This window comes from Rana temporaria, chromosome 10 (genome assembly GCF_905171775.1).
Source record: "Rana temporaria chromosome 10, aRanTem1.1, whole genome shotgun sequence".
NCBI lineage: Eukaryota > Metazoa > Chordata > Amphibia > Anura > Ranidae > Rana > Rana temporaria.
In genome coordinates this window covers 25,126,087-25,198,175 of record NC_053498.1, presented here as the reverse complement: position 1 = coordinate 25,198,175, position 72,089 = coordinate 25,126,087, and the positions used below count along the sequence as shown (strand labels likewise).

Below are 72,089 nucleotides of genomic sequence, written 5' to 3'. Positions count from 1 at the left end.
GGCGCACGTTCGTGAATCGGCGTATCTACTAATTTACATATTCTACGCCGACCGCAATGGAAGCGCCACCTAGCGGCCAGCCTCAATATTGCAACCTAAGATAGGACGGCGCAAGCCGTCGTATCTTAGATATGTATAAGCGTATCTCTGTTTGAGCATACACTTAAACATAGGTCGGCGCAGATTCTGAGTTAGGTCGGCGTATCTACTGGCCTAACTCTCTCTGAATCTACCTATTAACCCCCAGTTGCCAGCAGAAGAGGGAAGCCAGGAGAAGAGACACTAAACTTACACTCAGGTTAAAGCCCTGTACCTACTAATGCCTATTAGCAGAGACAGAGAAACTGCTGATTGGTGACCCAATAGCCACTTAAAGTTGTTGTATACCCAAATGTAACACTTTTACCTACAGGTAAGCCTATAATAAGGTTTATCTGTAGGTAAAATTAATATCTCCTAAACCTGTACGGTTTAGGAGATATTCCCTATGCATGCAGCCGCTGACATCAGCAGGGCATGCGCTCTGAATGCCCCAGCTTAAAGTGGTTGTAAAAGTTTGTTTTTTATTTTCTAAATAGGTTCCTTTAACCCCTTCCCGACCTCCTCATGTACATTTACGTCGGCAGAATGGCACGGACAGGCACATGTACGTACCTGTACGTCCTCTGCTAGACGTGGGTGGGGGGTCCGATCGGGACCCCCCCACGTACATGCGGAGGTCGGGTCCGCTCGGGGAGCGATCCGGGACGACGGCGCGGCTATTTGTTTATAGCCGCTCCGTCGCAATCGCTCCCCGGAGCTGAAGAACGGGGAGAGCCGTGTGTAAACACGGCTTCCCCGTGCTTCACTGTGTCGGCGCATCGATCGCGTCATTCCCTTTATAGGGAAGACACGATCGATGACGTCATTCCTACAGCCACACCCCCCTACACTAGTAAACACACACAAAGTAAACCCTAACTCCTACAGCGCCCCCTGTGGTTAACTTCCAAACTGCAACTGTCATTTTCACAATAAACAATGCAATTTAAATGCATTTTTTGCTGTGAAAATTACAATTGTCCCAAAAATGTGTCAAAATTGTCCGAAGTGTCCGCCATAATGTCGCAGTCACGAAAAAAATCGCTGATCGCCGCCATTAGTAGTAAAAAAAATAAAAAAAATGCAAAAAAACTATCCCCTATTTTGTAAACGCTATAAATTTTGCGCAAACCAACCGATAAACGATTATTGCGATTTTTTTTACCAAAAATAGGTAGAAGAATACGTATCGGCCTAAACTGAGGAAAAAATTTTTTTTATATATGTTTTTGGGGGATATTTATTATAGCAAAAAGTAAAAAATATTGCATTTTTTTCAAAATTGTCGCTCTATTTTTGTTTATAGCGCAAAAAATAAAAACCGCAGAGGTGATCAAATACCACCAAAAGAAAGCTCTATTTGTGGGGAAAAAAGGACGCCAATTTTGTTTGGGAGCCACGTCTCACGACCGCGCAATTGTCTGTTAAAGCGACGCAGTCCCGAACTGTAAAAACCCCTTGGGTCTTTAGGCAGCAATATGGTCCGGGGCTTAAGTGGTTAAGCCAGTGCATTGTTGGTTCACTTACCTTTTCCTTCCATTTCCCTTCTAAATGTTTTTTTCTTTGTTTTCTTTGTCTGAATTTCTCACTTCCTGTTCCTCCTCAGTAAGCTGTTCAGTAAGCTGTTCTGACTGACTTTCCACTGCTCGGATGATGGTGGAAAGCTTACTGAGGAGAAACAGGAAGTGAGAAATTTAAACAAAGAAAAAAACATTTAGAAGGGAAATCGAAGGAAAAGGTAAGTGAACCAACAATGCACTAGCTTAAAGGAACCAATTTAGAAAATAAAAGACGAACCTTTACAACCCCTTTAAGGTCCGGCAGTCATAATGTCACAATGTAGAGTAAAAGATTTCCTATCATCTGTGCCCAGTCTTGCCACACAGAGTTAATCCAGCTCTGAGCAATCCTCTTGTTCAGTGAAATAAAACGGACTTACAGAGAAAAACCTTGGTCCGTTCCGCCCCCTTGCTGTGAGTGACATTATTTTTTAATTCCCACCCCCACTCCTTTTTCTGAAGTCATGTGGTTACTTTTCTGGATTTTGACTAGATGTTAGTGATCATAGCAGAATTCAGTGTAAGAAATACATAAGAAAAAAATGCATGTTGACAAGGGGAGTGTAGAGGAGGGCGGGGAGTCTACTGACATCACAACTCCACCCACCGAGCTTTGGGCCCCACAACAATGACAGAGCCCAGGGCAGCTTCCCCTTTTGCCCTGCCTTAAAGACAGCCCTGGAAAGCTTGATCCACCTGCCAGCTTGTTTACAATTTATTTGGGGAAATGTTGAGGCATTTCTCAAAGGCGCCCCTGAAGAACCCAAAAGGCACCCTAATTAAAAAAGCTGGGCTACACCATTGATCTATGCATTGGTAAAAAGAAGTTGGGCTTACATTCAACATTTAAAGAGATTTGCTGACTCGTTGTGGCATTGCTTCTTTGGAAGGTTACAGTGCAGCTCAGCGACGAATTGTGATCCACCCTGGATGGAATAAATGTGATATTGGAGTAGTACGTTTTGTTCCCATCTAGATAGTCCATCCGATAGGTGATATTCTTCCCCTGTACTCCACTCCATGTGATTAGAGGAGCAGAACCATTGCATCTTCCAGGGCTTGTGCAGGTCAGGGTCACCTCCTCACCAGCCATCAAGGTCTTCTCCTGGGAGATCTCAGGCTTATCTGTAAGCTCTGCTGGGAGATTTGGAGGGTAGAAAAAAAAGATGACGTTCTCAAAATACTTTAGAAGCTTAAGGTTCTTATTATCTTAATTCTTTAAATATTTCAAGATCTAAGCTCTGCTTCTGGTTTTATAATAATGAGCCGAACATTAGAGCAGCCCTCAAAAATTCCACTAGCCTGCTCGCATTTTGCGAGTGGAATTTAGCGGAGAGCGAGTGAGGAGCAGGGGCAGACCAGGCTGACAGTTTCCTGGCTGATCGCTGTAGTGATATAAATGTATAGTGTAGTCCGGTTAGATAATTGATATTTAGGTATTAGTATGATGACTATAAGTTATGTCCCGCAGCAATACCCCAGGCTCTCCAGAGAGTGCATTTATTTGATTTCCAATACAGAACAAAGTCCAAATTCCACAGATGATACAAATCCAACAGAGTAATTCAAAGTCTCATCTTTTCCTATACCTGTGCCATCAGGGCCGTTTGAAGGAATTTGGGGACCCCAAGCAAAATGGGGGCCCCCAAGCACCTCCCCCCCGCGCACTCAAAGCCTACGCTTCGCTAATTTTTTACACCCATGTTCTTACTCCTCCCCCCTCCCTAGTCCCTATGTTTTTCTATTCTCACCTCCCCTTCTTCCCTGTTGGCAGCTGCTGTAGCGTGGCCGAGCTTCTCTTCCTCCTGTCAGTCCGGTGTTCTATCATTATGGGTCCCCTATCAGATAGTGCCCGGGCCGGGATGGGTACCGCGCGGTACAGGAGATTCAGTTTCCTGTGTTCCCGGCCGGACTGAAAGGAAGTGAGCACTCAGTATGCACTTCCTGTCAGACCGGCCGGGAAACAGGAAACTGAATCTCCTGTACCACGCGCGGTACCTGGCCGGACTGACAGGACTCCAGAAGGAAGGGGAGCTCGGCCACGCTACAGCCTGGGAAGGGGAAGTCGGAGGCCCCAGGCCAGCTCAGGGGCCCCAAGAAATTGTTTGTTTTGCCTGTCCTGTAGCGACGGACCTGTGTGCCATATTCATAAAGAGAATATACTCAGTGACAAGACTGACTGAATGCCAGCTTGAATGTCTCAAATACTGGTCTCCCACTGGAGGGAGGGGTTCTTCCAGGTCAACCAAATGTTTCCCTGAATGAATACCCCTTCAAGTCTAATTACCATCAATAAATACTTCCTAGGTAGTCTTGCATAAGATTAACACATCAAAGGGTCTTCAGCTGTCCCTTTGATATGTTAGAATTCAGCTGGCTTGGACAGTTCAACTGAATTCCTGGTCAATATGGTAATGCGATACAATATATTGTGCCATACATACCTACACATATATATTAATATTACAACAATCGCTTCTGGCAGAAGTGATGTGGCCATCAGAGCGGCCTGGAGGGGGAGGGCTTCCTGCCCCCCCAAACCACTCTGATGTCCTGTAAAAAAGCCTGCACAGCTTCTGGCAGAAGCAATCAGCCAGGAAACTGTCAGAAGGATCGTGCATCCGCTGAGACGCGGCTTGTATATGAATAGCCGGCCGATGTCAAACAAAGTCCTGCCTCCGAACCGGCATTGGGCCAGTATGCTGTCTATTATATTCCAGAAGGCGGGACTTTATTTGACAGTGCGGCTATTCATATACAAGCCGCGTCTCAGCGGGAGATTACTGACCCGATCCTTGCGATTCCCCTCTGGTGCATTGCTGGGCACGGATGACTGATAAGGCTGCACTTATGGACAATGATGAGGCTGCACTTATGGGCAATGAGAGACTGCATGATAGGCTGCACTGATGGGCAATAATACGCTGCACTGGTGGGCAATTACATCCTGCACTGATGGGCACGGATACGCTACACTGATGGGCACGGATATGCTGCACTAATGGGCACAGAAACCCTGCACTGATGGGCACGGATACCTTGCATTGATGGTCACCGATATGCTGCACTGATGGGGCTGCACTGATGGGCATTGATGAGGCTGCACTGATGAGTACTGATATGCTTTTGTTAAAGGGTTTGTAAAGGATTTTTTTTTATCTTAATAGCTTCCTTTACCTTAATGCAGTGCTGTTTTCATGTCCTCATTGTTCGTTTTTGATCTCAAGTTGCTGTAATTCTTCTCTGATTTCCACACTTCCTGGTTGTCTGTTTCCTGATCACCACAGTACCGGGATCTTTCTCTCTGTGGTCACTAATCAAGGAGGTGTGATTACTGTGTGTCTAAAACCCCTCAGCACCAATCAGTTTCGTTTTAAAAACCATCACTGCCCTGTATTGGCTCTGTGGCTCTGTACATCACAGAAGCAGGAAACATGCAAAACCGAAACTAGAAACTGCAGGTACATTATATGATTGATTTTTATCTATCTTTAATCATTTTTAAAAGGAATCAGTTAACTATTATGTCTCTATACCCTGTAAACAGTCATTTCAGCAAAAAAAATGTTTCCTTTACAACTCATTTAATATTGATAAAGTTGTTGTTGATATTTCTTTTTGCAACTTAATTCTGCATAAAACATTTAACAGTGTAATTTCATGAGATAATTTACGAGGGCATGTTTAGGGATAGACTTAGGGATGGGGTAGGGTTGAGGTTGGGTGGGGCAACTAATGGCAGGTTACTCTAAAAGGAGTTGTAAAGGAAAACATTTTTTTGGCTAAAATTAATGTCTGCAAGGTAGACAGACAGAATAGTGTAATGATTCTGTTAAAAAACGAGTAAATACCTATTATATTCCTTCATCTATATCACCTCCGGCATTCTATTTTCTGTTCTCTCATTCACTTCCTGGTTTGCATCGCTCGTTCATGTAAGAGCTACATTTCCCAGTATGCATTGCGGCACGCCCAGTAATTCACACCTCCTTGAAGTCTCTAAGGCCTCGTACACACGGCCGAGGAACTCGACGTGCCAAACACGTCGAGTTCCTCGGCGAGTTCAGCCCTGAAGCCGCCGAGGAGCTCGGCGGGCCGAGTTCTCCCATAGAACAACGAGAAAATAGAGAACATGTTCTCTATTTTCTCGACGAGTTCCTCGGCGGCTCCATCGGGCCGAAAGTGTACACACAACAGAGTTTCTCGGCAGAATCCGGCTCTGACCGAGTTTCTCGCTGAATTCTGCCGAGAAACTCTGTCGAGTTCCTCGGCCGTGTGTACGAGGCCTAACACGTAGAGAGCGTCCTGCCGCACAGATGTAGTTCCCAGGAGGGGGTGAGCACATCACTGACCACTGCAGTAAACCCTCCCGTCACAGTGGTCAGTAAAATCAGACAAGCAGGAAGTGAACAGAACAGAGAAGAAATAGAGCAGCTTCTGAGCAAAAACTAACAATGAGGAAGTGAAAAGAGGAATGTCTGCAGGTAAAGGATGCTTATTATGAAAAAAAAAAATTCCTTTACAACCCCTTTGAGGCCTGGCTAGTGGCTTGAGCCCTGACTAGAGTGTATATAAACCATAAATCCCTCTGTCCCTCTTTCTTCCTTGGTTGTCCCTCTTTGTAACCTGATGTGTGGACCACACAAAGATACATCAGCACACACTTTGCCCAAAGTATCAGAACTTTCCTTTCGGATAAATGATAGAATATAATTGTCCCAACTCTGTGCCAATCATTGTTCACAGTTCCCAAGAATCCAAACCACAATGAACCATTATCCTTTTGTTCCTCCATTTCTTGCTCATAAAATAATTTAGTTATTTAGTAACATATTATCACTTCCACAAAATGAATCTTATTACTAGAAACAAATAACTGCATAGCAATAAACATTCAAAGCGCTGATTAGTCTCAAACAGAACAATGTTGCTTTCTGTCGCTCTGTTCCTCCTCCTTTTTCATTCTCAGTTAGACGGCGCACACACGGTCGGTCAAAACCGATGAAAACGGACTGAGGGACCTTTTCATCGATCCAAACCGATCGTGTGTGGGCCCCATCGGTCAGTTAACCTTCGGTCAAAAAATTTAGACCTTGCTTTAAAATTGAACCGATGGACGCCTGACCGATAGGTCAAAAGTTAGTATGCAAAAGCATCGGTTAAAAATCCACGCATGCTCAGTCGACGCATGCTTGGAAGCATTGAACTTCGTTTTTTTCAGCACGTCGTTGTGTTTTACGTCACCGTGTTCTGACACAATCGGTTTTTAACCAATGGTGTGTGGGGCGCAACGGACCATCAGTCAGCTTCATCAGTTAACCTAAGACAACGGTCCTTCAGACCGTTCTCATCGGATGGACTGATCGTGTGTATGCAGCCTCAGTCTTCTTCTCTTAATAATGTTCCCCAGTCACCTTCATAAACGTTCTAGTATTAAAGCCCTTAACCACTTGCCAACTGGGCACTTTTACCCCCTTCCTGCCCAGGCCAATTTTCAGCTTTCAGCGCTGTCGCACTTTGAATGAAAATTGCGCGGTCATGCAACACTGTACCCATATGATTTTTTTTTTTTTTTTTTTTCACACACATAGAGCTTTCTTTTGGTCATATTTTATCACCACTGGGTTTCGTTTTTTTCTTTTCTAAATAAATAAATCAAGACCGGGAAAAAAAAAAGTTTTCATAGTTTGTTATGAAATTTTGTAAACAGGTAATTTTTCTCCTTTACTAATGAGCATTGATAGGCTGCACTGATGGCCACTTATGAGGCATTGATGGGCACTGATAGGCGGAACTTATGGACACTGATAGATGGCACTAATAGACACTGATAGGTGGCACTGATTGGAAGCACTGGCAGTCACTGGTGGGACTGCACTGATAATGAGGACACTGATTATCAGTGTACATGTCCGTTTTACACAAGACGGTTATCGGCTCTCCTCTCCTCAGGCTGTCAGCAAGAAAGCAGTAGGAACAAAGATTGTTTCTGGACAGCCGCACTCTGAAAAAATTGTAGCCTTTATTAAAAGAAGGACAGCACTACAAATCACAGCAACATAAAATAAAACTCGACTACTGACGCGTTTCGCACTGAAACTAGTGCTTAGTCATAGCTATGTGCCAGTAGGGATGATTGGGGGGGTTTTGTGCTATGCGGGGGGTTTGGAGTGGGGGGCAGAATGTGCACTTGTGGGGGGGATTTCAGGCGTAGAGAATTTGTGCTAAGAGTGATTTTTTCGGGGGGGCTGGGGGGATTTGGGGAGAGAGAGGATTTGAGCTGGGAGGAGGGTGGGGCAAAGACTTGTGCTGGGAGGGGGATTTTAGCAGGGGGGGGCGGATTTGTCCTGCGAGGAGGGGGAATTTATGCTTGGGGGATAAGCATGCAGATTAGTGCTCAGTTTTGTTTGGGGGGGATTTTTGCTAACATATATTGCCCATACATCTTGGGGGGGGGGCACAGTTTGGCATGCTCGCCCCGGGCTCTAGTTGGCCTTGCCCCAACACTGTAACAGCCGTTAAAAGGATCCATGAATGCACAACCCTCTTCCAAGAGTGACGATTGTACCCACCTTTTTGACCCCTCTCCGTCATTCATGGGAAATTTACTATAGCTTTCAGGGCAATCTTTTAATGGAGGAGGGGCAGATGAATGGCAGGTCCTCTTTCTAACCCCATCTTCTGCACTACTGGGTGTGACATCGCTTTCCTTCCTGGAGGATTTTTAGGGAATGTAGAGCAGGCAAAGTCTTACGGAAAGAAACTCCAGTCCATTGAGCATCTTTTCAAGTTTTCGAGTGCTCTGCTCCAGAAACCCCCTGGCAAAGGGCACCTCGGTGGAAGATGGCGGTGAGTATACAAGTTGTGACAGGAAGTCAGGTAAATCTGTGGGTGTTGTCACAGACGGGAGATACATTTCTGCCTTGTTCGGACAATACACCAAATGTTATTAGGCGTCGGCTGCAGAAGTAGCCAGAAAAGGTTTAAAGGCGTTGGAAAACTTCAGCTGTTCAGAATGAGGCAATTAAGGCCTCTATAAGTAATCCAGAGGATTACCACTGATTTGCTGCATCCTGAGGCTTTGTGAGTAAGGAGAGTAGTAGCTGAAAGTCTTCTGAGGAGGTGAGGTGGTGTTTGATTTTTCTGTGTGACAAAAATAAAAAGAGACTATTGTTTTTCTGCTGTACGATCAGCAGTGTCTACCCATCAGTAGGCTGTGCCAGACTCCCTAGATAGGTTCCTGTGTGGTGAAGGTAGACGCCCCAAGTGGCCAGGGTTTATTTTATGTTTGATTTTGTTTATGCTGTTTGGATGCTTGCACTTGTTTCTAGCAAGATGGAAGAATAAACCAAAATCTTTGTTTTCAACCTTCTTCGACTGCCTGTCTGTATAAATTCAGTGTGTAGTGAACCCATCCAATGCGTCATACACCCCCGCTACCGAGCTAACCCCTTACAAAGTATATACCTAACTTCCACTCTTGGTACAAGTACCTTATACATCAACTATCCTTACTTTGCTGCCACACCATTCATTTCATTGCCATCTTGGTTGTGATGTTGGCAGCCCCAGTAGACTCAGGCCGCGTACACATGGTCGGTCCATCCGATGAGAACGGTCCGAAGGACCGTTATTATCGGTTAACCGATGAAGCAGACTGATGGTCTGATGTGCCTACACACCATCAGTTCAAAAACCGATTGAGTCCAACGATGTGACGTAAAACACAACGACGTGCAGAGAAAAATGAAGTTCAATGCTTCCAAGCTTGGCGGGACGGGTCTCGTTTTTTGGCTCCTAACTTTTTTAACTGGCTCCTAGATTCCAAGCAAATTTGTCAAACCCTGCGATACACCATCTGTTTGATTTGACACCAATTGAATCGATTGTTTAGCTTGGTCATTATAGTTTTGGTAGATCTTCAATGAGATTGTACAGAGCATGTACAATCAGACTGTATAGTGTATGACCAGATTTAGACAGAATGGGCCGCCGGATTCAGCTAGAATTGCGCATTATTTACGGAGGTGCAGGGCAACGTTTTTGCCCTGCGCCCCCGCAAATTTGCTCCGCTGCCCTTGATTCACGGAGCAGAAGCTCCGTAAATTGCGCGGGCGCGCCGGCAAAATGCCCGGCGCAAGCGCGCGCAATTTAAATGGTCCCGTAGGGGGCGGGAATCATTTAAATTAGGCGCGTTCCCGCGCCGATCGTAGAGCGCATGCTCCTTCAAAGTGAACGTGAATGGCGTCCAGCGCCATTCACGAATCACTTACGCAAAGTACGTAAAATTCAAATTTCGCGACGCGGGAACGACAGGTATACGTAACATTGGCTGCCCCTGCTAATAGCAGGGGCAGCCTTACGCAAAAACCGCCGTACAGAAACGACGTAAATTGCGTACGCAGGGCTCGCGCAACGTTGTGAATCGGTGTTAGTATGCAATTTGCATACTATACGCTGAGCACAACGGGAACGCCACCTAGCGGCCATCGCAAGAATGCAGCCTAAGATATGCGGGCATAAGAGTCTTATGCCGCGCAGATCTTAGGCTGCAGTCGGCGTAACGAGGTTCCTGAATCAGGAGCACTCGTTACGCCGGGGCAAGTAAGCAATTGCGCTGTGTAACCTATGGTTACACAGGCGCAATTGCTTCTTGAATCCACCCCATTGAAAGTAAAACCAGTGGTTAAAAAGTTGTTGCACTCACCTGTCACAGTCACTTTAGGTTTGATCCTACAATAGCTAAAGTTGTTACTATATGTAAGTCTAAACAGATAAAAACTGGCATCGGCGGGCACAGCATCATTAATGGACAGAGAACAGTCTCCCTTCCACACTTCTCCAGTTAGGAAAAATCGTCCTTCTGTACTGTCAGATACACGTCCTTGATTAGTAGCCACGGGTGGCTTTCTTATTTGTGTCCGGTTGAACCACGACCCCTTGGTATTCTCGTCCAGCTTCTTATCCTCGGGCACAGTGAAACGGCACGGGATATTCACACACAGCCCCCTCTGCACCGTCACACGTTTTGGGGCTTCTATCAAGTATCCCGGGTTCTGCGAACACGACTTTGTGTCTGCAACGAAAAATGAAGCTAGATGAATAAACCGTGATGGAGCATGTGTCTACCGGGGAAATTCTGAAAAAAATTAACACGGTAAAATCTGGATTTTTTGATAGAAAATAACTTTATCCACTTGCCTACCGGGCACTTTCACCCCCTTCCTGCCCGGGCCAATTTTCAGCGCTCTCACATTTTTTATGAAAAATGCGAGTCATGCAACACTGTACCCATATAACATTTTCATTTTTTTTTTTTTTAAATAAATCAAGATTTCCTTTGGTGGTATTTAATCACCACTGGGCATTTATTTCTTTTGATTAACAAGTGAAAAAAGACCAAAATTTTGAAAAAAAATGTGGCGGCACTGATAGGCAGCACTGATGGGCACTGATGAGATGGCACTGATGGACATTGGTGAGGCTGCACTGATGGGCACTGATGAGTACTGATAGGCTGCACTGATGGACTTTGATGAGGCTGCACTGATGGGCACTGATAGGCAGCACTTGTGGGCACTAATGAGGAGGCATTGATGAGGCTGCACTGATATGCAGCACTGATGGGCACTGATGAGGCTGCACTGATGGGCACTGATGAGGCGGCATTGATGAGGCTGCACGGATATGCAGTACTAATGGGTGTCACCGATGGTCACTGATATGTGGCACTGATAGGCGACAATGATATGCAGCATATGTAAATGGGGGGAACCAATGCGCAAACCAACCTAACCAGGGCACTGAGAACTAAACTAATTATTTAACCACTACCCGACGGCCGTATAACTTATACGGCCGCAGGGTGGTTCTACTTCTCTGACTGGCCGTGTTTTTACGGCCTGCGCGCGCAGTCTGCGAGATGGCGATGCGCGTGCCTGGCGGCCGTGATGACCGCCAGGCATTCGGGATCGGCAGCTGCAGGGACAAGACGTGGAGCTCTGTGTGTAAACACAGAGCTCCACGTCCTGTCAGGGGAGAGAGGAGACCGATCTGTGTCTCTTGTACATAGGGACATAGATCGGTCACCTCCCCAGTCACCCCCCTTCCCCCACAGTTAGAACACTATGCAGGGTACACATTTAACCCCTTCCTCACCCACTAGTGTTACCCCTTCAATGCCAGTCACATTTATACAGTAATTAGTGCATTTTTATAGCACTGATCGCAGTATAAATGTGAATGGCGCCAAAAATGTGTCAAAAGTGTCCGATGTGTCCGCCATAATGTCGCAGTCACGAAAAAAAATGCTGATCGCCGCCATTAGTAGTAAAAAAAAAATAATAATAATTCTGTCCCCTATTTTGTAAGCGCAAAAACTTTTGCACAAACCAGACGCTTCTTGCGATTTTTTTTTTTTTTACCAAAAATATGTAGAAGAATACGTATCGCCTAGACTGAGAAAAAAAAAGTTTTTTTAAAAAAATTGGGCTATTTATTACAGCAACAAGTAAAAAATATTGTTTTTTTTTTCAAAATTGTCGCTCTATTTTTGTTTATAGCGCAAAAAATAAAAAACGCAGAGGTGATCAAATACCACCAAAAGAAAGCTCTATTTGTGGGGAAAAAAGGACATCAATTTTGTTTGGGAGCCACGTCGCACGACCGTGCAATTGTCAGTTAAAGTGACGCAGTGCCACAAGCTGAAATTTCACCTGGTCAGGAGGGGGGTATATGTGCCCAGTAAGGAAGTGGTTAAAACAAATATATATACTAAGCAGCGGCCACAACTAATTAGTGCTCACACACTGATACAGGTTAAAAATAGGGGGGTGTATTAGCGCTTGCTGATAATAAAATTAACGTGATAACAATTCCTGTGAGTCATAAAATTGTGTTCCACGCCAAATGATAACCGCCCAACATCAACTGAATGATGTGGAAGGTGACAAGAGTGATAATATATACAGAATAGCAAAGATAATAAAGGATACCACCCAGAGCCCAGTGCTGGCGCACTAACTAAAATAATATATAACGTGATTGAGACAATAGATTAATATAATGTTGATATAATATTCAGTGAAAACATCAATCCACTATCATATAAAAAGATAGTGATGACTGTGTGCGCATCTAAAAATTAACTCCGTGCAAACAATGGGGTAGATCCACAGAGCGAGTACGCCGGCGTATCTACTGATACGCCGGCGTACTTTCAAATTACCCGCGTCGTATCTTTAGTTTGAATCCTCAAACCAAGATACAACGACATCTGGGTTCGATCCGACAGGCGTACGGCTTCGTACGCCTTCGGATCTTAGATGCAATACTTTGGCGTCCGCTGGGTGGAGTTTGCGTCGTTTTCCGCGTCGGATATGCAAATTAGCTTTTTCTGACGATCCACGAACGTACTTGCGGCCGTCACATTCTCTTACGTCGTCTCTAGTCGGCTTTTTCCGGCGTATAGTTAAAGCTGGTATTTTGCGGCGTATAGATAGCCTGGCCATGTTAAAGCGGGAGTTCACCCATTTAAAAAAAAAAAAAAATCTCCCCTTAGCTTCCTGCTCGTTCGGTCTAGGGGAATCGGCTATTTATATTAAAATATGAGCAGTACTTACCCGTTTTCGAGCTGCATCTTCTTCCGTCGCTTCCGGGTATGGGTCTTCGGGAGCGGGCGTTCCTTCTTGATTGACATTCTTCCGAGAGGCTTCAGACGGTCGCATCCATCGCGTCACTCGTAGCCGAAAGAAGCCGAACGTCGGTGCGGCTCTATACTGCGCCTGCGCACCGACGTTCGGCTTCTTTCGGAAAATCGTGACGCGATGGATGCGACCGTCGGAAGCCTCTCGGAAACCTGTCAATCAAGAAGGAACGCCCATTCCCGAAGCCCATACCCGGAAGCGACGGAGAGGATGCGTCTCGTAAACGGGTAAGTACTGCACATATTTTAAAATAAATAGCCGATTCCCCTAGTAATAACGAGCAGGAATCTAAGGGGGAAAAGTGCCCTCTAAGGGTGAACCCCCGCTTTAAGTATGGCCGTCGTTCCCGCGTCGAAATTTAATTTTTTTTTATTTTTTGCGTAAGTCGTCCGTGAATCGGGATGGACGTAAGTCACGTCTAAGTTTAAAAAATGACGTTGTTGCGACGTCATTTTCGCGCAATGCACGGCGGGAGATTTAGAAACGGAGCATGCGCAGTTCATTCGGCGCGGGGACGCGCTTCATTTAAATGAATCACGCCCCCTAATCGCCGATTTGAATTCCGCCGCCAGAAATACACTACGCCGCCGTAACGTAACTTTATGCTGGACGTACAACTTACACGCATCTCGCGTATCATGCACCGGGCACACGCACGTTCGTGAATCGGCGTATTTCCCTCATTTGCATGTTTGAATGACTAATCAATGGGAGCGGCACCATGCTCCCAGCCCATATGTGCGCCCACCCTACACCGGTGTATTCAAGCTACGTCGGCGGAGTGTAGCCTGTTTTTAGGCGCATATTAGTTTGTGGGTCTTGCGCACACATACCCCGGACACATTTGCACTTACGTCGGCGTAATGTGTTATACATCGGCGTAAGTGCTTTGTGAATCTGGGCCTATAACTTTTGCGCAAACCAATCAATATACACTTAATGCGATTTTTTTTTTACCAAAAATATGTAGAATACGTATCTTTTTTTTATATATTTTTTGGGGGATATTTATTATAGCAAAAAGTAAAAAATATTGCTTTTTTTTCAAATTGGCGCTCTTTTTTTGTTTATAGTGCAACAAAATTAAAACCGCAGAGGTGATCAAATACCACCAAAAGAAAGCTCTATTTGTGGGAATAAAAGGACATCAATTTTGTTTGGGCATCACGTCGCACGACCGCGCAATTGTCAGTTAAAACGATGCAGTGCCAAATCGCAAAAAATGGCCCGGTCATTGGGCAGCCAAATCCTCCGAGGCTGAAGTGGTTAAAGTGCTTCTAGAAGCGCACTTCAAGTCACTCAGGTGTTAACTGAGCCTAAAGCGCGTATGGAAGGTCACCTGACTTTTTATTCTACAGTCCCATCTATCCTAAGGCCAACGCCCTCCGTGATTTGTTACACTCTTTCCATGCCTATGTTATAGCTGATGTGGTGAGCTGAACCACCATTTCAAGTCCTGAGACTAAACATGTCAACTGCCATTTTTTCCTTCCACAACGAGAAATGGCAGTTGACCCAGTGCATGTTTTCAATACCCATTTCCCCAGCTATTATCATACACAATCTGTTTTCTATAACTTGTACTTGCCATATGGTTGCATTGATATCCATGTCAAGATCAGGATGAAGGAATAGTCCAAGTGATACCACGCCATTCTGACAAATGAGAATTAATGTGTTCATGGGAAGTCCACAGGAACTACAAAACAACAGAAAAGTACTTAAAGAGAATGTGTTGCCAGGCTACTAATATGTTGGCTTTTGTATGCAACTTGTGTTTGGAATACATCTACACTATAAAGTCAAAAGTATTGGGACGCCGGCCTTTACACGCACATGAATTTTAATGGCATACCAGTCTTGGTCCGTAGGGTTCAATATTGAGTTGGCCCACCCTTTGCAGCTATAACAGCTTCACCTCTTCTGGGAAGACTGTCCACAAGGTTTAGGAGTGTGTCTATGTAAAGGTTTGACCATTCTTCCAGAAGAGCATATGTGAGGTCAGGCACTGATGAGGACTAGAAGGCCTGGCTCACAGGCTCCACCCTAAGGGCTCTTTCACACGTCCGTTCCGTTCGTCCGTTTTTTGGACGTCCGTTAACGGACCGCAATGCTTCCCTATGGGCTAGCGTCCGTTAGCGGATGAGCATCCGCTAACGTCCGTTAGCATCCGTCTGCGTTCAGTTCCGTTTTTTTGGACGGAAGAAGACCCTATTTTTCTTCCGTCTAAAAAACGGAACGGACGAAAAACGGACGTTAACGGATGATCCGTTTATCATCCGTTCCGCTAACATCCGTTTTTCTATGTAAAAAGCCCAACGGATGGAAAAACTGATGCAAAAACTGATGCAAAAACTGACGAAAAACTGATGGAAAAACGGATCAACTGATGAAAAAAAAACTGATCTGAAAAACTGAACGGACGTGTGAAAGAGCCCTAATTCATCCCCAAGGTGTTCTATCGGTTTGAGGTCAGGACTCCAAGTTCCTCCACCCCAAACTCACTTATCCATGGACACAGTATACACACACACACGCACACACATAGAGTATACATACACAGTATACACACACAAAATATATACACACAGTATACATACACACACCGAAAAGGTACTGGAGAGGCGGGGCAGCTATAATCTTGGGATTTTTTTGAAAACACCGATTTTTACATACTGTCCCTGGTTTTACTGAGGCTGGCAACCTTGATGGGGCCCCTGGGCAGTGCCCGAGTGCCCGAATTGTCAGTCCACCCCTGGCAAACCACCATATCTAAGTTTTTGGCTTTAGATACACTTTAAATATTAACCTGGGAAATGAATATATTTTGCCAGCTATGGAAAGTCATGGATGGCCACAGGCAAAAATAAACATCAGTTCCATAGAAGTGAATTCGAACTCACCGTCACTAACAGAGATACATTCTTCTGATTTGTTACCTGCACTCCTAATGGCCATGTAATTTCTGCTCTCTCCTCCTCCGTTAGGTCCTAGCCATGTCCTTACATTCCTCTTCTCTCTCTTCTTATTATACCCAGGCCATTTTCATAATTGCCCAAACAAAAGCAGAAGTTGGTGATGATCCCTAAATACAAAACAGACAATCGCTTCTCTGCCAGGTGTAAGGTTTTCCAGCGAAATCCAGCTGCACGCATAAGGCGGAGTCAGGATCCCATCAACCTCAAGTAAGTCTTTTTGATGGCTTCTATATCTTCATTAACCACTTTCAGCCCCGAGGATTTGGCTGCCCAATGGCCGGGGCCACTTTTTGCGATTCGGCAGTGCGTCGCTTTAACTGACAATTGCGCGGTCCTGCGACGTGGCTCCCAAACAAAATTGACGTTTTTTTTTCGCACAAATTGAGCTTTCTTTTGCTGGTATTTGATCACCTCTGTGTTTTTTTTATTTTTGCGCTATAAACAAAAATAGAGCGACAATTTTGAAAAAAAAAAGCAATATTTTGGACTTTTTGCTATAATAAATATCCCCAAAAAATATATAAAAAAACATATTTTTTCCTCAGTTTAGGCCGATACGTATTCTTCTACATATTTTTGGTAAAAAAAATCACAATAAGCGTTTATTGATTGGTTTGCGCAAAAGTTATAGCGTCTACAAAATAGGGGATAGTTTATGAAATTTTTTATTTTTTTTTTTCTTTAACTAGTAATGGCTTCGATCAGTGATTTTTATCGTGACTGCGACATTATGGCGGACACATCAGACACTTTTGATGGTATTTTGGGACCATTGTCATTTATACAGTGATCAGTGCTATAAAAATTCACTGATTACTGTGTAAATGACACTGGCAGGGAAGGGGTAACCACTAGGGTGCGATCAAGGGGTTAAGTGTGTCCAAGGGAGTGATTCTAACTGTGGGGGGATGGGCTACCAGTGACATGGGAGCAGACAATCTGTGTCCTGTCACTAGGCAGAACAGGGAGATGCATTGTTAACAGGGGCGGACTGACCATTTGGGCACTCGGGCACTACCCGAGGGCCCCATGCCACTAGGGGGCCCCATTAGGGTTGCCAGCCTCAGTAAAACCAGAAACAGTATGTAAAAATGTGTGTGTGTGTGTGTGTGTGTGTGTATGCTGTGTGTGTATACTGTGTATGTATACTGTGTGGCCCCATAATCTATTGCCTGGGGGCCCCATAATCTTCTATAGCCCGGGGGCACCATAATCTCCTACGTTCCCCAGACGACGTCACATACTGACGAAACGTACGTCGGGAGGAGGAGACGCTTTGACGTGCTGCGTCTAGGTCCAGAGGACGGGCGTTCGTAGTAGCCGGCCGGCTCGAAATTTATATGCTGATTTTATCTGTTTTTATGTAAGTGTTATCTACCTTATTAAATCGTTTTCCTACGGTACATCACTATGTGGAATTCCTCTTTTTTATGGTGATTTACTCGGCTATACTGTATGAGGGAGTCGTTTGCTTTGGTTGATGCTTTCTGAAGTTAACCCCTAAAGGCCCTGGCTGGGTTTGGCCACAAGCTCTTTAATAACTTTTATCTGGTAAGAGTCCCCCTTATTCGGTGATTCTTTTTGGTGGAGGCTTTCCCTTGGTGTGCCTATATTCGTGTTATCTACGGTACATCACCATTTGTTGCCTATACATTTATTTTCATGCTCCTTGGATCCTGGATCTATCCACCTACATTGGAGGAATACCATCCGGACTTCCATTAAAGACCCTAGCTGGGGAGTTCAGCTGCAAGCCCTGTTTGCTTGCCCTTCTGGTAAGCGCTTAGACAATTATCCATTTACTGCACCGGTGGAGGATTTTTGTGTGTTCAGTCACGGGCACAACTTCATTCAACAATCTATTCACTTAAAAACTTTTTATTATATACTTGTATTATTCACGATTTTTTGTATATGGACACTATTTAATTATATCAATCAAATTGATATTCCTCATTCACCCTTGGTTAGCGCAACTTATTTGTTTTGTTTTTGATTTTATATTGTGTGTATATCACAATTTTTGTTGCAGCTTATATATTTACATTTGTTTTTTAGTCAGTTTAGCGCAGTATCACTTTTTTTCTTGTATAATCTCCTATTGCCCGGGGGGCCCCATAATCTCCTTTTGCCCGGGGGCCCCATAATCTCCTATTGCCCGGGGGCCCCATGAGTTTTCAGTCCGCCCCTGATTGTTAACTCTCTGTGACACGATCGCGAGCCACTGGCGAACATCGAGTTTGCCGGTCCCGCGGGCTCGGTCATGGAGAGTGCAGGGGATGTACAGGTACGTCCATTTGCCTACCGCTGCCATTTAATAAGTGTTTATTGATTGGTTTGCGCAAAAGATATAGCGTCTACAAAATAGGGGATAGTTTTATGATATTTTTATTATTACTATATAATTATTATTATATTATTATTATTATTGATTATTATTATTTTTTTTACTAGTAATGGCGGGGATCAGCAATTTTTATCGTGACTGTGACATTATGGCGGACATGCGTGGAAGCATTGAACTTCCTGGTTCGCGCACGTCGCCGCCACGTCACCGCGTTTTCTGTCCGCGGGTAATTTGGTCTGATGGTGTGTACACACATCAGACCAAAACCTCCCAGCAGACATGTCCGATGAAAACGGTCCGCGGACCATTTTCATCGGACATGTCTGGTCGTGTGTACAAAGCCTTAGAGCCCTTTCACACTGAGGCGATGCACCGTGTTTTTACCACGATTTTAGGGCACTAGCGGTAAAATTAACGCAACGCTGCGGGTGTTTTAACAGAGTTTTTCAAGCGTTATTGAAGCATGGGCAATTTCAGTCCTGCTGTTGTAGATGCTCTTTTTTTTGCTTGCATGTTTACATTTTTGGGAGATCATGTGACTTTTCTACAGCTCAGAGCGGATTATAGGCGTTATTCGGGCGTTTTTACAGCGCTTTCAATTCATTTCAATGGAGAGGGACGTTTATGGAGCGTTTTTTTCAGCGCCCAAAAGCTGCTCCAAAGATGCTGCTTGCAGGACTTTTCTCAACGCCCCGCTAGCACAACGCTTTAGTGTGAAAGGGTCCATTGAGATGCATGGAGAGTGTTTTATGAGCGTTTTAATAGCGCTATTTTTAACACTAAAACGTTGTAAAAACGCTCCAGTGTGAAAGGGGACTTAGAGGTGAATGGAAGGCACAATGGAGAAGCTTGCAAAAAAAGGTCTCACAGGTAAAGGCGGCTATCTGTCCTCTCACAACTTCAGTCCTCCCTAGGGAGCTAATATATATACTTGGATTACTGTGTAAATGACACTGGCAGGGAAGGGTTTAACACTAGGGGGCGAGGAAGGGGTTAAGTGTGTCCTAGGGAGTGATTCTAGCTGTAAGGGGGCTGGGCTAAATGTGACATGACACTGATCACTGCTCTCGATGATAGGGAGCAGTAGATCACTGTCCTGTCACAAGGCAGAACAGGCTGCTGTCTATCACAGCCAGTTAGCCAATGAGGAGAGCAGGGGGCGGGGTCACACTCTTGTGTGAATGGACAATGTTGGGAGTGAGCCTGCTCGAGTGCCACCATAGCAAGAGGCTCGCTTTTAGGGGCACTCGGCAGAGGGGAGGGACCATGAAAAACTGCAGGGAACCCAATAGAAGAGTATTGTGGCTGCTCTGTGGAAAACCATTGCAGGGAAGTATATCATGTTTGTTTTTTTGTTTTAATTACAACCTTTAGGAGTAACTTTAAGGAGAGGATCTTTTCATGTGACTTCAAGGGTAATATTGGGGGGAAAAAATGGAAATTCTTTTAGACTTGGGGGATGCCTCAAAACTGAACTATAGGAATTATCTGTAGAGCATTCTTACAGCTTGCATATTACATATCTGAAGGGCCACCGGGGTAGCTAAACTTTACACCAGTAGTTGGCGCTGTTATAGCGATAGCCACGATCTTCTAGGTCCCGTTTGGGTTCTGAGCAACCGTCTTCCCCTCTGTACACTGACCACAGGGGAGCGCTCAGCACTCCCGCCATTCATTATACACCTAGGGCCAGATCCACAAAGAACTTACGGTGGCGTATCTATTAATACGCCGCATAAGTTATATGATGCGCCGTCGTATCTTTGTTTTGTATCCACAAAACAAGATACGCCTGAATTGGGGCTAGATCCGACTGACGTACGTCTTAGAACGCCGTTGGATCTTAGGTGCATATTTACGCTGGCCGCTAGGTGGCGCTTCCGTTGATCTCCGCGTAGAGTATGCAAATTAGCTAGATACGCCGATTCTCAGAACGTACGTCCGGCAAATTTTTTTACGCCGTTTACGTAAGGCTTTTTTCGGCGTAACGTTACCCCTGGGTCTATGAGGCGTACGCAATGTTAAGTATGGACGTCGGGCCAGCGCCAAATTTTCCGTCGTTTGCGTAAAACGTTCGCAAATAGGGCTTTGCGTAAATTACGTTCACGTCGAAAGCATTGACTATTTGCGACGTGATTTCGAGCATGCGCACTGGGATACCCCCACGGACGGCGCATGTGCCGTTAAAAAAAAAACGTCATTTACATGGGGTCAAGTAGAATTAACATAAAACACACCCACATCTTTGTCATTTGAATTCCGCGCCCTTACGCCGACACATTTACGATACGCCGCCGTAACTTTAGACGCAAATGCTTTGTGAATACAGCACTTGCCTCTCAAAGTAGCGGCGGCGTAACGTAACTACGATACGCTACGCCTGCTTAAAATTACGCCGATCTACGTGGATCTGGCCCCTAGTATTTGTTTTAAATTAATGCAAGGCATTCTCAGAATGGTGCATTTGCAGTGTAAGCACCCCTCTTTGTTTGCTCTGCAGCAGAGAGAGGCAGGGGGGGTGACATCAAGATCTCCACCTTGTCCAATCAGAGAACACCATGTAAACATTGACCAAATTACAAGGCATTCTGTCAATGGTGCCATTGCCAAGCTGGAGACCCCTTGTGGTTGCTTTGCAGCAGGGCAGCCACTCTGCACTGGGCCTGGAAGAAAGCGAGGATCGCTGTAGTAGAAGCAATTGCTACAGAGATTCTACGCGTTCCCAAGGATTGGCCAGGTATGGAACATACTTACATTGCTCCAAGCTGGGCCAATGTAACTATGCAAAAATATCCTTACCTGGAATTCAGCTTTAACTTTCTAAAAAAGGCTGTTATACTTTTATTTTCTTTTTTTTCTTTTTTAGCCAATGTGACCGGGTATAGTTATTTTTTTTCACAGAAGCTGTTCTACCTCTCATAACTCAGTTTGATACATGACTGCCAAGTTTTGACGAAGCATGATATGCAAATATTCAGATTACAAGATGTATTCTTCCATTTTATGGCACAGTATTTGCCTGAACTATAAATGAAATGCATATGTGCTGTTCTAGAACATTGTTTTGTTACAAGGGTCCAAAGGTCTAAGGGGTCTTTTAACTACTTGCCGACCAGCCGCCGCAGTTCTACGGCGGCAGGTCGGCTCCCCTGCGCAAGAGCCCGTAGCTCTACGTCGGCTCTCGAAGCGGCCACTAGGGCCGCGTGCGCCTGCCCGGTGGGCGCGATCGCCACCGGGCACCCGTTACAGAGCGAGGACTGGGAGCTGTGTGTGTAAACACAGAGCTCCCGGTCCTGTCAGGGGGAGAAATGACGCATCATCTGTTCATACAATTAATGAACAGAAGATCAGTAATTTTCCCATGTCAGTCCACCCCCCCCCCCCTACAGTTAGAACACACCCAGGGAACATACTCAACCCCTTCCCCGCCCCCTAGTGTTAACCCCTTCCCTGCCAGTGGCATTTTTATAGTAATCCAATGCATTTTTATAGCACTGATCGCTATAAAAATGCCAATGGTCCCAAAAATGTGTCAAAAGTGTCGGAAGTGTCAGCCATAATGTCGCAGTATCGGAAAATAAAAAACGCTGATCGCCGCCATTACTAGTAAAAAAAAAAAAATTAATAAAATGCCATAAAACTATCCCCTATTTTGTAAACGCTATAACTTTTGCGCAAACCAATCAATAAAAGTTTTTTTTTTACGGAAAATATGTAGAAGAATACGTATCGGCCTAAATTGAGGAAAAAAATAGTTTTTTTATATATTTTTGGGGGATATTTATTATAGCAAAAAGTAAAAAATATAATTTTGTTTTCAAAATTGTTGCTCTATTTTTGTTTATAGCGCAAAAACTAAAAACCGCAGAGGTGATCAAATACCACCAAAAGAAAGCTCTATTTGTGGGGAAAAAAGGATGCCAATTTTGTTTGGGAGCCACGTTGCACGTCCGCGCAATTGTCAGTTAAAGCGACGCAGTGCCGAATCGCAAAAAGTGCTCTGGTCTTTGACCAGCAATATGGTCCGGGGGTTAGGTGGTTAAGGATATAAGATAAAGTCAACCCCTGTGTAGAAAATGGAGGTGTGCTGCCCTTCCCTAAGTTACTGGATCATGACCTGCAATACCAGATATCAACAGTTGGTGGCACATTTTGCTCTCTTCATGTGTGCAAACTACACTATATTACCAAAAGTACTTACCTGGCAGGGGAGACACCATGATCATGAAGGTGGTTCTCCCAGGGCGAGGCACGGCTATTGCACACTCTAGGCCGTGCTGATCGTGGTTGTCTTCCCTGCCGCTTCTCGGCCTTTTGGCTGGGACTGAGTGTGGTATCTGTCCTTATCAGTTGTCAGCGGAGCGCTGAAGCACCTCCTACATGGAGAGGGTGGATGCAATCCAATGACGTCATTGCACCTGGAAGGATGGTTTCAGCAGGGACTACGCTGTGCTGCCCGACAGAATACTGGGGGCCGGCCCATGGTTGAGTCTGAGCCATCTGGAAGGGTGCTCCTGGTGAGGATGGGTGCTGCGCTTGGTCTTGGTCTTTTTGCCGAGTTCTAGTCTGGCCTTCTGGCTGGCTGGTGTAAGTGCTATCTCTGTCAGCGATCCGGTAGGAGGAGCTGGTAATGCCCTGGGATAAGACGGGGTAGGACCATGCAAATCCGCCGGGTTGGCTGGCAGGGGCGGAGGGCTGCACTGGTCGGTCGGGGGGGTCGGATATGGAACGAAAAGCCTATGGTGCATGTGCCCCTGGAGTGGCAGTCCAGGGGTATCTGAAGATCACTGTGTGTGAGGGACACATTGATTTAAGATACCACGGTCACTGCACCAGATACACGCTTTTTTTAGCACCTGCCTCCTGGCCGGAGGGCCTGGTCATTGTTTCACCACAATGGCCACTTCTTTCACTCTCCTCTCCACTATCCCTTCCCCCACTTTTTTGTCTTTTTTTGTTGTGCACGTTTTGTCACTGTGTGATTAGTAGGGTGCGGGTCCTCGGGCCAGCCCTGAACGTCTTGGGAGTGGGTGGACATGGCCTTCTGGCTTAGTTCACCTGCTCTCATGGGGTCTCCCTTCGGGGGAGCCCCACCTGGTACTGGGAGGGTTCTGTTTCGGCAGTCCCTCCGAGGAAGTTGGGTCTTGTGTCGGCTTCGGTTGCTCGGACCACAGTACCTCAGTCCCCGTTTGGAGCCTAACGCCCCAGGGGATCAGGGTTTGGGTCACTTCTTCACAGGAGGACCACTTGACGTTGCACCCGTCTGCACGTTTTTGTGAACACTCTTTATGTGTGTGCACATTTTTTCTGCACCGGGTGGAGTTTTTTGGGTGTGTTCACACGCCATAGGCTTTCCGAAAAAAAAAAAAAACTATATTACCAAAAGTATTGGGACGCCTACCTTTAAATGCACATGAACTTTAATGACATCCCAGTCTTGGTCCGTAGGGTTTAATATTGAGTTGGCCCTGCCCTTTGCAGCTATAACAGCTTCAACTCTTCTGGGAAGGATGTCCACAAGGTTTAGGAGTGTGTCTATGGGAATGTTTGACCGTTCTTCCAGAAGAGCATTTGTGAGGTCAGGCACTGATGTTGGATGAGAAGACCTGGCTCTCAGTCTCTGCCCTAATTCATCCCAATATAATGTTTGGGTGTTCTGAGTAATTTTCTAGCAAACAAATGATGGCAGAGAAATGCCAGAACAGGCCTGGGTGGGAACTGGTTAAAGCGGAGTTCCACCCAAAAGTGGGACTTCCGCTTTAAGCACCCCACACATTTGGCATGTCTGTTTTTTTTTGGGGGGGGGGGTTGTGTCCCTGCAATCTTGCCCGGCCACTGAGAAGGCGTAGCACGACTCACGCATGCGCAGTGCGCATCCGGCTGCGAAGACACAAGCTGCCGGCGCAGTGGAGAGGGGGAGGAGTGATGCTTCAGACAGCTGCTTCATTGGCCGGTGGGACAAGCGAGAGTCTGTTTATTAAAAGTCAACAGCTACACTTTTTGTAGCGGCTGACTTTTAATAAACCTAAAAAGCGCCTGGAACTCCGCTTTAACGTCATATAGATGATAGTTACATAGTTGGTAAGGTTGAGTGAAGACACCAGTCCATCCAGTTCAGCCTGTGTGGGTGTGTTCATGTTAAATACCTTTGATCAAATGGTGTCTCCTCTTCCTAATCGTCTGCCCCACATCTTGTACAGGACACATAGAGCATGTGTAATTATATATATATATATACAGCCCTCAAAATTTAACTCGCCTACTCGCATTTTGAGAGTAAATTTTGAGGGCTGGCTAGGAGCCCGGGGGGGGGGGCGAGCAAGGAGAGCAGAGCCGCCGCGGCGTTCAAACCACGGGGAACATTACAGCTTTCAATTCAATAGCTGTGTTACCCGCAGCCTGCGTCTTATACAGCCCCTCCCCCTTGCCTGGGCACTTTGATAGACAGATCACCCATCCCAGGATTGGATGGGTGATCTGTCTATCAAAGTTTCCCGGACGAGAGGGGAGGGGCTGTATATGACGCGCGCAACACAGCTTTTGAATTGAAAGCTGTAATGTTCCCCGCGGTTTGAACCATTCGGCAGCGGCTCCTCTCCTACAAAGCACAGGTAGGATGCGGGAGGGGGGGGGACTCTGGCTGCAATATCTGTGGGGGGGGGGGACTCTGGCTGCAATATCTGTGGGGGGGGGGGACTCTGGCTGCAATATCTGTGGCAGGGGGGACTCTGGCTGCAATATCTGTGGGGGGGGGACTCTGGCTGCAATATCTGTGGGGGGGGACTCTGGCTGCAATATCTGTGGGGGGGGACTCTGGCTGCAATATCTGTGGGGGGGGACTCTGGCTGCAATATCTGTGGGGGGGGACTCTGGCTGCAATATCTGTGGGGGGGGACTCTGGCTGCAATATCTGTGGGGGGGGCCTCTGGCTGCAATATCTGTGGGGGGGGACTCTGGCTGCAATATCTGTGGGGGGGGACTCTGGCTGCAATATCTGTGGGGGGGGACTCTGGCTGCAATATCTGTGGGGGGGGACTCTGGCTGCAATATCTGTGGGGGGACTCTGACTGCAATATCTGTGGGGGGGGACTCTGGCTGCAATATCTGTGGGGGGGGGACTCTGGCTGCAATATCTGTGGGGGGGGACTCTGGCTGCAATATCTGTGGGGGGGACTCTGTCTGCAATATCTGTGGGGGGACTCTGACTGCAATATCTGTGGGGGGGACTCTGGCTGGAAAATGGGGACATTTTTGGGCACGGATAAAGTTGTTAATATTTATTTTTATAACTTAATTCTACATAAAACATTTAAGTGTAATTTCATTAAATTTATGAGGGTGTGTCTAGGGACGGGATTAGGGGGTGGGACATGGTAGTGGTTGGGCGGGGCAACTGGTGGAGAGTATGCCTTGAGGCCTGGCTAGTAGCTCAGGACTTGAAATTTTAAACCATGTGTATATATATTTCAACATAATAAACCTGCATACTCACCTAGGTGGATGCAGCATTGATCCGATGCTGCATCTGGTCCCCTTTGGCTCTATACCAATAACAGATTGATCAAAGACCATTGATCGCTCAGTTCTCCAGTCCACTCTGAACACAGAGTGATGGCTGTCTGTCACCACTCTGTCCCTAGAGTGCTCACTGGAGCGCTGAACTGTGTTGGGAAGCAGAAGCAGCTGCCTCAGACTCTCAGCAGTGCGCTGAGAGGATGACCCAACTGCTGGTCAGGCATCTGGGTGGATCCTGACAGCATTGTCGGGATCCCTGCAGAGACTGGACTGGCTCAGTAATGTCAGTCAGTCAATAGCAGACTTTAGCCTGCTGCCAGTTGAAACTAGGTCGCAGGAGTGCAGAACTAAGGGCGCTCCTGCGACCCATAGAAGTATGGCCATACTTCTTACTGGGAGTTGTCTGGAAAAAAGGGCTGGGGATGGGATAATAACTTAAAGACATACAATAGTAATGCAAAGATGTATTGAATATAAATTTAATACAGGTAGTGTCAATTACATGTAGTTTGTAAAGTACATCAGTAAAAAATACTAACCATCCGTATGCAATATTTTAGGTAAAAACATGTAAATTTGTTCATTTCAAAATCGCTTTCCTTCATATAACAATGCTAGCAATATCAGAATAGGCAAGGCTGAGGATTTAAAACCATAAAAGCCAAAACAGGGAATCAATTAATATATATATTTTTTTTTTTATAGTAATGGCGGTGATCAGCGATTTTCATCTTGACTGCGACATTATGGCAGACACATCGGACACTTATGACACCATTTTGGGACCATTGTCATTTTTACAGCGGTCAGTGCTATAAAAATGCACTGATTACTGTAGAAATTACACTGGCAGTGAAGGGGTTAACCTGTAGGGGCGCTGAAGGGGTTAAGTGTGACCTAGGGAGTGATTCTAACTGTTAGGGGGCGTGGCTTGCCGTGACATGTCACTGATCACTGCTCCCGATGACAGGGAACAGGCGATCAGTGACATGTCACTAGGAAGAATGGGGAGATGTTGTGTTTACACTAACATTTCCCCGTTCTTCAGCTCTGTGACCCAATCGTGGGATTGAGTCCGCAGGTCCCGCGGGCACGATCACGGAGCTTGCGACAGGGTCGCGAGTGCGCCGCGCGCGCGACCACACGGCCGGCAAATTAAAGGGGACGTATATATATGCCCATTTGCGTAGCCGTGCCATTCTGTCAACATAAATACTCGTGCGGCGGTCGGCGAGCGGTTAATACCTTGTTCTTGGGTGGTCACTCTTGACCTTCTGTCTTTTGTATAGGGCTGAGGATTCCCCAAACAATGCTATATGTATCCTAAAGCGAAGCTCTACCCAAAAGGGGAAGCTCCGCTTGTCTGCCTCCTACACCCCCCCCCCCCGCCAGTGCCACCTGCCATTGCCACCTGCCAGTGCCACCTATTAATGCCCACAAATGCCACCTATCAATGCCCACCAGTGTTGACAATCAGTGCCTCATCAGTGCCACCTAGCAGTGCAACTTACCAGTGCCAATCAGTGTGCCCATTATTGCCACCCATCAGTGCCCATCACTGCCACCTATCAATGCCACATATTAGTGCCACTTCTCAGTGCCCACCAGTGCCACCCATCAGTGTCACCTCTCAGTGCCCATCAGTGCAGCCTCATCAGCGCAGCCTCATCAGCATACATCAATGAAGGAGAAAAATTACCTGTTTGCAAAATGTTATAACAAAATATAAAAAAAATGTAATAAAAAAAAAAACGCAAAGGTGATCAAATACCACCAAAAGAATGCTTTATTTCTGGGGGAAAAAATTATTTAAAAAAAAATTTCATTTGGGTACAGAGTTGTAAGACCGCGCAATTGTCATTCAAAGTGCATCAGCGCTGAAAGCTGAAAATTAGTCTGGGCAGGAGGGGGGTTTAAGTGCCCAGTAAACAAGTGGTTAATGGATGATAAAGAAAGTAGGCTTTGCTAAGATGGCCAGTGGATGTTTGGAGGTAGGCAGTTGTAGACATATGAACGGATATTTTTAAATAGACACAATAGGCTACACCAGTGCTCAAAATTTAAAGTCCTGAGCTACTAGCCAGGCCTCAAGGCGTACTTGCCACCAGTTGCCCCGCCCAAACCTTACCATGTCCCACCCCCTAATCCCGCCCCTAGACACGCCCTCATAAATCTCATGAAGTGACACCTAAATGTTTTATGCAGTATTAAAGCGGTGGTTCCCCTAAAAATAAACTTTTAACATTGCTTTTCCCAAATTAATTACGATTAGAATCGTCTGGTTTTATTAAAAAAAAAACGTCCGTACATACCGTTTGCTATATTCGTTCCCACCGCCACTTCCGGGTACGATGGTGGGGCTGGGCGTTCCTAATTGATGGACAGGCATCCGAACGACGCATACATCGCGTCACGAGATGCCGAAAGAAGCCGAACGTCGGTGCGCATGCGCCGTATAGAGCCGCACCGACGTTCGGCTTCTTTCGGCATCTCGTGACGCGATGTATGTGTCGGTCGGATGCCTGTCCATCAATTAGGAACGCCCACTGCCAGCATCGTACCCGGAATTGGCGGTGGGAACGAATATAGCAAACGGTATGTACGGACGTTTTTTTTTTAATAAAACCAGCCGATTCTAATCGTAATTAATGTGGGAAAGGAATGTTAAAAGTTTATTTTTAGGGGAACCACCGCTTTAAGTTATAAAAATAAATATTAACAACAACTTTATCCGTGCCCAAAAATGCAGCCTGCCCATGTCTACCAGCAAAATGTCCCCAATGCAGCAAAAGAGCCCCCCACAATTGCAGCCAGAGTCCCCCCCACAATTGCAGCCAGAGTCCCCCCCCCACAGTTGCAGCCAGAGTCCCCCCCCCCACAGTTGCAGCCAGAGTCCCCCCCCCACAGTTGCAGCCAGAGTCCCCCCCCCACAGTTGCAGCCAGAGTCCCCCCCCCCACAGTTGCAGCCAGAGTCCCCCCCCCCCACAGTTTCAGCCAGAGTCCCCCCCCACAATTGCAGCCAGAGCCGAGTCCCCCCCACAGTTGCAGCCAGAGTCCCCCCCACAGTTGCAGCCAGAGTCCCCCCCACAGTTGCAGCCAGAGTCCCCCCCACAGTTGCAGCCAGAGTTCCCCCACATTGAAACCTGCCTGTGCTGGGTAGGAGAGGAGCCACCGCCGCTACGTTCAAAACGTGGGGAACATTACAGCTTTCAATTCAATAGCTGTGTTCCCCGCCGCGCGCGTCATATACAGCCCCTCCCCCTTGTCCGGGAAACTTTGATAGACAGATCACCCATCCAATCCTGGGATGGGTGATCTGTCTATCAAAGTGCCAGGACAAGGGGGAGGGGCTGTATATGACGCGCGCGGCGGGGAACACAGCTATTGAATTGAAAGCTGTAATGTTCCCTGCATTCTGAATAACCAGGTGGCGGCGACAGCAGCTGCAGCGGCGACTCTCCTCATATCTTTGCTCGCCCCCCCTGCTCCCAGGCAGCCCACACTCGCCAGCCCTCAAAATTTACTCGCAAAATGCGAGCAGGCGAGTGTAAATTTTGAGGGCTGGGCTACACCCCCAGTTAAGATTCAGTCCTTCGGTAATTATAAAAATATATTTTTTTTTGCAAAAAAAATTATATATTAGATCATTTCATAAGCTGATTGAGTAGCAAAATATTTTAGCAGCGTCAGGTCCATGTTAACCAGTATTCTCTAATGCCCTTGAAAGGACTCTCCCGGCATCATCAGCAATGTCGTTCAGGAAGCTATAGAGCAACCAATATGCTGTACCAAAGGCCACGGCTCCAGCAGCCACGCTTCCTAACAGAGGTACTGTCCCAGCTGCATATTCCGTTACCATGAGTGCCGCCGCAGTCAGTTCTCGTCTGTTCAACAAGTTGACAACCAGGTCATATGTAATTTCCTTCAAGACCAGCTTGTGTCGGATCACAGTCTGCAAATCATTGATATCCTTATCAAACGTCTTGGCCAGACAGTTAAGAGATCTTTGATCCAGTCCAAAAGCTTCCTTGTATTCCTTCATAGTGTTTACCAAGAGGTCAATATCGCTATCAGGCGAAAATCCCGGTATCGGGATTGAGGCTTTTCCTGCCGAGACAAGAGCACGTTTCCATATCTGCGTTCTAAAATAATCTCTTTTACTCTTCAGGGCTTGGGAGTAGATGTTGGGTAAGGATAGAAGGAACACATGCCTCTTGTGAATTGGAAGCTCATTCTCCAACGTTTCCTGCATGAGGTAGAAGTCATATTTTTCCAGCTCCAAGCACGAGAGAAGGAAGACTCGTGGACACATGATTCCTCCAGCATGGAGTCCCATAATGCAGTTGTTCCGAATTTCCATGAGCATTTGTTCCTCGTTGTAGCTGCTCCTTCTGTGTCTTTTGAAGGCGCTCAAATCAGCATCAATTTTACTTCTGACAAAGTAAAACTTCTTGCCCATGCTGCTGATGGCCTGGGCCAATTGAATGTGACAATCCCTAAAGCGCTCTGATGCGATGATGAGAAAGAAGTCGAACTGAGTCAGCTCAACTAATTCCAGATATTTATTTGGATTAAAACGGGTTGTCCCAAAGCCTGGAAGGTCGTAGTAATTCACATTTCTATGCCGGGGGTGTGAGTAAGGTGTGGCCACCACTGTTGTCTCAACCACTCCGGTCTTTGCAGAACCTTCATCCTCGTCCCCCAGACCACGGATGACGTTGATAAAGGTGGACTTACCGGAGCCAGATTCTCCAGTAACCGCAATATTTAATGGGATGTCGTTGATTCCTACGAGGGATTTCTTGACCTTTTCAGCCGCTTGTAAAAAATCACCATTTTCAAAGGCCATGTTCATCTCCTGCAGTTGGTTTTGAGGGAAGGCATAGTTCAGCTCTTGGGAATCCATTTGATTTTATTTAATCTGAAAAAATTAAATAAAAAAGTTGTTTGATTAAAAAATATATATTTTAAAGTATATTTTAAAGTATATATAAAGTTTATATAAACACAATCACTACAATCTCTGTAGCACCCTCTACTTAGGTAGGCGCTAGAAGTCAGTTTCTTTTTGTCAGTGCGGATAAATTTAGGCAGGCCTAGCTAGAAGCTAGGCCTGTTTGTTTTGATCTGTGTGGGCTGGGAGTGGCCTAGAGCAGAGCTGGTGACTCATAGACAGCATCACCTCACTGTCACCTCCCTTTACCTTCTAGGGGATTCTAGAAGAGAGGATGGGTAGTGGAGAGGAGGTGTCTGGGGTGTCTCAGGGAGCCCTTAACAATTCTGAACTAGGATTGGCAGGGGGCAGGCCTCCTTGAAATACCAAGCTGGGGAGGAGTTGTCGTGTGGAAGAACTGGAGATGGAGAACTAGGGTGTCGGGGCCTTGGAGGGTGCTCCCCAGTCTGGGGGGGGGGGTGATCTTTGGCCTGAGGGTTTGGGTGCAGAACAAAGCCTTTCTGTAAAGCAAGAAGGATCTGGACAGGAAGCACAGAGAGGAACCAGAGAGGCCAACAGGAGCTTGTGTTGCCGGGCAAGTCTTTAGGAGGGAACCACTGGTCGCAGCCAGGAGGGCTGGTTAGTGACATGTGCAGTCAGGAGGACTGGGGAGGCATGCCTGAGAGGACTGGGAGAGTGCAGTATGAGATGGGTGCAGAGCCAGCAGTGTGGGCTGCAATGTCATGGGCAGTGGAGTCAGGCAGCCTGACTAGGAGCAGTCGTCCTCCATAAGACAGTGAGTACTAAAGACTTTGGGCCAGATTCAGAAAGATCAGCGGATCTTTCTGCTGGCGTAACGTAACTCATTTACGTTACACCGCTGCAAGTTTTTCAGGCAAGTGCTGTATTCACAAAGCACTTGCCTGTAAAGTTGCGGCGGCGTAGCGTAAACTACCCGGCGGAATTCAAATTCGGCAGGTAGGGGGCGTGTATCATTTAAATGATGCGCGTCCCCGCGCCGAACGAACTGCGCATGAGCCGGCCTCGAATGATTTCCAGTGCGCATGCTCCAAATGACGTCGGCAACTCGTCATGCTTTCGACGTTTACGCAAATTCCGTCCATCCATATTCGCGAACGACTTACGCAAACGACGTAAAAAATTCAAATTTCGTCGCGGGAACGACGGCCATACTTAACATTGGCTGCGCCTCATAGACCCAGGGGTAACTATACACCGGAAAAAGCCGAACGCAAACTACGCATATTCCTCGCATATACAAACGGAAGCGCCACCTAGCGGACAGCGTGAGATTGCAGCCTAAGATCGGACGGTGTAAGTCACTTACACCTGCCGGATCTTAGGGAGATCTATGCGGAACCTGATTCTATAAATCAGGCGCATAGATCCGACCGACGGAACTCAGAGATACGACGGCGTATCAGGAGATACACCGTCGTATCTCTTTGTGAATCTGGCCCTTTCTGTCATGCTTTGTGATATGCCTTTAAATTTTATATGATGTATTATTCTGTCCCTGGTTCCTCCCCTTCCTGTATCTCAGCTTATCCTGTATAGTTAGCCCCACCCCTTTGTTAATTTCTCCCAGTAATGCATCAGCACATGTGTGGACTAGATCACATTATGATCTTTCCGATGTTCATTGTTGTAAGATCCTCACAGTTTATGGATTAAACTTCACAATATCAACAAAGTGTCGTCTGGATCGAGTCACTGTCTGTTTATTAAAATACGATTGGGGTTATCGACATCTCAACACAACTAACTGTAATTTACGGAGATCACACTTTCAATGCTTAGATTGGAGAGACAGAACACTTTTCTACTATTTTTGCTACATAAAAAGGGGCACACGGTCCCTGCCTGCAAATGACAGTTGCTAAGGAGAGAGAGAGAGACAGACAGATAGAGAGAGAGAGAGAGTCAGACAGAGAGAGACCCTATAAAGTCCGCCGGGAATCCTGACAGGAAAACTTCAGGGAGAGCTTTGGCTGGGAATCCCCGCCGTGTGTACAGGGCTTATGCTCCCTCGGCCCTGCCTCACAGTATTTGCCAGTGGTAGGCCCCGTACTCACGACCAAACATGTCTGCTGAAACTGGTCCGCAGACCAGTTTCAGCAGACATGTTTGGCCGTGTGTAGGCCCGAGCGGACCATTTTCGGGCGGATCGGACAGGTTTCCAGCGGACAACTGTTTCCTGGACTTGCTTTAAAACAGTCCGCTGGAAACCTGTCCCCCCGACATGTACGGTCGTCTGTACAGACCTACCGTACATGTCCGGCCGCCCGCCATCCCTCGCATGCGTCGAATGACTTCGACGCATGCGTGGAAGCATTTTAAAGGCAGGCCGCCCCCGTCGCCGCATCATTGTCGCGGCGACACCGCGTCATCGACGCGGCGACACCGCGGACATGCCCCGCGTATTGTTTACGCGCGGACCTCTGTTCGATGGTGTGTACAGCCATCGAACAGAAGTCCCCGGGCAGACATGTCCGATGAAAACGGTCCGCGGACCGGTTTCATCGGACATGTCTGCTCGTGAGTACTCGGCCGTAAGTGTAGTAAATCCAGTGGAAAAAAAAACCCTGGCAATCCCAACGGGAAAATAGAGAGCATGTTCTCTATTTTTCCCACCGGGATTCCCGGCAGTTTTTCCGGCGAGGGAGCATACACACGCCCGGTTTTCACGACAAAATGCTCTCCCACCAGTTTTCTTGCCAGGAAAACCGGTCAGGCCTTGTACACACGACCGTTTTCCTCGACAGAATCCATCAAGAAACTTGGTGGCAGAGCTTTTTTTGTCGAGGAAAACGGTTGTGTGTATGTTTTTCATTGAGAAAACTGTTGTGAAACTCGACGAGAAAAAAAGAGAACAAGTTCTCTTTTTTCTCGTCGGGAGTCTCAATTTCCTCGTCGTGTTTCTCGTCGGGCTGGTTTACGACGAGAAACACGATCGTGTGTATGCTAAGAAACCCGCGCATGCTCAGAATAAAGTATGAGATGGGAGCGCACCTTCGGTAAAAGTAGCGTTTGTAATGGAGATAGCACATTTGTCACGCTGTAACAGAATCCAAAGTGCAAATCGTCTCCTACCGAACTTTTATTTAACACGCAGTAACATGAGATTATCAAAAGCAGCCCCAAGGGTTGTGCCAGTGGAATCGAACTTCCCCTGCCGTCGTATGTGTACGTCACCGCGTTTGAGAACGACGAGATTTGGTCTTGACAGTGTGTAAGCAAAGAAAGCTTGTCAAGATTCTCGACAAGCCTAACGAGGATCTCGTCGAGGAAAATGATGTTTCATTTACGACGAGTTCCTCGGTCGTGTGTACGAGGCCTCATGTGTACGAGGCTAGAGAGACAGTCTGCAAGCAAGTGATGTGATGGAGGAGACTGGAGTTGCAAAGTGTACATAGAAGTTCCTATTGATCACTTATTGATCCAACCATTGATCACTGGGCATCGAATAAACACCTTACCCATTCAAGCTCAATAAACAAAACAAAAAAAAGGGGACAGGACTGTGCATTGTCTCAAGAGGGACTGAGGGGTGAATGCCAGGCTGGGCAGAGGTGACACGTGGACCACAACTTTCAGCAGCCCCTATGGGGGTACCGCTACATCTCCTTTAACATGTTAAAGTGACATTAAAGGCTGACTATTCTTAAAAATGTTGCCTCCCCCCTCCTCCTACCTATCCTGCATACCCCGTTTTAAAAAAAATATTTGTATATCTACCTCTTTGTAATCCACTCCAGTCTGGTCATGTGATCCTGCAGCTCTGGCTCTCCTGTAAAAGGTAGAGCTCGACAACGGCTTTGAACTCCAAAAGCCATGATGTCACCCACAGGTTCCTATGGCCCAGATATTATAAGCGCTCCCTCCTCTTCCTTGCAGCCACCACTCTCTGATACAGGGAAGCTGGAGCTGCAGGATCACATGACCAAACCAGAATGGATGAAAAATACTGCAGGTAAGTACACAAATCTTTAGCCCCTCTAAGTTCCCCCTTATATCACGGTCCCCAACAAAGCCCCCCCTTTCATCCAAGTTCCCATTAAAGTCTACCTTTACATCAGAGTCCACATCAGAATTTTATTTCAGTGCCTCCCTTAAATCAGAGACCTTTGTCCCCAACAGAGTCTCCCCTTACATCAGGGTCCCAATCAGAGACTCCCTTACATCAAAGTTCCCATAAAAGTTTCCCCTTGCATCAGAGCCCTCCCTTACAGTAGGGTTCCCCATTAGAGTCTCCCCTTAAAGCGGGGGTTCACCCTAAAATTAACTTTTTGCCTAACCTATCTGTAGCCTTAATAAAGGCTTGTAGCGTTGTCATTTTTTTTTATGTGTACACTTACCTGTCTTCAACCGCACTTCTGGGTCTTCTTCCTTGCGGGAAGTGGGCGCGTCACTCCTTTTCCCCGACGGGGAGCTCTGCATAGATGATTGACGTGCGCGTCATCGCCTTCCGAAAATATCCGACAGGGACTCGGCTCTTTACGGCGCCTGCCGTGTAGAGCTGACTGCGCAGGCGCCGTAAGATGCAGAGTCCCACTCGGAAATTTTCAGAAGGCGATGACGCGCACGTCAATCATCTATGCACAGCTTAGGAACGCCTACTCCCCGGGGGAGCGAGAACCCGGAAGCCGGGTGAAAACGACGGAAAAAGGTAAGTACAGACCAAAAAAAAAAAATCCAGCATACTGTTGTCAGCAGTATGCTGCATATAAACGTCTATATTTTGTTTAGGGTGAACCCCCGCTTTAAATCAGGGTCCCCATCAGAGTTTCCTCTTACAACAGGGTCCCCTTTAGAGCCCCCTTTCATTCAACATCTCATTAAAGTCTGTCCTTACATCAGAGCCCCCATAAGAGTCCCCCCTTACATCAGGGTCCCCATTCAAGACTCCCTTGCATCAGAATTCCCATAAAAGTCTTCTAATTTATCCCAAAGGTGTTCTATCAGGTTGAGGTCAGGACTCTGTGCAGGCCAGTCAAGTTCCTCCACCCCAAACTCACTCATCCATGTCTTTATGGACCTTGCTTTGTGCACTGGTGCGCAGTCATGTTGGAACAGGAAGGGGTCACCCCCAAACTGTTCCCACAAAGTTGGGAGCAGGAAATTGTCCAAAATGTCTTAGTATGATGCCTTAAGGCCCCTTTCACACATGCTGTCTGATCAGGTAAACCTGTCCATTTTTCAAGCGGACCTGATCGGACACTCCGTTCACCTGTATGGAGCAGCGGATGTCAGAGGTGACATGTTCTGCTGACATCCGTCACTATCTGATCCGATCTGGTTCGGTCCGCCAAATCCAGACAGATGGAGGTCCTATCTTCCATCTGCCTGGTGGATCGGATTGGATGAATACAGACAGGTGGTCTGTTTTCATCCTTTCCCCCTATAGAGGAGAGCAGGACTCTGACAGGTTCATCTCAGCACAGTGAGTGGAGATGGACCTGTCATCCGCCTGCTCAGTGGAGATTAACGGATCGATCCCCCGCTGAGCAAAACAGAGTCCGTCAAAATGGACGTGCCCTGTGTGAATGGGGCCTTAAGCCTCGTACACACGGTCGGACATCAAACAAACTTTCCCTTGGATTTTTGTCCGAAGTGAGTTGTCCGGTCACACCCATAGCATACACACGCTCTGACTTTTCTGCAAACTTTTCTAAAACTTTCCCAACTTTACGTGGTTTTTCTGCTCTTTACCTCCACCCTTTGGTTAACTTCTGCTATTGTTGGAGCATGCGTATTTGCACTTTGTACAATAGTCCGATTGCTTGCTGTACACACGGTCGGACAAGGCACCATCGGACGTTTGTTGACGTAAAGTTTGTCCGTTTGCAGACCAAACTTTTTGTCCGAGGAAACCTGAAAAAGTTGGTCCGATCGTGTGTACGCTCAATCGTGCAGTCGTGCTGCAATCGCGGGACGTATGTCACCCAAAAATAGTTCAGGAGCTACTTTTGGCCGACATGCGCCCCCCGATGTGGGTTGCCGCGATTGAAGCGACAATTGCGGCAGACCCGCACCGCGATTTGAGGTGTCATTCAAACGAATGGCATCTCGAATGCGAGTTCCGCGTTTTGTCATTCACACCTCGGCTCTGTCAAATTGGAGAGAGATTTGTGGCAAATCTTCCCGTGATTCAAAACGTTGTAGTGTCACTGCAGCCTAAAGCCTCGTACACACGATCGGACTTCCATCGGACAAAGTCCGAAGGGCTTTGTCCGTGAACTTGTTCTGCATACAGACGGCAGAACATTTTTCAGCCAACATTCACAAAACTACGTTCTTTTTCAGCTCTTTAGTGCCACACTTTGGGCAACTTCTGCTAATGTTGTCTGATGGTTAGCATTGGTTCGGAGCATGCGTGTTTGTACTTTGGATTTTAGTCTGACGGACTTGTCTACACACGATCGGATAATCCGATGAACACATTTGTCAGACAATTTGAGAGCATGGCTATCCAACATTTGTTGTCGGAAATTCCAAAACAATTGTCCGATGGAGCGTACAGACGGTCGGATTATCCGACAAAACCCAGCGCGGCGTTGGGAGCACTGGCTTGGTGAATTCCATGCTTGCCTCTCTGCGCTGCGTTGGCGTAGCGTACATTGTTTGCGCTACGGCGGCGTAATGTGCGCCCGCTCTCTGTGAATCTGGGCCATAATAGTTAACTGATTTATTTTAAGAATGATTAAAAATAGATAAAAATCAATCATATAATGTGCCTTCAGTTTCTAGTTTTGTTTTTGCATGTTTCCTGCTTCTGAGATGTACAGAGCCACAGAGCCAATACAGGGCAGTGTTGGTTTGGAAAACGAAACTGATTGGTGCTGAGGGGTTTTAGACACAGTGCCGCTCGCGCATGCGCAGTGGGTGCCTGGCCGTGAAGCCGAAAGCTGTCACTGCCGGGTGTCCACACTAGGAATGAAGAGGGGGGGGGGCGAGGAGCTGGAACCGTGGAGCAGGTAAGTGTCTGTTTATTAAAAGCCAGCAGCTACACTTTTTGTAGCTGCTGACTTTTAATAAACTTAAAAAAAGGCTGGAACACCCCATTAAGATAAAAAAAAAAAATCCTTTACAAACCCTTTAAGACTGAGGTGGGTAATTCCCCACAAATAGAGCTTTCTTTTGGTGGTGTTTGATCACCTCTGCGGGTTTTATTTTTTGCGCTATAAACAAAAATAGAGCGACAATTTTGAAAAAAATGTAATATTTTTTACTTTTTGCTATAATAAATATCCCCCAAGTTTAGGCCGATACGTATTCTTTTACATATTTTTCGTAAAAAAATAAAAATAAATCGCAGTAACCGTTTATTGATTGGTTTGCGCAAAAGTTATAGCGTCTACAAAATAGGGGATAGTTTTATGGCATTTTTATTAATATTTTTTTTTACAAATAATAGTGGCGATCTGCAATTTTTATCGGTACTGTGACCTTATGGCAAACACATCGAACACTTTTGACACTTTTTTTGGACCATTGGCATTTTTATAGCGATCAGTGCTATAAAATTGCATTGATTAATGTAAAAATGTCACTGGCAGGGAAGGGGTTAACACTAGGGGGCGATCAAGTTGTGACGAGCAATCGCGGGTGCCCGGCGGTGATCGCGCCCCTGCTGGGCGCTCGCATCAGCACAATGGGCGAGCAGGGGGCACGCACGCGCCCCTAGCGGAAGCAAAGCAACATCACGTTATATTACGTGATATTGCGCAGTAGAAGCCAACCTGCCGGTGACCGGTCGGCAACTGGTTAAGCTTTGAGAAGAAAACCTGGAAGCTGATTGGTTTCTGTGCAGAGCTGCACCACATTTTGCACGCTCCAGTTTGTTTGTTTTTTCTCCCTTTTAAAATATTTTATTTTCAAAAGGCATACAAAATGTAACATTTTTATAAAAGAATAAATAACAATGCATAAATAAATAAATATTGGAACCTGAGGACTTGGAAAAATTGATCACATGTCATCTTCCTATTGCAAATAAACAGTTAACAACTGAGTGGATGGTTTGGGCTATACAAATATTTTGTTTTGCTGCCAGTTGCAGACAAGGACTAATTAATCTGAGGCTTAAACGGCATGCTAATTATAAAACCCCCATACCTGCAAATATTTTTGTTTTTTTCTCCCCTCTTGCACTTCCTCATTCACTCTGCTTGGTCTGCAACTTTCCTAGCATAGCAAACCGGGTGTGAGCTCACAAAGGGGGCGGGACTTAAAGTGTAGGTTGTCGGAGGGAGAGGTGGGGGCCCCTCGCAGGGAGAGGCTGGGATGTGTGCAGTACAATGATCTGCTGGTAATACTGTTCTACCTAAGAGAGCAGATGTAACCCTAAAGGCTCGTAAACTAAAGAGACCAGGTTTTAAAAATGAAATCTAGGGACATGTTTTATTTTTATTTTTTTATTGGCAAATGGTAAACTATTTTATAAGCATATTTTCTTCAAATGATATATGCAGCATATGTGGTATGTGTTTGTTTATATAGCAGCAACAGTTTACGTAGTGCTTTACAATATAAAAGGGAGACAATACAGTTATAATACAATAAAATACAAGAGGATTGAGAGGGCCTTGCTCAGAAGAGCTTACAATCTAACAGGGTGGGGCAGGTGGTCGGGGCCGGATTAAGAGAATCCTGTGCTTGGTGCTGAGGATTTTGGTGGACCCTTTACTGGGCACCCTTCTGCTTTCCAAGAGCCTGTGCTGGTGTATGCCCAGTGCCAATCCTGACCTCCCTGGGGCCCTAAGCAAAATTCTGCTAAGGGGCCCTCTACCTGACCCGTAGGGTTGCCACCTCATCCCTTTAAAACCGAACACATATGAATTCCACAGGTTCTGAGGCTAATTTAATTTAGATAAGGCTCCACTTGAGTTCAATTACCACCTTAAAGGAGTTCTCTAAGCTAAAACTTTTAACCCCCGCTGTGCCCGGGCTGTAAAACTATACAAAATAAACTTTCACTTACCTGCCTACGATCCCCCGTTGTTCCGTTATCGCCGCCCCGTGCTCCGGTTCCTGTCAGCTTCCTCTTCCTGCGGGACATTGCTGCGGCCGCTGATAGGCTGAGCGCACGGTGAGTCACCGACCCGCAGGAAGAGGAAGCTGACAGGAACCGGAGCACGGGCGGCGATAACGGAACAACTGGGGAACGTAGGCAGGTAAGTGAAAGTTTATTTTGTATAGTTTTACAGCCCGGGCACAGCGGGGGTTAAAAGTTTTAGCTTAGAGAACTCCTTTAATCAGCCACAGAACCTGTGTAATTCATATGTGTTCAGTTTTAAAGGGATGAGGTGGCAACCCTACTGACCCGTGATGCCTTGAGCTATGTAAACCATTAGCCTTGTGCCCAGTGCACACCATGCAGCCTTGTGCCCAGTGCACACCATGCAGCCTTGTGCCCAGTGCACACCATGCAGCCTTGTGCCCAGTGCACACCATGCAGCCTTGTGCCCAGTGCACACCATGCAGCCTTGTGCCCAGTGCCCACCAAACGCAGCCTTGTGCCCAGAGCCCACCATGCAGCCTTGTGCCCTATCGTTTTTTTTTTTCCATCGGAAAAAAATGAAACATGTTCTATTTCTAAACACCGACGGAAAAAAGTCCGATGGGGCCCACACACGATCGGAAATTCCGATCGTGTGTACGCAGCATTAGTGGTCAGTACAAAGAAAGAATTCTAGCAGGAATAATAATTTGTATTAGGAATAAAAATACCCTCCCGGATATTATATTTTCTGTACCCAATTACTCTATGACCCCTAATACAATTTTTATTTTTTGTTAACCACCTCAGCCCCGGAAGAATTTACCCCTTCCTGACCAGAGTACTTTTTGCGAATTCTGCGCTGCGTCGCTTTAACTGACAATTGCGCGGTCGCGCGATGTTGCACCCAAACAAAATTGACGTCCTTTTTTTCCCACAAATAGAACTTTCTTTTGGTGGTATTTGATTACCTCTGTGGTTTAACATTTTTGCGCTTTTAAAACTGAAAAATAGCAAAGCATTTAAAAAAAAGCTATATTTTTTATCTTTTTGCTATAATAAATATCCCAAAAAATATATAAATATTTTTCCTCAGTTAAGGCCAATACAAATTCTTCTACATATTTTTGGTTACAAAAAAATCGCAATAAGCGTATATTGATTGGTTTGCGCAAAAGTTATAGCTATTACAAAATAGGGGATAGATTTATAAAAAAAGTTAAATTAGTATTTTTTTATTAGTAATGGCGACGATCAGCGATTTTTATCGTGACTGCGACATTATGGCGGACACATCGGATACTTTTGACACTATTTTGCAATCATTGTCATTTATACAGCGATCAATGCTATAAAAATGCACTGATTACTGTGTAAATGACACTGGCAGGGAAGTGGTTAAACACTAGGGGGCGAGCAAGGGGTTAAGTGTGTCCTAGGGAGTGATTCTAACTGTGGGGGGATGGGCTACCACTGACATGACACTGATCACTGCTCCCAATGACAGGGAGCAGTAGATCTCTGTCATGTTGCTAGGCAGAACAGGGAAATGCCTTGTTTACAAAGGCACCCCCCTGTTCTGCAGCTCCGTGACACGATCGCGGGACACCGACATCGAGTCTGCGGGTCTCGCGGGCATGGTCACGGAGCACACGCCCACTATGCCCCGATTTAAAGGGGACATACCTTATGCCCAGTTGTGCAGCCGTGCTATTGTGCCGACGTATATCGGCGCGCGCTGGTCAGCAAGATTGGCAGGCATTGTTGTTTGGCACTGATTGGCATCCATAAGTACAATATAATACAGTACATCCATGCCACCTATCAGTGCCCATCCATGTCGCCTATCAGTGCCCATCCATGTCGCCTATCTGGGCCCATCCGTGCCGCCTATCTGTGCCCATCTGTGCCGCCTATCAGCGCCACCTATCAGTGCCCCATCAGTGCTGCATATTAGTGCCCATCAATTCCACCTCATCAGTGCCACCTCATCTGTGCCCATCAGTGCCGCCTTATCAGTGCCCGTCAGTGCAGCCCCATCAGTGAAGGAGAAAATTACTTATTTACAAAGTTTTGTAACGGAAACCAAAAAAAAGCATTTGTTTTTAAAAAATGTCGGTCTTTTTAAAAAAAAATTGCAGAAAATAAAAATCTCAGAGGTGATCAAATACCATCAAAATAAAGCTCTATTTGTGGGAACAAAATGATACAAATTTAGTTTGGGTACAGTGTAGCATGACCGCGCAATTGTCATTCAAAGTGCAACAGCGCTGAAAGCTGAAAATTGGTCTGGGCAGGAAGGTGTATAAGTGCCCAGTTTGTAAGTGGTTAAAGTGGTTGTAAACCCTTACAGACCACTTTAACCACTTATAACCCGGACCTTTAGGCAGCTAAAGGACCTGGCCAGTTTTTGCGATTCGGCACTGCGTCGCTTTAACTGACAATTGCGCGGTCGTGTGTTGTGGCTCCCAAACAAAATTGGCGTCCTTTTTTCCCCACAAATAGAGCTTTCTTTTGGTGGTATTTGATCACCTCTGCGGTTTTTATTTGTTGCACTATAAACAAAAATAGAGCGACAATTTTGAAAAAAAAACAATATTTTTTTACTTTTTGCTATAATAAATATCCCCCAAAAATATATATAAAAAAAAAATTTCCTCAGTTTAGGCTGATACGTATTCTTCTACCTTTTTTTGGTAAAAAAAAAATCGCAACAAGCGTTTATCGATTGGTTTGCGCAAAATTTATAGCGTTTACAAAATAGGAGATAGTTTTATTGCATTTTTATAAAAAATATATTTTTTACTACTAATGGCGGCGATCAGCGATTTTTTTTGTGACTGCGACATTATGGCGGACACTTCGGACAATTTTGACACATTTTTGGGACCATTGTCATTTTCACAGCAAAAAAATGCATTAAAAATGCATTGTTTACTGTAAAAATGACAATTGCAGTTTGGGAGTTAACCACAAGGGGGCACTGAAGGGGTTAAGTGTGACCTCATTTGTGTTTCTAACAGTAGGGGGGTGTGGCTGTAGGTGTGACGTCATTGATTGTGTTTCCCTATAAAAGGGATCACACGATCAATTATGGCGCCACAGTGAAGAATAGGGAAGCTGTGTTTACACACAGCTCTCCCCGTTCCTCAGCTCCGGGGACCAATCATGGGACCCCAGCGGCGATCGGGTCCGCGGGTCCCGCGGCCACGGAGCTTCGGACCGGGTCACGGGCGTGTGCCCGCGACCCACGGCTGGGCACTTAAAGAGGACATACAGGTACGTGCTTGTGCCCAGCCGTGCCATTCTGCCGACGTATATTTGCAGGAGGCGGTCCTTAAGTGGTTAACCTACAGGTAAGATTAAGGCTTACCTGTAGGTGCAACAAATATCTTCTAAACCTACATGGTTTAGGAGATATTTGCAGAAAAGACTGCACCGATGTCTACGCATGTGCGCCGTAGACAACGGCTCAGGCGCACTGATCGCACAATTTAGTGAAGGCGATCGTGCCGTCACTGGTGGATCTCGCCCGCAGAGTGACGTCATTGCGGCTCTGGCCAATCACAGCGCCGGAGCCGCGATACCCAGAAGTCACTCCGGTATCATGGTGGCGGTGGAGAAGAGGAACGAGAGTCGCTTCGGGAGCTTCGATTTCAGGTAAATAATTTACAATGAGCTAGTATGCTATGCAATGCATTATACATTATGCCTTTCTTTTGCAGGTTTTTTTTTTAAAGAAATGTTTTAGAGGGTTTACTTCCTCTTTAACCCCTGTCATGCTGGCCCTGCATTTATGTTTCTTCCGTTCCTTTACTCCGGGCCTCTCTGTAACATGCACCAGTGCCCGCTACATGCGCTGGAGAGATGCAATGCCATTTATTCTGAAAGGTACAACAATGACCCATGCGGACACAGTGACCCACTAATGTGCAATGCACTTCCACAAATAGTACATGCACTTTTTGTTGGTGCGTTATATATTATTTAAATAAGTACAGTATCTCACAAAAGTGAGTACACCCCTCAAATTTTGTAATATATATTATTCTATCTTTTCATGTGACAACACTGAAGAAATGACATTTTGCTACAATGTAAAGTAGTGAGTGTACAGCTTGTATAACAGTGTGAATTTGCTGTCCCCTCAAAATAACTCAACACACAGCTATTAATGTCTAAACCGCTGGCAACAAAAGTGAGTACACCTCTAAGTGAAAAGGTCCAAATTGGGCCCAAAGTGTCAATATTTTGCGTGGCCACCATTATTTCAGATTTTAGGTGCTGAAAGCGGTACCATTATTTGCAAGGAAATTTGGCGTTTTATACTATAGGCCTGAAAATTCTTAGGAATAACTCACTTAAATCTGACCAAACAAGAGTCTAGTAGGCATCCCGGGTATGAATTTTTTTTTTAAACAAAATTATAACTTATAATATAATAAATAATTATAACAAATAATAATATAATTATAATAAAAATTATTCAATAATGTAATCAACTCAAAATCACTGAAATTTGCTCAGTTGCAGAATCGTCGCTGTCATTACTTTAATTTTTTTATGACGAATTTCCCCACAAATCGCTATCGCTTAATTCTGCAAGTGATTATAATTTATTATCGCTGTTTTCTAGCTGGTCTAAAACCATTTTTGACATAAAGGGACACTTTTGGTTGCTATGGACAATCTACAGTTTGCAGGGAGAAAGAACCGTTTTTATTATATAAAAAACATGCAGGACACTGGGCAGACCACTAGGGACAAGGGGGGTGTGTATTTTTTACATACAGTACTGTAATCTATAAGATTACAGTATACTGTATGTAAGGTGTTTGTTTACCTTTTTGAATTTGGAGCCGTTCTCCGCTCCCGTGCGTCGTAACGTCGCAGGGAACGGAGATCGGCGGCACACAGAGGCACTGTGTGAATCGAGCGAGGTCCCGCTCGCTCACACAGCGCGGTGGTATCGCTGGATCCAGGGACAAGGTAAGTAAACACTGCCTGTGAATTCAGCCAGGCGAGCCCGAGTCTGACTCGGGGTTACCGATCGCAGCACAGAAATGTAACCCCGAGTCAGACTCGGGAATAACGCCAGGGGGGTTAACCCTCTTGGGCATGGAGTTCACCAGAGCTTCACAGGTTGCCACTGGAGTCCTCTTCCACTCCTCCATGACAACATCACGGAGCTGGTGGATGTTGGAGACCTTGCGCTCCTCCACCTTCCATTTGAGGAGCCCCACAGATGCTCAGTAGGGTTTAGGTCTGGAGACATGCTTGGCCAGTCCATCACCTTTACCCTCAGCTTCTTTAGCAAGGCAGTGGTCGTCTTGGAGGTGTGTTTGGGGTCGTTATCATGTTGTAATACTGTCCTGCGGCCCAGTCTCCAAAGGGAGGGGATCATGCTCTGCTTCAGTATGTCACAGTCATAGGTGTGCGCAGCCTATTGCATTAGGGTTGTGCACCCCAAAGATTAAACACACATGTGCAGTAGAGCAGTGGATGGTGTTAGTAGGAATGAGAAGGAGTGAGAGCGATAACACCAAATTTTACACGCCTGCTCCCAATTCACACCTGAGACCTTATAAAATGAACAAGTCACATGACACCGGGGAGGGAAAATGGCTAATTGGGCCCAATTTGGACATTTTCACTTAGGGGTGTACTCACTTTTGTTGCCAGCGGTTTAGATATCAATGGCTGTGCGTTGAGTTATTTTGAGGGGACAGCAAATTTACACTGTTATACAAGCTGTACACTCTCTACTTTACATTATAGCAAAGTGTAATTTCTTTAGTGTTGTCACACAAAAATGTGAGGGGTGTACTCACTTTTGTGAGATACTGTAGGTAGTCTTAACACAGCTGAGGATCAGGGGGACATAGCATTTCCATTAGTATACCCATCTCTTCCCATGTCCCTTATATAGCTTTGTCCAGCCAGACACACTCCCAGATGACACACTTATTCACAGGCTTCCACCATTACTCACATATGAGGAGTCTGTCCAAGCCTCCAAGACCTTGTGCACCTGGCTACTGGACCAGCAGAAGAAGGTCAGGGGTGACAGGGTGGCTCCAGCTATTCCTCCTATGATCTATACCACCTTGCCTGGGAACTAAGCCCTTCACAGGGCCCAGTTCTGTATAGGTCTACATCTTTGCTGTTCTGGGTAGGGTGACCATGTGTCCCGGATTGCCCGGGACAGTCCCGTATTTTGCAGGTCTGTCCCGGGCACCTTCATTCCAGGACAATACAGTGTCCCGGAATGAAACTGACACAGCCACCCCCCGTGCCAATCTTATCCCTGCAAAAAAGGCTGCCACATCACCGCTTTACTTACTGACAGTACTTGTCCTGGCCGAGCACAATCCCGCCCCCTGCTTGTGATTGGAGAAATCATAAATCCCGCCTCTTGTGTCCAATCACTGTTCTGTGATTCGTTACAGCACAAGCTGATTTTTGGGAAGGGGGGGGGGGGGTGTCCCTGAATGGTAGTTCGGAAATTTGGTCACCCTAGTTCTGCTCCCATACCTTGGACTCACTGAGGCCCACCCACAACTGGCATTTCTATGGGAACAAACTCTGTCTACTACATTACTAGAGAAGGGATTCTTCTAAAACAGGAGCTAACACCTGCTTACACCTTTCCCCTTATCACACCATAATGACAACAAAGCCATCTAGTAGCAGACATGCTAACTGCACCTGCCTACACACTGTTCAACTTTAAGTGATAAACTTTATCATGTTTCCAATGTCCATGTTGTACAATAACCACAACTGATTAGGATTACTAATGGGGTCTTTATTTAAAAATATAAAAATGTACAATTGTTTACAGATGGGGGGAAAAAAATTAAAAGAAGGTTGAAAATTTTCTAATAGTATAAATAGCCGGGATCTTGTTCTGGTAATCTCGCCAACCAAAAAGCTTCTGTCACGTCGATAGAACCATTATAAATGACCCTGGAGTTAGGGATCCAAAGGCCAGATGAATATCTGTAGACGGCTGCGCGTTCCTGAGAAAAAGAGAAAATCAAATATTATTTTGAGAGATCGAGAACAAACACCGCTGATACTTTTCTATTACAAATTATAAAATAATAATGACATCAGCTACCACAGACATGGTTGTTTAACATGATGGCAAACACATATATATATATATATATAGATAGATAGATAGATATAGATAGATAGATAGATAGATAGATAGATAGATAGATAGATAGATAGATAGATAGATAGATAGATAGATAGATAGATAGATATAGAGAGAGATATATATATAATTAATATAATATATATTTTTAACCCAACTATATATATTTAGATATATTTAAATATATATAAATACTCATTTTTGTGAGATATTGTATATATGTATGTATATTTAAATATTAAATTAATAGCCTGTTGGTCTTAGTATAGGCCAACGAGGAAATAATAAGTAACGTATTTAAATAGATTTAATAGAAAGGGACTGACCAGAAGATCTAAGATGTATTAAAATAGGATGGGGAGAGGATTAGGATGAATGTATATGAATGTATATTCTGATAGGATAAATGTACATATTTTTATCTTAAGAATTGTAATATGACTTGGTACTTTTCTATCCTTATGTATATTGTGGAAAAACAAATAAACTTATAAATGCAAATAAATATATATATATAAATAAATATATATATATATATATAGTTGGTTGGGATATATATATATATATATATATATATATATATATATATATATATATATATATATATATATAGCTTTAGTCCTGAACATGATTTAAAAAAAAAAAAAAAAACACCATACATTTTCTTCTGACAATTTTTACATTGTAGCAAAGTGTAATTTCTTCAGTATTGTCACATAAAAGGATATAATAAAATATTTACAAAAATGTAAGAGGGTGTACTTACTTTTTTGAGGTACTATATATATATATAAAATATTATTATTTTTTTTCCAGAAAATATATATAGTTACATAGTTAAAAAAACACCCAAGTCTATCTAGTTCAAACAGAATAAATAAAGCTCCATATACAGTATACAAAATCCATATTACTTTTCTACATTTTCCTTTTTAGCCAGCAGGTGGGGCATTTTTGATAATTATGCTATCCAGCTATCGTCCTGTATGTAGAGTACTTCAAGTAGACCAGGGATCCTCAAACTTCGGCCCTCCAGCTGTTGTGGAACTACACATTCCATGAGGCATTGTAAAACTCTGACATTCACAGACATGACTAGGCATGATGGGAATTGTAGTTCCTGAACAACTGGAGGGCCATAGTTTGAAGACCAATGAAGTAGACTGTAACACTTGGTGGCCCGTACACAGCCAAGAACAGTAAAACATCCAGATGCATGTTTGTGATTATTAGCTTCTTAATAGTTAATGAACACTTAACTTTAATTCAAACAAACTCTTTTGGTGTAATGTGTGATATCAATGATAATTTTCCTTACCCTAATTACAGGTTCCACAGTGGGATACCAGTAGGTTCCTTCTGAAGGACTACACGAGGTTGGTGTATTCATATCTTCATAGGTTACTTCTGATGGACTACACAGGGTTGGTGTATTCATATCTTCATAGGTTCCTTCTAAAGGACTACACAGGGTTGGTGTATTCATATCTTCATAGGTTCCTTCTAAAGGACTACACAGGGTTGGTGTATTCATATCTTCATAGGTTCCTTCTGAAGGACAACACAGGGTTGGTGTATTCATATCTTCATAGGTTCTTGCTGAAGGAGAACACAGGGTTGGTGTATTCATATCTTCATAGGTTCCTTCTGAAGGACTACACAGGGTTGGTGTATTCATATCTTCATAGGTTCCTTCTGAAGGACAATACAGGGTTGGTGTATTCATATCTTCATAGGTTCTTTCTGAAGGACAACACAGGGTTGGTGTATTCATATCTTCATAGGTTCTTGCTGAAGGAGAACACAGGGTTGGTGTATTCATATCTTCATAGGTTCCTTCTGAAGGACAACACAGGGTTGGTGTATTCATATCTTCATAGGTTCCTTCTGAAGAACTACACGGGGTTGGTGTATTTATATCTTCATAGGCAATGTCAATCCCGCTATCACTGTCCTCACTCTCGGTACCGGGGGATGATGGGGGTGAAGAACCTGCGATGGAGCCGTCTTCTAGTAAGGCGAGATTGACGCAAAGAAAATGGTCATTCTGGGAGCAATAGATGCTCATTGCACTGTTGAAGTCTTCGTCTCCCACACTATTAAAAAATAAGATAATGTTAATTCAAACCTTCTTACTTACAAAAAAGAAACATACTTTTAAAAAAAAATTGAGAGCATTAAAGCAGCAGCAAGCAGTCACTTATCATCATTGGTTAGCATTGAGTAATCCAGACCCTCCATCTCCTCTCTTGCAGCAATGGAGGATATTGACAGATAAGTAAAAAAGCATCTTCCCCCCCCCCATAGTGTTACAGTAAACTCTGCAACCTTTTCATCCTTACAGTTTTGGCTCCCCTGCTTTCTAAACAATTAGGCATACTTATATATTTACTATATATATATATATATATATATATATATATATATATATATATATATATATATATATATATATATATACAGTGAATTCTTGGATTACGAGCATAATCAGGAGAATGTTATTAATCGAAAGTACTCGCATATCAAAGAGAGTTTCCCTATTGAAGTCAATGGAAACGAAAATAATTCATTCCACATTGACTTCAATGGAATGCAATACCGCATGCGGGCAGAGGCGGGGGGCGCCGGAGAGCATCCGGAGACATTCGGAAAGGGCCGAGAACACCTCGGCTGAACTCGGAAAGGGTCGGGAACTGAGTATTTCCGCGATTTCCCAAGCATTTCCAAACGGCTCTGATCGGCGACCGTTTGGCTCTGCTCAGCTACGGCGCCCGCCCACCTCAGGCCAAACGCAGTATTGCACACCACTTTGGCGTGAATCCTGCTTTTTTTGCAAGACTACACTCGCAAACCGCGTCAGGCTTGTTTTAAATACAGTGCTCGTATTGCGAAACGCTCGTTAACCGTGTTACTCACAATCTGAGATTCCACTGTGTATATATATATATATATACATATATATATATATATATATATATAGGAAGGTCTCTTTGTACATTTCTATATTGCTTTCTGACATACAAAAGCAGATAAATAACTGGGAAACCATGTACGAAGACCTGGAGAACAGCAACCACAGGGAGGGCGGGGTTGCGTATTGTATTCTAATGTTGTATCATTTATGCTCCTGGTTATAGACAGGCAGACTGGTGAGGATGTGTGGCCTAGTTTGTCATCAATAATGGTGTCATGGTATGGGATGACCAATCAGTGGGCGGTAACGTTAAGGTTTTGTTTAAGCCCTCGTACACACAACCGAGAAACTCGACGGGCGAAACACATCGTTTTGCTCGTCGAGTTCCTTGTGAAGCCGTCAAGAAACTCGACAAGCCAATTTTCTCCATTCCCGTCAAGGAAATAGAGAACATGCTTTCTTTTTGGCTTGTCGAGTTTCTCGACAGTTTCCTTGACGAAAATTTGCACACGACCGGTTTTCTTGTCAAAAAAATACCTCCAAGTTTCTTGCTGGTTTTTGTCGAGAAATTCGGTCGTGTGTACGAGGCCTTAGATATGATTACTGACTTACTACCGCTATATACACTGAGAAATGTAAAAAAAAAATCATAGAAGATTTTGGCTACTTACCAACAGGTGACATCATCTGGGTTAATCCATATGGTCATAAATTCAGGTAAAGCCAAGTCTTTGTAGTTGAGGCCAGACTGAGCACAGGCCTCTAGGATGCTTGGATCCATATCACCTGTGGTGCACCTGAGACATCTGAAAGTGAAAACAGTAAGAATTAGATATACCATAAAGGGGGTCTGTAATTTCTTTACCTTCTGGACTAAAAAGGTCTGTGCACCAATATCTGATATTTTTGTTTTTGTACTTGCTGGTGAGTAAAACTATCTGGCAGTTCTTTCTATCTCTTGAGGATGCTATTGGTGAGCTCTCTCCTCTTGAGTTCCTGGGTTTGCTGACCAGGTTTGACCATATGGGTTCCCAGTTGCTAAATATTTTTGTATTTTATATATATTTAATTTCATAGGTGTAACTAAAAGGTGGGTAGGAACACACAAAATACCCAATAAGGAGTTGGAAAGAACTATTTCATATATAAGTAATCCAAGACCGACCAACTCAACCAACCAACCAAGAAAGTTGAAGTATTGGACAATATCCATCTAATGCCTTCAAACAGTCAAAGGATACTTATCAATTGAGCAGCTACCAAAAACAGAGTTCCCCAAAATTTTTATTTTTACATAGGGTGTTTTTTGGGGAACACTGCTAATGTCTTTGCATAGTCATGGGATATTTATAATTTGAAACCGTACGGTAATAAAGACTTACCTGTACATCTGGCCCCTTTTAGGCTGGTTCATGTACCAGCGCCCGGTGTATTTACGGCACAAAACCTCTGTCAACTTGTCACCGAACACCTCAATGATCACTGGATTCAGCTTGTCATGTCTGTTTGCCAGAGCCTTGAGGAATCTCACTGCGGCAAGCAACTCGTCCCTCATCACCAGTGGGATACCAGCAAATGCCATAATTGTATCTGGAAAGACAAAAGCACAAATGTTATATTTTACATTCAGTGGAGACATTTTCTTTTTGCTTTTTCATAACGACACTGATCCTATTCTTACACTGTAATGGCATTTAAAGGGGTTGTAAAGGTAAAAAAAAAAATCCCCTAAATAGCTTCCTTTACCTTAGTGCAGTCCTCCTCCACTTACCTCATCCTTCCATTTTGCTTTTAAATGTCCTTATTTCTTCTGAGAAATCCTCACTTCCTGTTTTTCTGTCTGTAACTACACGCAGTAATGCCAGGCTTTTTTCCTGGTGTGGAGAAAGCCTCTTGAGGCGGGAGGAAGCGAGCAGGAGTGTCAGGATGCCCACTAACACACAGCTCCTTTCTCTATCTGCAAAGTAGAGAGCGTCCTGACTTGCCTGCTCACCCCTACCCCCCTCAAAAGGCTTTCTCCACACCAGGGAGAAAGCCTTGCATTACTGTGGAGTTACAGGCAGAAGAACAGGAAGTGAGGATTTCTCAGAAGAAATAAGGACATTTAAAAGTAAAATCGAAGGATGAGGTAAGTAAAGGAGGACTGCACTAAGGTAAAGGAAGCTATTTAGGGGAGAAAAAAAATTACCTTTACAACCCCTTTAAGGCATGCTAAAATATTGTGCATTGATAATGGTTTGGGAAGCTCCTTTAGGGCATATCCAAAACCCAAACTTTCTATTTCGTTTTAAATACAATAGAAATAAAATATTAAAACCTTTGTAAATTTTTGTGTTTTTTGGGAGGACTTTCCTCCACTTTTTGGAGTTGATGTATTAAAACTTTAGAGTGCAAAATCTGGTGAAGTTCTGCATAAAAACCAATCGGCTCCCAGGTTGTTGTTTTTTTGTCATAGCTTAATTGAGCAAGCTGAAGTTAGAAGCTTATTGGCTACCTTGCACAGCTGCACCAGATTTTGGACGCTCCAATTTTAGTAAATCAACCCCTTTGTCTTGAGTTACCCTCTCCAAAGTAAGGGAATTTTATCTTAGCTAACGGTCACAAAAACAAGTGTCCCCAATTTTCTCCCAACTTCTGTTCCAGTGGTAACTCAAAACTTTCGATTTTTTTTCACACTTTCACTCTCTTTGACAATAACCACAAATACTAATAGTATAAATCTCCCCAATGACAGCACTAAAAAAAGAAACTCAACGAGGATCTAAAGCTGGCTATGGATGACTTTGGGTAGGATTGATGGATAGATAAATCTTATGAAAATTTTCAGAACATACGAAAATTGATTTGTTGTTCGAATGATTTCATTTGCTTTAACATTTGATTTTGGGAATTGATGCACTTTGCATTAGGTTTTAGAAGTTTTTATATTTTCTACTTGGAAAGGCAATGTTTCCCTCCCAAACAGGGTCCTTCACATCATAGAACTGGTGTGAGCCGACCTACACCAACTACCTGGACTCTTAATAGAAATAATGGACAGCCCAACTTTGTTACTTGTTGCCTAAGGCCCCATACACACGAGAGAATTTATCCGCGGATACGGTCCAGCGGACCGTTTCCACGGATAAATCCTCTCAAAGATTTCCGCAGATTTCTATGCGATGGAGTGTACTCACCATCGCATTGAAATCCGCGCGGAAATCCTCTGGCGATGACGTGTCGCGCCGTCGCCGCGATTATGACGCGGCGACGGGCGCGACGCTGTCATATAAGGAATTCCACGCATGCGTTGAATCATTGCGACGCATGCGGGGGATCCCTTCGGACGGATGGATTCGGTGAGTCTGTACAGACCAGCGGATCCATCCGTTGGGATGGACTTCAGCAGATGGATTTGTTGTGCATGTCAGCAAATATCCATCTGCTGGAAATCCATCTCAGGGGAGATTTATCCGCGGAAAAAGATCCGCTGGCGTGTACACACCATAGGATCTATCCGCTGAAACCCATTTGCTGGGATTTATCTGCGGATGGATTCTATGGTGTGTATGGGGCCTTAGGCGTACCAATGATGCTGTGTATGTAACATTAGTTAAAGGAGTTGTATACGTTCGTTTTTTATTTTCCAAATAGGCTCCTTTAAGCTAGTGCATTGTTGGTTCAATTACCTTTTCCTTCCATTTCCCTTCTAAGGCCCCGTACACAAGGGGAAACATGTCCGCTCGGAGATTTTGGTCTGATGGCTGTACACACCATCAAACCGAAATCCCCGCTGACAGACGTGGCGGTGACGTTGACACCGCCACGTCACCAAACCAGGAAGTAAAATACTTCCACGCATGCGTCGAATCCATTGTCCGCTGGTTAGGTGTACTAACCAGCGGACATGTCGGACGGATGGGTTTCCAGCCGACAAGTTTTAAAGCATGCTTTAAAACTTTTGTCTGCTGGAAACCTGTCTGCTAGGCTGTACACACGGTCGGATCTGTCTGCTGAAACTGGTCTGCGGACCAGTTTCAGCAGACATGTTCGGTCGTGTGTACAAGGCCTAAGTGTTTTTTTTCTTTGTCTGAATTTCTGTTTCTCCTCAGTAAGCTTTCCACCATCATCCGAGCGGTGGAAAGTCAGCCAGAACAGTTTACTGAACAGCTTACTGAGGAGGAACAGGGAGTGAGAAATTCAGACAAAGAAAACAAAGAAAAAAAAACATTTAGGAGGGAAATCGAAGGAAAGGGTAAGTGAACCAACAATGCACTAGCTTAAAGGAACCTATTTAGAAAATAAAAAACGAACCTTTACAACCCCTTTAAACTACTATTGTTGATATTTTTTTTTTCTTATGTCTTTGAAAAAAAAAAACCTTAATAAAAATAATGTAAACAGAATTAATGGATTTCACATGCACTAATAGAAAATTTTCCATCCTGCTCCTTCAAATTTTCTCATCACCGTGGACAAAGAGAACAAACTTTCTTAGAATCTTTTCCCAATAATTTTTCGAAATTCTACCCATCTATAGCCAGTTTAACCCTTCTCTAAGCAAAAATAGTGAAAAGGGATTTGTTGGTACATTTTTGGGTTCAATATACTGAAGACAAGTAGGCTTTGTGAATATGGTGAAACTCTGCTAACTTCCACCACATTCTTTTTTTTTCTTATTGGGTATTTTTTAACAAGTCAATTTTTCACCACAATAGGTTAAGGGAAGACCATTTCAATGCAAACAGCCTTTAGTAAATCCAACCATATAAGTCTTACAGCAGCCTGATAGTTAAAAACAAATTCAATTTGTTTAGGTTGATTTACTAAAAGTAGTTCAAAATCTGGTGCAGCTCTGTATAGAAACCAATCAGCTTTCAGATATATATATATATTTTTTTTTCAAAGCTTAATAGAACAATCTGACATTAAAAGCTGATTGGCTACCATGCACAGCTGCACCAGATTTTGCACTGTCCAGTTTTAGTAAATTACAACTGGAAATTAAATGGACTGGAAACTGGCCAAATTAAAAATACTAGCAAAAATAACTATACACCAAGGAAGATCAGGACTAGATATACAGCATGTGTTATCAATTAGAATATAGCAAAGTAATACAGTATTTTAATATAATAGGCCTACTTTTTAATTAACTGATGTAAAACAATATAAAGGAATGTAACACATGATATATTACATAGAGTAAGTAGTATAATATATTTAAAGAAATCAATATTTATCCTGCCCATACCTTAGTGTTCCTGGTGTAGATAAAGTAGATGAGATGCTCGGTCCTCTGCTCCTGGAGATACTGACCACTCTGCAATCACAAATGCTGTATAATATCTGGGGGGGCTGCCCTTTTTATATAGGACCTGCAACACAAGAGGGAGGAGTCAGGTGATTGCTTTTTCATGTCACTTTCTGAGAAGGTGATTGGCTGATTTACATGACAGAGCGCCATTGTTCAGATGCTGACCACACCCAACACTGGCCATCTGAGGACATTTCCATCCTAAAGTGCTAAACCATAGATAATTGTGTAAAATAAATAGGAATTATAATATTTCCTTTTACTGTACCTGATTTTATCTACAAGATATTTGAGATATTGGTAAACATACAGAGATAGATAGATAGCAATCATGTTTATTGGATGGTTATAGTTGTTTAGATTAATGCATATTAATTATATTGGATATAGGTATAAATAGGATTATAAATAATACAAAGATTGTATACCACAATTACCTATTTAATATTACTTTTCCTGATTTTATGTACAATTTATCTGAGATACAGATAGACAGAAATGATGGCTATATGTACTGTATAGATATGATAATATATAATACACAGATAAATATTATATAAATGGATGGGTAGATAGAGAGATAGATACAGTACATAGAATCTTTGATATTGAGCAATTACTACCTTAAAATCTTAATTTAAATCACACAAAAGTTTTAACGTCTAGGTGTTGTCCTCCCCAAAATATAGTGCATTATGAGCTTGCAAAAAAGAAAAATAATAATAATAAAATGTAATATATATTATAATTTGCAAAATGTCCTTAATTGCCAGTAGCAGTCCATGATTTTTTAAAACTTATCGGCATCACTAAAATAACTTTAACTACATATAAGTTGCGACAAAATTCAAATTAAATGCAAATATATTGGATTTACGTAAAAAGAAATTACAGTTTTACATCATGAGCTTAGAAAGTTTAAAATGTAAATATAATAATACATTTATTTTAAATTGTTGATAACTAAAACAATTAATAGAATAAGGTAGATATATATATAGATAGATAGATAGATAGATAGATAGATAGATAGATAGATAGATAGATAGATAGATAGATAGATAGATAGATAGATAGATATGAAATATCTATCTATTGATCTATCTATCTATCTATCATATCTATCTGTGTATTATATATAATCATATTTTTACCTATATCCATAGTTGTATAACTATTTAATTCATATATATTTTTGTAAACAACAATAATCCATGTAATATACATTATTGGTAACTATCTATTTATAGATCTTTAGCTATCCATCCACCCATCTCTAAGATAAGTTTTAAATAAAGTCAGGCACAGTAAAATGAAATGGTTCATTATAGTGTGCATTTTTTATATTAGATATACTGTAATCCTATTTATACATACAGTATATCCATAGATAGATAGATAGATAGATAGATAGATAGATAGATAGATAGATAGATAGATAGATAGATAGATAGATAGATAGATAGCATAGTTATAACACAGTAATCTATCTATATATCTATGGATATACTGTATGTATAAATAGTATTACAGTATATATAAAACAAAGACACTACAATGAACCATTTCATTTTACTTTGCCTTTTTTTCTTATCTACAATTTATCTGAGAGATGGGTAGATGGATAGCTATAGATATATAGATATATAGTTACCAATATTGTATTTTAAATGGATTATAGTTGTTTGCAAAATTATATATGAATTACAGTTATATAACTATGGATATAGGTATAAATATGATTATATATAATACACAGATAAATATTATAGATAGATATTCCATATATGTCTATCTATCTGTCTATGGATCTATATCTAGCCATCTAACTATCTCCCCATGTATTGTTAATAAGATCAGGCACAATTAAATTAGTAATTGTAGTGTACAATCTTTGTATTATTTAGAATCCTCTTTGTATTCATGGATATATCTATATGCATACTCCACAGAGTAATAAATGTATCCATAGATTTATAACTGTGTCTATCTAGCTATCTATCTATCTATCTATCTATCTATCTATCTATCTATCTATCTATCTATCTATATATAGTTAGATAGATAAACTCACTATCTATCTATCCATAGTTAATTTAATGGGTTATAGTTACTTGGATTATTGTATATGACTTGTATATAGCATATATAAGATAGACATCTTTGGATACATGTATACATATTATAACATATAATACACAGATTATATACTATAATTAAATGTTTGACTTTACAGGTTTTATTTTTCAATTTATCTTGGATATTGGTAGACAGATAAATATATAGTAATAGATACAGTAGATATCTATATATATATATATATATATATATATATATATATATATATATATATATATATATATATATATATATATATATATATATATATATATATATATTTTAAGAAACCTGTCTGAACAGTACTAAGTACCGTACATATACAAATATGTAATCTGCAAAGGTGTAGTTATTTGTTATATCATTATATCTAAAAATCCATCTACATTTGGGTATTATATTAAATATCTAACATATATGTAGTATCTGTGGAGCTAATTTTCATGCATGTAATATCCCACCTAATCTGCAATATATACATGGATATCTATTTTGTTTATATATATATATATATATATATATATATATATATATATATATATATATATATATATATATATATATATATATATATATATATATATATATATATAATTTATTTAATTATTTTCTATATAAACATATATATATATATATATATATATATATATATATATATATATATATATATATATATATATATATAATTATTATTATTTTTTTAAACCATGGTCTAATATATTAAAAGTTCCCCTTCACGGTAGAATTTTAAATGCATTTTGTATTAATATGAACTCTGCTTCTATAGAAGACACACTTCCTCCCCTTCCCATTGTCAAGCAATTTCAAAATAGTTTTAACAATCTGGATAATCCCATCCCCATATAGTATTATTTTTGCACTTGGCAGTACAAGGCTGGACCTGCACAGGTGATGGGTGGGGGGGTTTCCTGACTGGCTGCCCTATACAGGTGTCTGTAGCTTCATTGTCTTATTGGCACCAGTCCCAAACATCACATTAGCATTTGATAAGTTGAGCCAACTCTCGGGACATCAACCTATGAATAGAAATACACAACATTGAGAAAACACCCATCTCAGGCCATTTCACCTTTTTCACATGCAAATTACAACATGTGTTAACAGTTTAACACATATTATAATTACACTTACACAGTTATTCACATCTGGGTAGATATTAATAGTTGTATACATAGTCTATTGTAATAAATGTATTTCTGTACATTTACAGAAATATTTAAACAAAAAACACACAGTATCTTTAACAAAATAAACATAATTGGGTACTAAATGAATTGTTTAAAATTAAGATTTCATGTAAATAATTGGAAGCCTACAATAGTTTACCATAACATTATTAATATAAAATAATACAAATCATTTAATATATCATATAATATAATGTAGCATATTTTTTTAATTTGTAAATTGTCCTTTATTGCCAGTAGCAGTCCATAATTTTTTAGAACTTATCTTGATCACTAAAATAACTTTACCTGCATTTAAGTTGCAACACAATTTAAATTACATTTAAATACATCGGATTTACGTAAAATAGTTTTACATAATAAGCTTAGAAAGTCTGGGCCAGCAAAATCAAAATGTAAGAATACGTTTATTTTAAAATGTTAACTAAAAAATATGTAAACAATAATATATATATAATTATGGGACTTTAACCACTTAAGACCCGAACCTTTAGGTAGCTAAAGGACCTGGCCAGTTTTTGTGATTCGGCACTGCGTCGCTTTAACTGACAATTGCGCGGTCGTGCGACGTGGCTCCCAAACAAAAATGTCGTCCTTTTTTTCCCACAAATAGAGATTTATTTTGGTGGTATTTGATCACCTCTGCGGTTTTTATTTTTTGCGCTATAAACAAAAACAGAGCGACAATTTTGAAAAAAAATAATATTTTTTACTTTTTGCTATAATAAATATCCCCCAAAAATATATATATATATAAAAAAAATGTCCTCGGTTTAGACCGATACGTATTCTTCTACCTATTTTTGGTAAAAAAAATCGCAATAAGCGTTTATCGATTGGTTTGCGCAAAATGTATAGCATTTACAAAATAGGGGATAGTTTAACCCTCCTGGCGGTATCCCCGAGCGTGACTCGGGGTTGATTTTTTCTACCAAAATCGGTAACCCCGAGTCACGCTCGGGGTAGATATGCAGAGCCTGCTTACCTTCTCCTGGATCCAGCAATGTCACCACGCTGTGTGAGCGAGCGGGACCTCGCTCGATTCACACAGCGTCCTCCTGTGCCGCCGATCTCCGTTCCCTGCGACGTTACGACGCACGGGAGCGGAGATCGGCGCCAAATTCAAAAAAGTAAACAAACACTATACATACAGTATACTGTAATCTTATAGATTACAGTACTGTATGTAAAAAAAACACACCCCCTTGTCCCTAGTGGTCTGCCCAGTGTCCTACATGTCATTTTATATAATAAAAACCTTTCTTTCTGCCTGAAAACTGTAGATTGTCCATTGCAACCAAAAGTGTCTTTTTATGTCAAAAATGGTTTTAGATCAGCTAGAAAACAGCGATAATAAATTATAATCACTTGCAGAATTGTGCGATAGCGATTTGCGGGGAAATTCATCATAAAAAAAAAAGTAATGACAGCAACAATTCTGCAACTGAGCAAATTTCAGTGATTTTGAGTTGATTACATTATTGAATAATGGAGTAGAAATATCTCTACCTACCTTTAGCCTATTGGAGCGATTTGTCATGCGACTTGAGAGATCAAATCGCATGATCTCTCAAGTCGGCGTCAGGGCGCGCAATTCAAATGGATAAGATGTGGGCGTGTTTTATGGTAATTCCTATTTACCCCACGTAATTGACGTTTTTTTTTAACGGCCGTCCGTGGGGGTATCCCAGTGTGCATGCTCGAAATTAACCCGCAACAAGCCAATGCTTTCGACGTGAACGTAGTTCTACGCAAAGCCCTATTCGCAAATGTTTTACGCAAACGACGTACACGACGGAAAATTCTACACTGGCCCGATGTCCATACTTAACATTGCGTACGCCTCATAGAGCAGGGGTAACGTTACGCTGAAAAAAGCCTTTACGTAAACGACATAAAAAAACATACGTTTGTGGATTGGCGTATCTAGCTCATTTGCATACTCGACGCGGAAATCAACGGAAGCGCCACCTAGCGGCCAGCGTAAATATGCACCTTAGATCCGACGGCGTACTAAGACGTACGTCAGTCGGATCTAGCCCAGCTTCAGGCGTATCTTGTTTTGTGGATACAAAAAAAGGATACGCCGGAGCATTCTAGAAGTTACGATAGATACGCCGACGTAACTGCTTTGTAGATCTGGGCCTATTTATTTGTAACAATGGTATGAAACAAGTAAAAAAAAGTATTTTCATATATATACATACACATATGGCATAAACATAATGGATACATATAAGTCAGCTTGGCAGCACATGAGAGGTAATGAATATTGATAAAATACAAATACAATATACAAATACAATACAAAATACAAGGTATTTGCTATTAGCAGGCATCACCATATGCAACAGAGCTGCTGTAAAAACAAAAAAAAGATACACATACACATTAATAGTTACATAGTACTTAATTAATTATAAATATACAACAAATAATGTTTACTAACCACTCTACCTCCACAAATCAATTCAAAGTCCGCCATTCCTTTCTTAGTTATTTTTTTGGAGAGAGAGATCTCTCCATAATATTGAAAGATGATAAATAGCTCTAAATTTTAATTACAACAACAACAACAAAAAAAGTTTTAGTGTCTAGGTGTTGTCCTCCCCCAAAATATTGTGCATTATGAGCTTGCAAAAAAATAAAAAAAGTAAAAATAAGAATTTAATTATTTTAAAATGTCACTAGCCACAAAGTAAAAATACAGTAAAACCTTGGTTTGAGAGTAACTTGGTTTGAGAGCGTTTTGCAAGACAAGCAAAATGTTTTACTACATTTTGCCTTGATCTACAAGCGATGTCTTGATATAAGAGGAGCGTCATGTCACAACTGAGTATGAAATAGAAGAGAAGAGCCTCAAAGTGTAGCAATATGGTTACATTTAATGAAGGTACATGAGCGTTTTGTCGCCTGAGCCTAGGTTCACACTGATGCAAATAAAATGCAATTTTACCGCGATCTTACCGCGATTTTGCGGCTGCGATTTTGCCGCGATTTTGCCGCGATTTCGGCCTCAATTTTATGTAAATCGCGGCCCGAAATTGCAAAAAGTAGTACAGTAACTACTTTTTGAAATCGCAGATGCAGCGTCGCACTGATTAGGACAGTGCCATTGCCGACAATTGCCGCCGATTTGAGATGCGATTTGACATGTCAAATCGCATCTCAAATCGTTCCAAATCGGCTCAGCCCTGGTTCACACTGGGTACGATTTGGAACGATTTGGAGCGAAATCGCGGTAAAATCGCGCATTTTACCGCGATTTTGAATTCGCAGCAGTGTGAACCTAGGCTCAAGCATGAAGCTCCAAAACGCTAGAGGGGGAAAAATACATTATTCTCAATGGAGATGGTTCACATCTCCACTCCAAAACGCAGAACGCCTGAAGCTCAAACAAGTTTTGGACCCTTTTTTGTCGCTCGAATTGAGCGTATTTGAGCGTTTTTCTGTTTTTAACATTGGTGACCCTAGACCTGTCCAAATTCGCAACAAAACGCGGTAAAAAATGCCGCAAAATCGCGGCAAAACGCTACGCTCAGGTGTGAATGCAGAGGTGCTTCTCTTCTCTTTTATACCCTGTAAAAAAAATGCCTTGATATACAAGTGCTTTGGATTACAAGCATGTTTCAGGAACGAATTATGCTCACAAACCTGCACGGTTTAGGAGATATTCCCCTTGCAATGAGCCTCGTTTTAAGGTAAGTATTTCATAATGAGCTAGTATGCTGTGCATACTAGCTCGTTATGCCTTTTGCCTTACAGGTGAGTTAAAAAAAAAAAAAATGGGGCTATACAACCGCTTTAAGCCAAAGGTGATTTAAAGAGTCATTGTAATCATTTGATGAAGATTTTTCTTTTGTTTGTTCACTTTGCTGCATTCGAATCTGAAAAAATAATCTAAAGTTTTCGATTCGGTCGATTAAAAAAATAATTGATTCAAATGTTTTGAATCAAAAAAATCGTTAAATGCAAAGTAAATTTAAAAAAGACATAAAACGAATTCCGAATATGAATTCCGAAATAGGAATCCTAAAATACGAATTGAACCGAATTTAACCAAACTGAATACAGTGGCCTAGATTCACGTAGGGCGGCATTACGTTGTGCGGGCGTAGCCTATCTTATTTACGCTACGCCGCCGCTGCTTAGAGAGGCAAGTGCTGTATTCACAAAGCACTTGCGTCCTAAGTTACGGCGGCGTAGCGTAAATCGGCTGGCGTAAGCGCGCGTAATTCAAATGTGGAAGGGGTGGGCGTGTTTTATGTAAATTAAGCATGACCCCACGTAAATGACACTTCGAACGAACGGCGCATGCCCCGTCCGTGGACGTATCCCAGTGCGCATGCGTCGGATAGAAAGCCTAAGGCCTCGTAAACACGACCGAGTTTCTCGGCAAAAACCAGCAAGAAACTTGCTGGGAGATATTTTTTTGCCGAGGAAACCGGTCGTGTGTACATTTTCGTTGAGGAAACTGTTGAGAAACTCGAGAGCATGTTCTCTATTTCCTTGACGGAAATGGAGAAACTTGGCTTGTCGAGTTTCTCGATGGCTTCACAAGGAACTCGACGAGCAAAACGATGTGTTTCGCCCGTCGAGTTTCTCAGTCGTGTGTACTAGGCCTCTGATACGTCGAACACTGCCTACGACGTGAACGTAACTTACGCACAGCCCAATTCGCGTACGACTTACGTAAACGACGTAAAAAGATACGCCTGTTCCGACGTCCATACCTTGCATGGGCTGCGCCACCTAGACACCAGCTTTATCTTTACGCCGGCGTATGTCTTACGTAAACGGCGTAACTAATTGCGACGGGCGTACGTACGTTCGTGAACCGCCGTATCTTGCTCAATTACATATTCGACGCGGAAATCAACGGAAGCGCCACCTAGCGGCCAGCGTAAATATGCACCCCAAGATACGACGGCGTAGGAGACTTACGCAGCTCGTATCTTGGCCAAATCTGAGCGTAACTGATTCTATGAATCAGGCGCACAGATACGACGGCGGCCATTCGGACTTACGACGGCGTATCTGGAGATACGCCATCGTAAGTCTTTGAGAATCTGGCCCAGTAACTAGATTAACGAATCGAAATGAAATGAAACCCATTTTTTTGTAGCGCACATTTCTAGTGGCTACTTTGGCCCCTAGCGATGATCAGTGTCTTCTCTCGGCCTGGGATGGCTTCCCCTGCCCGCCCCACCCCCTGCTGGGAACAGATAATTGCTCGGCAGGAGGGATTCCTCTGTCAGCCTTGTCTGTGTTGATGGGGGAATTGTGAACATTTGTTTTCTGCAACAAAAGAAATTTGCACTGTGTATGGCCTGCAGCGACCAAAGAATATGCAAGGGGAAGCTAAACAGTAGACTACCCTCCATGTGTACACTAACATTGACACTACACTGGGGATTTGCATCTGTATGGATGGACTTTCTCCTCCTCCAAGTATCATTCTCTGAAAAACTCTGAAAAACAAAAGTGAAAAAAAAAAAAAACATAAAACCAAAACATAAAAAAAATATATAAATATATAATACAATAAAACGATATAGTAGAAGTTACCCCTGACCTTATATATTAAAAGATTTGTTATTCTCTTGATTATTGGTTTTTAACCACTTCCATTCAGGGCACCTCCTGCCCAGGCCAATTTCCAGCTTTCAGCGCTGTTGCTGTTTAAATGACAATTGCGCGGTCATGCTACACTGTACCCAAACAAAAATATTAACCTTTTGTCCCCACAAATAGAGCTTTCTTTTGGTGGCATTTGATCACCTCTGCGGTTTCTATTTTTTGCTAAACAAATAAAAAAAGACCGAACATTTTGAAAAAAAAAAAAAGTTTTTGTTTGTTTTGGTTATAACATTTTGTAAATAAGTATGTTTCCTCCTTCACTGATAGGCACTAAAAAGGCGGCACTAACGGTCACTGATAGGGCCACACTGATGACGTGGCACCAATTAGGTGGCACTGACGATGGGCACTGATAGGCGGCACTGAGGGCACTGATGGGTGGCACTGATATGCAGCACTGATGGGCATTGATAGGCAGCACTGATGGGCATTCATGGGTGGCACTGGTGTGCACTGATAGGCGACACTGATGGGCACTGAAAGGCTGCACTGATGGGTACTTATGGGTGGCACTCATAGGCAGCACTGATGGGCAATGATACGTGACACTTATGGGCACTGATATGCAGCACTGGTAGATGGCACTGGTAGACATCCCTGGTGGCACTGGCAGTGGTAGGCATTGTGGATGGGAACTGATTGGCAGCTGCCTGAGCATTGGTTGGCAGCTGCCTGAGCATTGGTTGGCAGCTGCCTGGGCACAGATTGGCATTCCCTGGTGGTCTAGGAGGGCATACCTAGTGGTCCAGTGGGGTGGCCATCCTGGTGGTCCTGGGTGATATTTCTGGTGGTCCTGGGTGGGATCCAAGGGGGGGGACTGCGCTGATAAACTATCAGCACAGACCCCCCCCCTGCTAGGAGAGCAGCCGATCGTCTCTCCTCTACTCGCATCTATCAGACAGGAGTGAGAAAAAGCCGATCAACGGCTGATCAGCCGGGATTGGACACGGCTGATCTTGTAGTAAAGAGTCTCCGTTGGAGACTCTTTACCTAGATCGGAGTTGCGGTGTGTCAGACTGACGCACGCAACACCGATCGCCACCATGTGCGCCCCCGGGGGCGCGCAGCGGCTAGATATCCTGCCCACATGCTATAACGTCCAGTCAGGATATCGCAACCACTTTGCCACCGTCATTTTGCTATATGGCGAGCGGCAAGTTTATGGCTTTTAATTTTAGGAAAAGTATATGAAAGTTATGTAACGTAACTAACTTAAGGCTCATACACACTACTAATTTTTTTCCGTTCAACCCAGCAGGTTGAGCAAAAAAAAACTGACAGCTCAGGTCGGAGCCACTGTACTAACTATCCAAAGTTAGTACATCAATCTCCCCCCGCTGAGCTATTGTGTTCTGACAGACACACCGCCCCCCGCCGGAAAACACTCCGGTCAGAACTCTCAGGCCTCGTACACACGACAGAGTTTCTCGGCAGAATTCAGCAAGAAACTCGGTCAGAACCGGATTCTGCCGAGAAACTCTGTCGTCTGTACACTTTTGGCCCGATGGAGTCGCCGAGGAACTCGTTGAGAAAATAGAGAACATGTTCTCTATTTTCTCGTTGTTCTATGGGAGAGGGCGGCCCGCCGAGCTCCTCGGCGGCTTCATCCCTGAACTCGACGAGGAACTCGATGTGTTTGGCACGTCGAGTTCCTCTGTCGTGTGTACGAGGCCTCAGTCATAAGCTGAGAGGGCTGAATGGGAGTCGGTCGGCAGACCGTTTTCGGTCATGACCCTTATATTATGTTCCATTATAGTATATGATATATTAGATGATTTGTAATACAGTAAAACCTTGGATTGCGAGCATAATTCGTTCCAGAAACATGCTTGTAATCCAAAGCACTTGTATATCAAAGCAAATTTCCCCATAAAAAATAATGGAAACTCAAATGATTCGTTCCACAACCATTTATTCATAAGTCCTTCAGTTTATAGTCCATTTAAAAAGATTATAGCAATGTGATGAGTTGTGTAACCATAAAATGTCCTTCCACAAATGGAAGCCTCCACAAGGGGATTAGAATACAGTAGGAGCTCCAGAGTATAAAAAAAGAGAGCCGACCGCGCGTACGTTCGGGAATTCGCGTATTTTGCTAATTTGCATACTCGATCGGGAAAACGACGGAGGCGACACCTAGCGGCGAAAAAAAAAATATTGCATTTAAGATCCAACAGCGTAAGAGCCTTACGCCTGTCGGATCTAATGGTTATCTATGCGTAACTGATTCTAAGAATCAGTCGCATAGATACGACGGCCCAGATTAGGACTTACGACAGCGCAGATGGCGTTGCGCCGTCATAAGCCCTTTCAGAATCTGGGCCTTAGGCTGCACTCACACCTGAGCGTAGGTCGTTCGGTCGCGCGTATTAATGCTTATTTGCGCGTTTGCATACAGCGTCGTCCGACGTTTTTGTACTTCAACGTTTGATCATCTTTTCATCACTTGTTGCTATGTTGATAGATTTTTTTTATCTTCTGCCTGGGTGAAATGTTCTATTGATTAAAGCGACAAAACGCCCATAGCAAACGCTCGTTGTCGCGCTAGTCGCTTGAATCGAGCGTTTCCATTACTTTCTATGGGAAATAGAAACGCTCAAAAATGCCCAAACCACCCGATTCGCGCGACAAAAAAGGGTCCGGAACTTGTTTGAGCTTCAGGCGTTCGGCGTCAGGTGTTTTGGAGTGAAGATGTGAACCATCTCCATAGGGAATAATGTATTTTTTCCCCTCTAGCGTTTTTGAGCATTGCGCTTCAGGCGACAAAACGCTCAGGTGTGAATGCAGCCTAAGGCCTCGTACAGACGGACGGACTGTCCGCTGAAAACGGTCCGACGCATGCGACCGATCAGACATGTTCGGTGAGTCTGTACAGACGACAGAACATGTCCGACGGACAGGCTTCCAGCGGACATGTTTCTTAGCATGCTAAGAAACATTTGTCCGCCGGAAAACGGTCGGCTGGACAAATGTCCGCTGGAAACCTGTCCGGTCGGCCGTACACACGACCGAACATGTCTGCTGAAACTGGTCCGCGGACCAGTTTCAGCAGACATGTTTGGTCGTGTGTACGGGGCCTTAGAGGCGCCTCTCTTCTCTTTTATACTCATTTGTGACATGACGCTACTTGTATATCAAGACATCGCTTGTATATCAAGTCTAAATTTATTTAAAAAAATTACTTGTCTTGCAAAACGCTCTCAAACCAAGGTTTTACTGTATATTATATTAATAATATTATGTAAACTACTGTAAGCTTCCAATTATTTACAGGAATTAATTTTAAACAATTCATTTAGTACCCATTTAGCCGGCTGATGCCGCCCAACATTCGGTCTTTGTTTACTGGGCTTTATACTAAACAATCCAACTCATCAGGGACCAAAGAATATGCTAAAGAATTCTAAACAGTAGACTACCCTACAAGTCTACACTAACAATGACACTACATTAGGGACTTAACCACTTGCCGTCGCCGCACCGTCATAATACGTCCACAAGGTGGCTCTCCTAGGCGAGATCACGTATTATGACGTCCTACCCTTTAGCCGCCACTAGGGGCGCACGCACGCCGCCGGAGGCGCGCGCACGCGCCCCCCGCTCGCCCCCGACTCCCGTGCGTGTGCCCGGCGGGCGCGATCGCCGCCGGGCACACGCGATCGCTCGGTACAGAGCGGGGACCGGGAGCTGTGTGTGTAAACACACAGCTCTCGTTCCTGTCAGCAGGGGAAATGCTTTTCTTCGGTTCATACACTGTATGAACCGAGGATCAGTGTTTCCCCTAGTGAGGCCACCCCCCCCCCCACAGTAAGAACACACCCAGGCATACTTAACCCCTTCCCCGCCCCCTAGTGTTAACCCCTTCACTGCCAGTGGCATTTTTATAGTAATCTAATGCATTTTTATAGCACTGATCGCTATAAAAATGCCAATGGTCCCAAAAATGTGTCAAAAATGTCCGAAGTGTCCGCCATAATGTCGCAATACCAAAAAAAAAAATCGCTGATCGCCGCCATTACTAGTAAAAAAAATATTAATAAAAATGCCATAAAAATACCCCCTATTTTGTAAACGCTATAACTTTTGCGCAAACCAATCAATAAATGCTTATTGCGATTTTTTTTTACGAAAAATATGTAGAAGAATACGTATCGGCCTAAACTGAGGAAAAAAAATGTTTTTTTATATATTTTTGGGGGATATTTATTACAGCAAAAAGTAAAAAATATTCATTTTTTTCAAAATTGTCGTTCTATTTTTGTTTATAGCGCAAAAAATAAAAACCGCAGAGGTGATCAAATACCACCAAAAGAAAGCTCTATTTGTGGGAAAAAAAGGACGCCAATTTTGTTTGGGAGCCACGTCGCACGACCGCGCAATTGTCTGTTAAAGCGACGCAGTCCCGAATCGCAAAAAGTACTCTGGTCTTTGGGCAGCAATATGGTCCGGGGGGTAAGTGGTTAAATAGAGATTGATGGACTTTCTCCTATGGATGTTCCATTCTCTAAAAACCAAGAAGAAAAAAAATAATACTATATATACAGTATCTCACAAAAGTAAGAACACCCATCACATTTGTGTAAATATTTTATTCTATCTTTTCATGTGACAACACTGAATAAATGACACTTTGCTGCAATGTAAAGTAGTGAGTGTACAGCTTGTATAACAGTGTACATTTGCTGTCCCCTCAAAATACCTCAACACACAGCCATTAATGTCTAAACTGCTGGCAACAAAGGTGAGTACATGCCTAAGTGAAAATGTCCAAATTGGGCCCAATTAGCCATTTTCCCTTCCCGATGTCATGTGACTCATTTGTGTTACCATCCTTGCACTAAGTTCCTGGGTCCGCACATCCATTGCGCCCATGATGAGGAGTTTCCACCATTCCTGTGCTATGTTCTTAGGTCTATTTTGAAGGGTTTCCGCCCCCCCCCCTGCACTGAGCTTCTGGGTCTGTACACTTGAGGGGTTCTCACCATTCCTGTGTTCATGGTACTGCACACTCACCATACCCAATATGTGGGGTCCTCACCATCCTTGCACTAAGTTCCCAGGTCCACACTCCAGTTGTGCCCATTATGAAGAGTTGCCACCATTACTGCACTGAGTTCCTGGGTCTACATACCTGCTGTGATCATTATGAGGAGTTCCCACCATTCCTACACTAAGTTCCAAGGTCCACACCCCAATCATGCCCATTATGAAGAGTTCCCACCATTCCTGCACTGAGTTCCTGGATCTACACCCCAATTTTGCCCATTATGAAGAGTTACCACCATTCCTGCACTGAGTTTCTGGGTCTACATACCTGCTGTGCCCATTATGAAGAGTTACCACCATTGCTGCACTAAGTTCCTGGGTCTATATACCTGCTGTGCTCATTATGAGGTGTTCCCACCATCCCTGCATTTTTGGGCTGTGTTTATGGGTCAGCACACCTACTTTGCCGATTATATGGGTTACAACCATCCCTGTTCTGGGTTTCAGGGTCTGCACACTTTCTCTGCCCATTTTGAGGGGTCGCCAACATCCTTGCACTAAGTTCCTGGGTCCGCACATCCATTGCGCCCATGATGAGGAGTTTCCACCATTCCTGTACTGAGTTCTTAGGTCTATTTTGAAGGGTTTCCGCCCCCCCCCTGCACTGAGCTTCTGGGTCTGTACACTTGAGGGGTTCTCACCATTCCTGTGTTCATGGTACTGCACACTCACCATACCCAATATGTGGGGTCCTCACCATCCTTGCGCTAAGTTCCCAGGTCCACACTCCAGTTGTGCCTATTATGAAGAGTTACCACCATTCCTGCACTGAGTTCCTTGGTCTACATCCCAATTGTGCCCATTATGAATAGTTACCACCATTCCTGCACTGAGTTCCTTGGTCTACACCCCAATTGTGCCCATTATGAAGAGTTTGTTTTTTTTTTAAGAGATTTTTTTTTTTAGGTTTAAGACAAACCAACAAACAGAAAAACATACAAAAAAAAACACAGCTGGTCATAAACGTTAGGCAATACACTCAAACATAGAAAAATAAACTGACATCAGTGCAAAATATAAAGTAGGCACAGTGGTAAAAGGATCAGGTATAATACCTGGATATAGCAAAAGCGGAGGTCCAGACATTAGAGATCCGTGAGGCACTGCCCATCAATGGTCAAGCAAGAGTAGTACAATCAGTGCTGGGAGAGGGTTAGCGGACTAGCCAACCATCTACCCCAAATTTTGTGGAAGGTTTTGTTCCGTTTCTGAAGTTCAAAAGTAAGTTTATACAGTGGGATAGCGTCATTAATAAGTTTTAACCAGAGGAATTTCAGAGAGGTCTGTGTGCCCTTCCAGGACAGTAAAATAGCTTTTTTAACATAGAAGAAGAGTATACAGAGCAGTCTCTTGGCATGTGATGATGAGTGTAATTCGCCAAAAATGCCTAATAGGCAGTTCTTGGCGTGGATTATGTTTGGGAGGCCTAACGCCGATGAGATGAAAGCACCCACTCCTCCCTAGAAGTCCTGGACTACCGGGCATGTCTAGAAGCAGTGTAAGAAATCGGCCTCCCGGCCACAGCCGCGGAAACAGGCAGCTGAGGGCAGGAGACCCATCCTGTGTAACCTAGCCGGGGTGGGTTTGATGGAAAATTTTGACCTGTATGATGCGGTCCCGGGAAGCAATAACAGAGGTTTTATACATATCACTAAATTCTGACCAGTCCTCGTCTACCAGGGAGATGCCCAGAGAGGTCCATTTTACCTGAGCTTAGTGAAACCTGGGGTTAGAGTCAGTCATTAGGGCTGCATAATAGGTGGAGACAAGTTTAGTGGGATCTGGCTGTCTGAGCAGTTTTTCCAATGGGGGCAGGTCAGTGGGATCATCCAGGGAGCCAAACTGGGCACGGATAGCGTGCCTGAGCTGGTAGTAATAAAATAGGTACGATCTTGGTAGATCTGAGTCTAAACGTAGCTGAGAAAAAGATTTAAAGCCCTGAGCATTGTACAGGTGGCATAAATATTTAACCCCCTTGGAGTACCAGTGATTGGAATCAGGAAGGGAGTATAGTTCCTGCAGATTGGGGTTAAACCACAGGGGGTTGTTGGGAGATTTCAGCCAGGTGTGCCTGGATATTTTAGTGACAATATAACGAAAAGAGGAAAGGGAAGTGGCAAGTAGGGAGGTTCCGGGGCGATTGGGGACCCGGCCTATGTAGATAATATTATGTAGGGTTTTCAGAGAAGCGATGGGTCCCTCCGTGGAGGTACAGGCATTGGCCGGAACCGGGCACAGCCAATCATGGATGTGCACCAACTGGGATGCCAAATAATATAGAAAGAAGTTGGGAAATGCCAGGCCTGCCAAGTGCGCTGGCAACCGTAGTGTTTCAAGTGCTACCTTGGGGGAGCCACCTTTCCACAGGAAAGTAGTACATATTGAATCTATGCGTTTAAAAATAGATTTAGGTAATTTTCAAGGGGAATTGGCAAGGATATAGAGTAATCTTGGTAGGTAGATCATTTTGAGGACGTTGGCCCTCCCCATAAGATCCAGAGGCAGATCCATCCACTGCTTGCTCTGCTCCCGAAGGCGGACCAATTGAGGATCTAAGTTATT

General features: G+C 43.7%; 2 protein-coding genes and 1 non-coding gene across 3 annotated transcripts in view; 1 reads left to right on the top strand and 2 right to left on the bottom strand.

Moving 5' to 3' along the window:
- Positions 1 to 2,771, bottom strand: part of LOC120916455 (sialic acid-binding Ig-like lectin 10) — a 52,968-nt gene extending 50,197 nt beyond the window's left edge. Inside the window, exon 1 of the mRNA XM_040327429.1 lies at positions 2,478 to 2,771. Within this exon, the coding sequence (XP_040183363.1) occupies positions 2,478 to 2,733 (256 nt within the window). The 5' untranslated portion in view covers positions 2,734 to 2,771. The remainder of the gene's footprint in view (positions 1 to 2,477) is intronic.
- A 20,092-nt stretch (positions 2,772 to 22,863) lies between these two features.
- On the top strand, positions 22,864 to 23,022 carry LOC120916693. The gene has a single exon (XR_005744098.1). It is a non-coding gene; the product is annotated as a U1 spliceosomal RNA (small nuclear RNA).
- Positions 23,023 to 29,586: 6,564 nt separating this feature from the next.
- On the bottom strand, positions 29,587 to 39,359 carry LOC120916038 (interferon-inducible GTPase 5-like). The gene is made up of 2 exons (XM_040326887.1): positions 39,258 to 39,359; positions 29,587 to 31,106 (listed from the first exon to the last, which is right to left on the bottom strand). The coding sequence occupies exon 2, from the start codon at positions 31,089 to 31,091 to the stop codon at positions 29,883 to 29,885; it is 1,209 nt and encodes a 402-aa protein (XP_040182821.1). The 5' UTR covers positions 31,092 to 31,106; positions 39,258 to 39,359; the 3' UTR covers positions 29,587 to 29,882.
- Between the last annotated feature and the right edge of the window lie 32,730 nt (positions 39,360 to 72,089).

What these genes read in the sequence shown, in the direction of transcription:
- LOC120916038 (XM_040326887.1), bottom strand. Translation starts at nt 31,091, where the DNA reads ATGGATTCCCAAGAGCTGAACTATGCCTTCCCTCAAAACCAACTGCAG.